The 72,089-nt window shown below is 34.7% G+C and overlaps 4 protein-coding genes across 4 annotated transcripts in view; 1 reads left to right on the forward strand and 3 right to left on the reverse strand.

Moving 5' to 3' along the window:
- Positions 1–24,249: 24,249 nt before the first annotated feature.
- LOC131603933 (potassium transporter 25-like) lies at positions 24,250–27,933 on the reverse strand. Its single transcript, XM_058876406.1, has 9 exons — positions 27,504–27,933; positions 27,199–27,427; positions 26,817–27,119; positions 26,687–26,737; positions 26,320–26,580; positions 26,181–26,233; positions 25,957–26,074; positions 25,613–25,867; positions 24,250–25,524 (listed from the first exon to the last, which is right to left on the reverse strand). The coding sequence occupies exons 1-9, from the start codon at positions 27,531–27,533 to the stop codon at positions 24,434–24,436; spliced, it is 2,391 nt and encodes a 796-aa protein (XP_058732389.1). The 5' UTR covers positions 27,534–27,933; the 3' UTR covers positions 24,250–24,433.
- Positions 27,934–33,901: 5,968 nt separating this feature from the next.
- LOC131603934 (NF-X1-type zinc finger protein NFXL1-like) lies at positions 33,902–37,936 on the reverse strand. Its single transcript, XM_058876407.1, has 2 exons — positions 37,779–37,936; positions 33,902–37,528 (listed from the first exon to the last, which is right to left on the reverse strand). Exon 2 carries the CDS (start codon positions 37,503–37,505, stop codon positions 34,452–34,454), a length of 3,054 nt encoding a protein of 1,017 aa, XP_058732390.1. The 5' UTR covers positions 37,506–37,528; positions 37,779–37,936; the 3' UTR covers positions 33,902–34,451.
- A 5,862-nt stretch (positions 37,937–43,798) lies between these two features.
- LOC131608211 (nudix hydrolase 4-like) lies at positions 43,799–45,349 on the forward strand. Its single transcript, XM_058880132.1, has 6 exons — positions 43,799–44,046; positions 44,252–44,351; positions 44,435–44,518; positions 44,599–44,727; positions 44,852–44,917; positions 45,031–45,349. The coding sequence occupies exons 1-6, from the start codon at positions 43,871–43,873 to the stop codon at positions 45,121–45,123; spliced, it is 648 nt and encodes a 215-aa protein (XP_058736115.1). The 5' UTR covers positions 43,799–43,870; the 3' UTR covers positions 45,124–45,349.
- Positions 45,350–70,146: 24,797 nt separating this feature from the next.
- The window catches only part of LOC131603937 (uncharacterized), a 4,299-nt gene continuing 2,356 nt past the window's right edge, over positions 70,147–72,089 (reverse strand). Inside the window, exons 2-6 of the mRNA XM_058876409.1 lie at positions 71,972–72,089; positions 71,678–71,825; positions 71,345–71,590; positions 70,780–71,058; positions 70,147–70,491 (exon numbers count right to left, since the gene is read on the reverse strand). The exon at positions 71,972–72,089 is cut by the window's right edge and continues 21 nt beyond it. Coding sequence (XP_058732392.1) covers positions 70,807–71,058; positions 71,345–71,590; positions 71,678–71,825; positions 71,972–72,089 — 764 coding nt within the window. The 3' untranslated portion in view covers positions 70,147–70,491; positions 70,780–70,806. The remainder of the gene's footprint in view (positions 70,492–70,779; positions 71,059–71,344; positions 71,591–71,677; positions 71,826–71,971) is intronic.

Consider the following 72,089-nt stretch of genomic DNA (forward strand, 5'->3'; position numbering starts at 1 on the left):
AGAGGTTATTCCAAATGTCATTGTCACCGACCGGGACAATGCTTTGATGAATGCGGTTGATACCGTCTTCCCGACATCGACCGCATTACTTTGTCGGTATCACATAACTTGCAACGTGAGAAGTAAGTTGAAACCCGCGGTTGGGACAAAAGATAGGCCGGATGAAAACGGTAAAGTTATCAAAGCCGGTGTTGTGGTTGAGAGGATAATGGCGGCATGGAGGGAAATTTTGGATGCACACTCCGAAGAGGTGTATACCGAGAAATTGGTACACTTTAGGTCTTTGTGTGGTTCCATTAAGACATTTTGTCATTACTTCGCATCCACCATTATTGACAAAGTTAGAGAAAAAGTCGTGTGCGCTTGGACAAATCGAGTTAGACATCTTGGTTGCACCACGACTAACCGAGTTGAATCCGCACATGCGGTCTTCAAGAGGTGGTTGGGTGATAGCAAGGGAGATTTGTGTCGGGGATGGGACACCGTCAACCAAATGCTCCAAAATCAACACAATGAAATTCAAACATCGTTCGGTCGGAGCAAGACGGATATGGAACACCGGTATAAGGGCCAAATTCTATTCTCCCAATTGATTTACAACATATCCCGGACGGGTTTGAATTTTTTGTTTCATGAAGCGAAGCGGTTGGAGACCACGGGGCCGGATAGTTCTTTATGTGGGTGTACCATTAGAACTACATACGGCCTTCCATGTGCTTGTATACTTTCAAAAAAGAAGAAGTTGAATTCACCAATACGCATGGATGAGGTAGCCGACCATTGGAAGAAACTTCGTTTTGATGATTTTGACCCGCCGAAGGAAAATGACTCCAAAATCACCATCTCCGACGAGTTGGAAGTGATAATGGAGAAGTTTGCTAAAGCGGATGACACCACCAAATTGCACATAAAAGAACAATTGCGAAAAATTGCATTTCCGGAGACCACCGATTTGAAACCGCCATCTCAACCGGTTAAAACGAAAGGTGCACCGAAAAAGTCCAAAATTACACAAGATGACACGTCAACAAAACGATCTCCTTCCTACTTTGAACATGTTGATGCATCGTTCCCGGATTCACCGACACCGAAGTCCAAGTGTAGTGGTAACAAAGGTGCCTATATTTCGAAGCCACCTCGCACACCGCCGATAAAAAAATCACCCATACCCTACATTGATGAGATGCCACTTTTTATGCACAAATATATCGATAACATCGTTGATGTTGGAGGCGACGGCAATTGTGGATATCGGGCCGTTGCAGGTTTGCTCGGTAAAGGGGAAAATAATCACACTTTAGTCCGACGGGAACTTATTGCGGAGTTGACTTCGTATCGGGACATCTACGACCGACTATATGAAAATCAAGAAAACTTTGCGAAAATTCATGATTCACTTGTTCCATCACTTACCGGTATCGCTCCGGTTTCGAAGTGGATGTCATTCCCCGATATGGGTCATCTAATAGCAAGTGCATATGATATTGTATGCGTCGATTTGACGAGGTTTGGACTAAGTGAGACTTTCTTTCCACTTCATAGTCGACCGCCATTGGACTCGTCGGGCCAGATCATATGCATCGGGTATCTACGATCGCGGCACTTCGTCCAAGTGTTTTTGAAACCGGGGTGTCCAATACCGGCTACTTGTTGTCAATGGACCACACATCGTTCAAATGAGGCGGAGACTTGGCCGGATCCTTTCGTTTCAAGAATGACGGAGTTTGAAGAAATGATGAGCCAAGAGCGCGAGCAAAATAGAGAGCGGTCGAAGAACGTGCCTATTTTGGACTTAGGATCGTTTTTGGTTTGTAATGACCATTTTTGTATGTATTGTTGTTTATCATGTAAAATCGGACCGATTCAATACATATATAATATAAGTATGTTTTATGTCATCTTTGTCTAATTTATGTTTAATGTACCTTCCATTTGTTCAATTTACACAACACACTAAGCAATCAACAAAATGCAAAATTTATGTCTGTTTCTGCATAATTCGGAAATGAACTTCCGAAATATACATCTCTGCCTCCTGTTTTCGGAAGTTCATTTCCGAAAAGTCCCCTGAGGCAGGATAAGTTTTGTTGGGCCATCAATGCTCCAATAAGTCTATAAATACTACACACTCTTCTTCATCCTCTTCACACCACAAAACACAAATGACACAAACCTACCCCCACCTAGCATTCGTGTACTTTGAAACCGGCTACCCGATGTTGTTCCAATTTCGCTTCTCGCGCGACAAGCCGTTTGCGGAGTTGATACCGTCGCTCAACACGCTTTTGCACTATCCCGAGAATCGAAAGGTTGTCAAGCTCGAGTACCGCTCGCCATCGCTTAACGACGAGGGAGGCATTAAGTTCACACCTTTTGAGATCAAGAACGACGAAGATTTAGCGGTTTTGTGGACAACGTTCGACCGATTTTCTTCGAAAGGCCCGATCGAGTTTGACGCGAAACTTCAAAGATCGGCGGACGACGTTATCAAAATGTTGACTCATCCCCACCTACCCGTGTTCAACAATATGTAACTTTAATTTTCAGTAATATTATCGTTGTAATCTTCACCCGATTAAATAAAGCGAATCGTTGTTGTTTTTCATTTTTCTTCTGTCCAGACATAAAATCGGAGGTTCATTTCCGAATTCCCCCCCTTGGGGTGCGTTCGGAGATGAACTTCCGAAAACACCACATTTTCTGAAAAGTAACTTTATTTCGGAGATGCATCTCCGAAATCAATATTTTATATTAAAAAAAATACGTTTTCGGAGATACATTTCCGAAAACACCTTTTTTTACAAAAAAAGTACCTTTTCGGAAATGAACTTCCGAAACAAGGGGTAGTGTGGTAAATTTACCAGGGGTGGGCAAGAAGGTTAAGAGGTGGGTGAAGAAATTTTCAAATTTATTTCATCTCATTACATCCAATTCTTCATTTTTATTTTCATCCAATTTAGAATGTATACAATAAAATAAAATATTTTAATAAAATAATTAAACAATAAAATGTGATCTATATTTTATTTCATTCCATCAATAAATTGATTGTTTTTTTTTTTTGGTATTTTAATATTTAATTTAAAATAAAGATCATTCAAATAATAAGAGTTGAGTTGAGTAGTGTAGTATCGTATTAATAAATGATGTGTTATTGGTTTAATGTAGGCTTTAAAAGAAAGTGTCAAATTAGGAATAGACAAGCATAATTGCAAAAATCGCTTAAAATAAATGAGGAATTAAAATTGAATAGTTATAATAGTTAAAGGATAAAATTGCAATTAAGCGAAAATATTAAAATTTGGTAGAGAGTTGGCGAATGTGTTTGAGACTCGTGGCGAATGAAGGACTCCTAATTAAATTCCTGAGGCTGAGATGATTTGTTGTAATTTCTCAAATAATGTGGTGTTGCATTAGCCACCAATGCCGCAATTTTGTGGCTTCATCTTTTTATGTAACATATGTGCCTAAGCTGTGTCCTCCAACTTTTGCTATTTCGTTCCAGGAAAAATCTTTAATAAGACAAGAAAATTATTTTTAATATTTTTATTGAAAAAATAATGTAATTTTTTCCAGATTACTTAAAATTATAAAGAACAAAAATGACAAGACTTTTGCCTCTACAAATTATAGATATGCTTTACCCAATTTTATATTCTCAATATGCATGCAATATGATTTTTATTATTTTTATTAAGTTCTTGAGTCTTTAATATGCCAGTTTTCTTTAAGAAAACATATATTTTTACCACACTAAAAAATATGAGATTAATTAAATATTTAAATTAAGACTGATTCTTAAACCTTTTTTTTTGTCATGTTTAACAATGTTTTCTATTTAATGGAAAATCAATGAAAGTAACCCTTTCAAAAATTGGGAGAGACTCTAAGATAAATTAATGGACTAAAAGGATAATTCAACTTTGATTTAGTATTGTTCATCTGGTGTAAATCTTTGCAATATTTTATTCTCTCTTTTTTTTTATATATATAAATAAATGATATTAACTAAATTTGAAATAGGATTATGAATAATTAAGTGTGGAGAAGGAGAGATCGATAGAGAATGAAGAAAAGAGTATTTGAGGGTAAAAATATGAGTATTTTTCATTAATTAGATAGTCAAAGGATATATATACACATATATAAGATGGATACAATTATCAAACAAAAAAAACTCTCAGATGTAATTGATTGACATATTATGTTAATCAGTTGCATTTAGTTACTATCTCAAAATTTACAGAAAAATAACAAATGTAGCATGTTGACATAATATGTCAACCGGTTACATTATGGTTTTGTTTGAAAACTAAATACTGCATAATAGGATGTAACCTGCTGCATATTTTCTACAACTTGTTGCACTAACTTTAAGTATATTATTTTCTTAACAAACCATCTTAATTCAAGTCTTCCATACCCATTAGCTTATTCAATCTCTAGAACACTTCAATCGAGACTCCTTTGGTCAGCAAATCGGTCACTTGATCTTCACTTCTACAATACCCCAACCTCAATCTTTCTTCACTAACAAGCTCTCTCAAGTAGAAAATCCTCATCTCAATATGCTTGCTTCTCCCATGTGCAATGAGATTCTTAGCAAGGTTTATTGCATAAATATCATCAATTATGAGCATTACAACGTCACTCTCTTTACCGCCCAGCTCCTTCAACAGATTCTTTAACTTCACGACTTGGCAATCACATAATAAAGTTGCAATATACTCTGCCTCTCAAGAAGAGAGCGCCACTACTGATTCCTTCTTCTAACACCATAAGCTTGATGTTTCTCCGAATACAAACTTGTTTGGATACACTTGTTAAGGTATGTCTCCTTTAAGAAACCATCTATGAGCTTGTTTCAAACCGTACAACTCCTTCTTCAATTTATAGAACTTTGACTCTTGGTTTTTCACAACAAAACCAAAGGATGTTCTACATAAACCTCTTATTCAAGCGATTCCTTAAAAAACATTGATTCCTTTGAAACTAGTGCAATCAGGTGGTTTTTATTCTAGCCACTAGTGCAAATACCTCTTCAAAGTCTAGACATTCTCTATGCAAAAATTCCTTTGCAACTAATCGAGTCATGTGCTTGATTATTTCACCATTGGGATTTGCCTTCACTTTATACACCCATCTTATACCAATTGGCTTCTTTCCTTCTGGTAGATCAACTAGCTCCCAAGTCTTGTTCTTTTCAATCGATTATAATTCATCCTTCATAGCACAATTCCATTTTGGATCACTCAGGCCTCCTCCATTTTAACAGGTTCAAATTCGGCCATAAATGCAAAATGGATGAAATCACCATTGTCATTAATCTCATTATCTTTGAATAGCTAACAATCTCAAAGTCTTGCAGACAAACCTCTTTGTCTTGTTAATCTACTCACATTATCTTCCATCCAGGCTTAAACGGGGGTTGGTTATGTATCTTCTAGCACCGCAAGAGCAAATTTCTCATTGGTGTCACTGGCTGACATATTATGACAACCAGTTGCATTTTGCTCTATATCTTTTATTTTGTTGAAAACTACGTCCCTATTGGTCACTATTCTTCTATTTCATGAACTATACATCTTGTAACCATCGGTAGAGTGATACCCGACAAGGATCATCTCCTTTTCTTTGTCATCTAGCTTCTTTCTAAGTTGGTCTGAAACATGTCTATACGCAACCAAATCAAATACCTTCTGGTGACTCAGATTTGGCTTGAGTCCAACCAAGATTCCTCCGGTGTGATCTTCTTAAGCTTCTTTGTTTGACACCTATTCAACGAATATGTAGCTATGGATATCGCTTCTCCCCATAATTTTTTCTACAATTTCTTCCCCTTCAACATGCTATCTGGTATGAGAGACTTGTGCAAGACCGGTTATGTTACTGGTAACCATGGTATGGTTAATACGTTTGTAGAGATATGGTACACGGAGATGTCATCATTTCATCTATCACATGGTCAGATATGTATCACACTAGACGGTTTCTCGTGACTGCTGCATATTTCGATTAGGGCGAAACTTTTAGATAGTGGGAAGAGTAATAAAGATGAGGCGCTAGAGTTAATGGTAGACTATTTGGGAGTTGACCTAAAGGTTGCCATAAGAGAGTTTAAATCCACCCGAGAGTCTCATGATAGGTTTCGATTCTTGCAGAAGGTGTATATAGATGAGCTACTTAAAGCATAATAGACTACTGATGATGACAAATAGGTTGCACAACATAGAGCATATGCTATGAGAGCATACATGTTGTATTTGGTTGACATTGCCATTTTTATGTGGATGTCATATACCTACGATACTTCAATGACTTTGAGCGGATCCATGAGTACAACTAGGGGGTCGCATGTTTGGTCTACTCGTACTCTAAGTTATTTGAAGGCTGTATGCAGAAGAAGAAACATGTGACGGGCAACATTGCACTATTCACAGTAATATTTCTTGGTCTTTTAGGGTTTGTATGTCATTTTCATAACACTTTTGCAACGTCATTACTAATGATTCATATGTTATAACACACTTCAGGCTTGGATCCTCCAACACTTCCCACGTATCTTCAGCTGGTCATGTGTACCGACCTATGCCACGTGCTTCTGCATTCTCCCCACTTAGAGGGAACCAAGCTATAAAGTCGTTCAAAGTGTATCTTGATCGCTTGGTAGCAGAGGATATATATTTCCATTCTTACATTGATCACCGTGAGGCACATCCCTTTGACGACATAGTCTTATACTCGGGATGGTGTTTACGGTGATTTCCGGTAAACAACCGCTAGTCCTCCAAACTATAATAAATATGATTTGGTTACTCGCAGGATCGACTAGATTGATCCTAGGACACATAGTCAATTAGATTGTTATCAATATTCTTTAGAACCATGTTCATGATTCGTTGTCTTCGACAAATGTTATTCGATTGAAAACATACACTTTTAGTGATGACTTGATTATATGTGATTATGACTTTAAAATGTAAACAATGCAGATAACGTAACATGCAATTCTGTTTAAATGTAAAGAATCTTAAAACATAAAACTGTTAAAGATCTTGAAAGTAAATAACATGAAAGTAAATAACATGAAAGTAAAGATACAGTAATGTAAATGACAAGAAGTAAATAGAATGCAAGAATTTAAAGATATTCGAAAACGAAAAGCAATAAAAGATAATACTCATGTATTAAGATGGTGGTGTCATACGTACATTTTCTCAGCGAACTCGTTCTCGTTAACGCTTGATACTTGAGTAAATATGTGAGTGATTTGTACAAAATGAACACACGGAATTCTATCATAAAAAACTCCTATTTATACTAGTTTCGACCATAACGGCCCTACGCTAATCCGCTGCCACGTTTCTCATAAGAACTTCCAGCGATGACATCTGTGAATAAGCAGTTACGCAACTATCTTCGAATTTCAAATCTTCCCGCCTGAGTCCATCTTCGACGCGTGGCAGTATGTTAATAAACACTTACTAACAAACACGCTAAATAATAATACTTAAGCAATTTATAAATTTTGTCTAAGTCTTCGAGGATATGTCCTTCCAATAGCTTTCAGTAGCCATCACCTTCATAAAAAACTTAGACGTTTCTTGCTATCGAAACATGGCCATCAGTAGCCATTTTATATTTCTCAGAGATGGTCATCAGTAACCACCTTGCCTTCGATCATACACTCCTTCGAAGCACATATATTTGTTCAACGAAATCTTCAGCTAACAAATTGCCCCCAATAAATGCCTGTTTCGAAGATCAACAGAAATAGGCGTTTTTTGCCATCATAAGATTTCGTCTCTTATTAAATTTTTGATAGTTCCAAGACTACTGACTAAACGTCATAATCATTGATAATCTCTGTTTCCGAAACGTCTTGTCATTCTCAAAATGTCTTCTCATAACTTACATTCCCACGTCCTTGACCTTACTTCCTGATCATTACTCCTATATACTAGGAGTAAGGCTGAATCTTTTGACCGCCATTGGATTAAATCATCATTCGCTACGTGTCCTTTGGGTTTTACCCAAAAGATTTAAAAAGGATTTCCGTTAAACCTTTAAATACTTTGGACTTGCATTCTTTTTACAACTTCTCATTCCTATTTCTCCGTCTTCTTCATCAAACAAAGGAACTAACATCTTCAAACTTTTCAAACCTGAATTTCTCAAAACTCGTCCGATGGCTTCATCTTCCAATGTTCTTCAACCTGCTCTAAAGCTCCAATCCACCACACGGTCTGGTGAACACGAACACATTCCAAACCCTAACGTTGAAGAAGTTCGCGCTATCTACGCTTCCCAGGTAATCATACCCTTTGAACTTTCTGGAAAATCTTTTGCTTTTATGGGTCCATTGCCGGGTGAAGATAACCAAACCCTAAGTAGGTTCTTCCCTGCTTATTATAAGACTAGGCCATTAGTGAGCAAAGCTAACACAAATGAAGAGGGTTGCTCTCCTTCAGGAGAATCTGCTAATGTTGAAGAAACTTCAACCGTAGCCCCTTTGGCTTTGCCAAAAATTAGGTTAAATTATATGACCAACTTTGTGAAAGTGTTTAGGTCACTCCCTTTAGCCAAAGATCCTGACTTATACTTTGCCTGGTTAGAAAAAGTAGAGAAAAAGAAAGAATCTGACTGGAAATCGTTAGGAATCTACGATTTGATCCAACTATCAAAAACAGGCTTAACATATAACCAACCCATGCTAGTAGCAGCGGTCCATTTCTGGGATGCTTCCCACAACACTTTCCACCTCCCATGTGGATGGTCACCCCTACTCTCTTCGATGTAGCTGCGATTACAGGACTTCGACCAACTGGGGAAGACTTCGATCCCACTGAGATGTATGATGACACAATTGGCTTTAATAATTCGACAGTTACTTATACTGCGTTTATCCAACAACATCATGTTACCGCGAACGAAGAAGTCTCTGATGACGAACATATTGCCTTCTTGGCGCTATGGCTTTCGCGATGTGCTTTCTGCTCAAGATCCATACAAGTTGCAAAGAGATATCTTTGCATGGCTAATCAATTGCATAATGGAAAAAAGCTCAATCTTGGCCAACTACTTCTGGGATTTCTTTATGAAAACCTTAGCGAAGCTGCAAACCTTACCAAGAATTACCAATCTGGTACCTTACTTTATGCTGGACCTTTCTGGCTTTTGCAACTGTGGCTAAATGCTACGTTCGAAGCTCATCTTCCGTTTCGAGGGAAAGTCAAGGAGGAAAATGACAAAATCAGGAATCGAACTATTGAAGGAACTAGGTTGGCTTACCTGACTCCAAAAGAAGAGCCTGGGAAACTTCAAGAATACTTCTTAGCGTATATGATGATGTTTGCCCAGCGTCGTCAATTCGATCCGTCTATGGCTCCGTTTGTACATAGAACCAAGGGTCCTGAATGGTTTACTCAGAAATTCCCACCAACATCTCAGGATCAACAAACTGAGCTTATGGAAATTTGGGAATCTTTTCTGACTCCAAGGTTGTTCCGCCACCGTCTTCGACCATCGAAAGGGCAATGCATTCTTGTGTGCTATCAACCAAATTTGGTTTCACGACAGTTTGGATTAGTCCAAATAAAACCAAAATGCTTATATGAGAAAAGGAGTCATATGTGCTTCCACACCTTATACTTGTCAGAAGAAGAATGTGAAACAAAAGTTAACAGATATGCTGGCGTCACCAACCTTTCCCCTATTCCTTTCGAACCTTCCTTTTACTGTACACCAGACTTCCATCAATGGTGGACGAATTATTATACTTCTCAAATCTTTGATGCTGATAGTTTGACGCAGGAACTAACTGCAGCTTTTGCTGATGTGCAGGAGACTTTTCGTAAAGGTACTACAACTCATATTAAAGAAATACAAGCTTTCCAAAAAATTTTTGAAACTATCTATAGGCCTGATGATCTTAGTCGGACCGTTCATGAGGCTGCAATCACTTTGCGCGAAAAGTTTTCCGCCAAACTGGATAAGTTGAAATTGCCCTCGTATGTTCGACCAGAACTACGTTATGAAGTGGCTTTCAAACTTAATCCTCCAAAATTTCCTCCACTGTCAAGCGCGGATTTTGGTGTGGCTTTGAGCCCCCCTTTTCCAGATTGGTTTGTGTGTGGCAACGTTTTAAAAGATCTTCAAAACAGTAGTAAAAAACGCGCTGAACGAGTGGTTCCGACTAAGCATACCTTGGATACTTTCAAAGGACATCTCCATATAGATCTCGAACACGTTCGTGTCTTGACTCCAATACCTGAAGGTTTGGATTCAGACAATCTTTTCGACTGACTTTTCCTTTTTGACTGGTATACTAATTTCAGTTTCGACTACAGCTGTTGCTCATAGGAGGAAGATCAAAGAGACTCCTGCCCAAAAGAATCCTGGGACATCCCAAAGCGACAAACCCAGTGAAAGTGGCTCTCTCAATCCTGATAAAAAGCCTACGGTACGCACCTTTTGCGTTCTTAATCTTATATAATCTGTAATCAATAGTCCCTTTGCTTATCATCTATCTTTTCAGAGTTCGAAGCCCCCAACTGGTCCGAAACGGAAAGTTTCTTCGTCCGTTGCTTCAGATGATGAGGATAAATCTCCTCCTTGCACTAGACAAGGACTTAGGAAAAGACAAAAATCTGCTACTCCTTCGAAAAAGGGAAAGGGAGCAAGTCCCTCCAAAACTGCTTCTCCTACTGATAAAGCGTCCTCTGAAGATTCCCCTTTGAAAACAACTAGCAACATACTTGTTGTCGAAAGTCACAATTCGAGTCCAGATAATATCCAAACCAAGGTCTTTCAGGTTTTTTCGCATATTAACTTGTGACTTTATCTAAATAATGGGATTAACTTTTTTTACCTTGTTATTGCAGGATGATGCTGGCACTGCTACTTCAGGTTTCAAAGATCCTGGTCTTACCATTGATGTTCCCAAACTCTATGGTAATAATAATCTTTAGCTTCGTTGGCAAACTTGTTACAGGTTTATTCTTATGACTAACTCTGCTTTATCTGACACAGATACTTCTCGAGACAAAGCTCCTGCTCTTTCACCCGTGGTCGAAGATGCTCAGCCCATCAACACTATGCTGCCCGATGAACCCGTTGAAGAAAGTCATTCTACTGATGAGTCTCCAGCTACTCATCAAGACAAAAGTCTGGAAGGCGAAGATCACGCCCTCTCAGGTAGTGACAATGTGAATCTGCATCCTCATCATAGTGACGACACTGTGTCTGAATCAGATGCTATGGAGGAAACTTCCAAACTAGAAAAGCAAAACTTTCAAGAAGCTTCGACTCTTGACACAAAAGCTGATCCTGGGACCACTTCAATGCCTGCCCCTACGCCTTCGGAGCTAGAACAATTAAAGCATGCTGATCCTCTTAGTTTCTTGAAGATTATCATGAATGTGGATACTTCTTCGTCTCCAAGTCCTGACGCTATTCCAGTTGCGACTGTGGGGTCTGGCAACCAAGAAGACACTTCTAGCCTGCTTCGACAAATCAAAGAGCGGTTCTTCGATGTCAATCTTGTGGATCTCCTCATTCGGGATCCTCTTAAGAGTCATGGTTTAAATCAACTTTTGAAAAAAGTAGATTTACTTCAAGTCTCCACAACAGTCTCAGACGTACTTGTTCTGTTAGGCTCTCTGGTTGAGCAACTTCAAGCTGATATCCTTCGAAAACGAAGTATCGAAAGAGAGTTATCTGAAGCAATGGCCTCCCGTGATTCTTCATGGAATTCTGCAGTAGATGCAACCCAACGAGGCGAGGTCCTCAAACTTAAGCAATCAGAAGACCAGAAGGCCTTTGATGATCATGCAAAAAATATCAAGATCTGGAAACAAGAGATAAAGGCACTTGAGGAGAAAATCAAGGAAGCTGAACGCAGCCAGGCAACCATCCAACAATCCAACCAAAAGGAGTTGGTCGAAATAGTACAATCAGGGATCACACATTTCGAGGCTGCTCAGAAATTGATTCCTGAGATCGAAAGGTTGAAGAAACAACGATCGGTGATTGAACTCCGTATGACTTCTTGGGAGTCACAATATTCAAAGATCAAGAATAACCTCCCTGAGGGTTTCAACTAGCTGCTTCGAACCTTATTATCTGTTGCGTTCTTATTTGTAATCGAAACCTCATATGTTTTGTAAAAGCACTTATTTATATGCTTAACTTCTCCCTTCGTTTAAATATAATATTTATCAGCACTATTTCTTAGCAAATCTTTTCAATCTCTTGTCAAAATATATTTTCAGATCCTCCACAGTACTCTTCATTAATGCAACATGTAAACTCCGAATACTCTTCGCGACCTCTTAGCCTTTGGACTTGACGTTTCTACTTCTTTAGCCCTAATCATGACTAAACAGTAACGTTACTTTTTCAAAACGTCATTTCAAGACGTGCGTGAATCAGTTTCATGATTGCTGTTCAACTTCCAAGGGCGGGAAACGGCGGATGTAATAACTCCTCTCTTTGGAAAAACCAACTGCAGTCTAATCAATTATTAAGAAACTAAACCAACCTTTAGTATTCCCTTTCTATATAAAGGTCCAATATCACCCTTATTTTCTTCATTCACTCATTCTCTTCTTTCCTAAACTCAGAAAAGAGAAACCATTTTTCTTCCTCCAAAACCTTCTTCTCTTTTTTCATAATGGCCGAAATCCTCTCTTTCAATGAAATCAAAACCCTTATCCGGAGCGAGTTCAGACTTTCTGAGGATGAACTCCTTCGCCACTTTGTCACTCTTGAAACTTTGTTTGTCAATCAGGAGTTGGACTTCTACTTTGAGGAAGTCTTGGAAGGTGCTGTTTATCCAAACATGTTGGCTGAGTTTTGGATGAATGCTACTGTACGCATAGATCCTGAAGGTAGAACCACCATAGATTCTGAGATTCGGCATGCACGTTTCAGTATTACTCCTGCCACCATTGCTCACTTAATCAGGTGTAGTAACTCTGGGGAACGCTTTGATGACGATGGCTTTAACATGACCACGCATCTCATGCTGAGGTCCGTCATGGACAATGATCCTTTTAGTGCCAGAGTTGTTAGGATCTGGCATCAGATGCTCGTGGGCAACTTCCAGCCTCGGAGGATCAACGAAAACGACATCTTGGTTGAAGATTTGGAGTTCATCTTCTGTGGTCTTCGAGGGAAGAAGATCAACATTCCTTTGATGATATTCAAAGGTCTCGTGAAAGCTGTCTCTATTGGAGGGTTTAAACCAAAGGATTAACTAACAACTTTCCTTTTTCCTTTATCTTAGGGTTTTTATGCTTTTTTTTTTTTTTTTTTTTTTTTGTACTTTCAGATCCTGTTTGGATCTTTTGTAATGCATGCAAACCCAAGTTATGAATGACAAATATTTTGAAATTTCTTTAGACTTTTCCTTTTTAAGTCTGTTATTCTGCATGTAAAGCCATTTTGATCAATATGGCTCATGTGTTTTGACACATGGCTAACCATTTTGGCTTTTCGTGACACCTCAAGCGTCTACGTTTTTGCAATCTTAACTTCGAACATGCTTGGCTTATATTTCTTCAAATACTTCCCATTTACTCTTAAGATCCTACGATCTTCTGCTAATTCTTCGATTTCATAAGCATTGTTCGAAAATGTTTTTAAGATTCGAAAAGGTCCTTCCCAATGTGGGGACCATTTACCAAGCGCCTGATTTTTTCGGTCTATAGGTAAAATAACTTTCCAGACTAAATCATTATTAACAAAAGTTTTACCTTTCACCTTTTTATTGTATGCTCTGGATACCCTTTCTTTCTGTCTTTTAATCATTTCCAATGCTCGAAGCCTGTCTTCGTCTAGATCTACCAACTCATTCATCATTAACTCCCAGTAAACGTTGGGGGAAATGTCTGCTTGTCTTTGTATTCTTAGTGACTGCAAACATATTTCGATTGGTAGTACCGCATCATGTCCAAACGTCAACTGGAAAGGAGTTGTATTTGTAGCTTCTTTTGGAGATGTTCGACAAGCCCAAAGTGCTTGATCCAAAGTCTTATGCCAATTCTTGGGTTTCTTCCCCACATGCTTCTTAATAAGACCAATTATAATTTTATTTGCTGCTTCGACTTGTCCATTTGCTTGAGCATAATAAGGTGTGGATGTTAGCAACTTGAATCCTATTTCCTTGGCAAAGTCCTGCATTTTTCGTCCAGTGAAGACTGATCCCTGATCAGTTGTTATGCTTTCTGGGATTCCGAACCTATATATAATATATTTTTGAATAAACTCAATCACCGCTTCTTGGTCCACATTTGCCAATGGTATTGCTTCGACCCATTTTGTGAAATAGTCTATTCCTACCAAAATGTACCTTTGACCTCTGGATGATTTGGGGTGAATTTCTCCAATTAAATCTAAAGCCCATCCTCTGAAGGGCCAAGGTTTCACTATTGTACTGAGTTCATTTGCTGGAGCATGTTGTATACCTGCGTGTTCTTGGCATTCTTGGCACCCCTTGGCAAATTCTATGCAATCTTTCAACATTGAAGGCCAATACATCCCATAACGAAACAAAAGCCATTTCATCTTATGTCCTGCTTGATGTGCACCACATGCCCCACTGTGTACGTTTGATAGAGCCAAGTATGCTTCTGCTTCACCCAAGCATTTCAGCAATACCCCTTCAGGAGTTTTCTTGAACAATTCATTCCCCATTAGAAAATATGACAAGGCTCTATACCTGATTTTTCTATCTGTCTCCGTCGAAGGATTCTTCAAATAGTTGATTATTGGGCTCCTCCAATCCGTGTCTGCCAAAGAGTCAATATTTAGGACTTCGAACTCTTCTTTGTTGGCATAACCCAATTGTGAATTCTCTAGATCGCTCGGAGAAAGTTTAGTAGACATTGCTCTTCCTCTTACTTCGATCAATTCTTCCAATTTTTCTTTCGATACTTTGTATCCTGAAGCCAACTGTGCCAAGTCGTTCGCTTCTTGGTTATTCATCCTTGATACGTGTTTCAATTCTACATATTCGAATTTCTTGAGTAGCCTATTTGCAATGACAAAGTACATGATTAGATTCTCTTTGATGCACTTGTATTCTTTTGTTAATTGTTTGATGACCAATTCGGAGTCTCCTTTAATTTCGACTCTGGTTGCCCCCAGTTCTAACAAAGCCTCAAGTCCGGCGATTAACGCTTCGTACTCAGCTTCATTGTTGGAGCATAATGGTCCTTCGAGTTTGTACTTGAGCTTTGTTGGAATTCCATCAGGAGAAATTATCAACACTCCAACTCCAGAACCTTCTCTATGTGTCGACCCATCGAAGTACAACTTCCAAGGTTTTAGGTCCACGTAATGCTGATGATTCTCAACCACTGCGTGATCGACAATGAAGTCTGACACAATTTGGCCTTTCATTGCCTTGAGAGGTTGGAATATTAGCGAATATTCCGTTAGGGCTAAAGCCCACTTGCCAATTCGACTATGTAATATTGGCTTGGATAACATATGCTTAATAACATCACAATGAGACGAAACGTAAACATCAACTGGCTTTATATAATACTTAAGTTTAATACAAGAGAAATACAAACAAAGGCAGAGTTTTTCTATAGCAGTATATCTAGTCTCTGCATCATTGAGTACTCTACTTAAGTAGTAAATGGCTCTTTCGATGCCATTTTCATCTTCTTGTGCCAGCATGCTGCCTATTGTTTTGTCTGATGCTGAAATGTACAGGCGCATGTGTTTCTTCCCGTTTGGGGGAGATAAGATTGGTGGACAAGTCAAGTATTGCTTTATCTGATCGAAAGCTTCTTGATGTTCAGCACGCCATTCGAACTTTCCTTGCTTAAGCCGTAGTAAAGGCGAGAAGGCTTGCGTGCGTCCACTCAAGTTAGAGATAAATCTTCTTAAAAAATTTATCTTTCCCAACAGTGATTGTAACTCTTTCTTCGTGGGTGGAGATTTGGTTTCCATGATGGCTTTTGTCTTGTTCTGGTTAATTTCTATTCCCTTTTTATGGACTACGAAACCCAAGAAATCTCCTGCTTGTACAAAGAAAGCACATTTAAGGGGGTTCATCTTCAACCCATGTTTCCTCATTCTTTCGAATGATTGGCTTAAATGATCGAGATGACTCATTCCCGAAGTAGATTTTACCACAATGTCGTCTATATATACTTGCATGAATGTTTCTATAAAGTCATGGAATATAGAGTTCATTGCTCTTTGGTAAGTTGCCCCAGCATTTTTTAAACCAAAAGGCATTACAACCCATTCGTAAGTGCCTATTGCCCCTGGGCAACGAAACGCTGTCTTGGATACATCATCTTCTGCAATAAAGATCTGATTATATCCTGAGTATCCATCCAACATACTTAGATACTCAAAACCTGCGGCTGAGTCTACCAGCATTTCTGCTACAGGCATGGGATATTCGTCTTTAGGAGTGGCTGCATTAAGATCACGAAAGTCTATGCATACTCGTAAAGAGCCATTCTTTTTAATTACAGGTACTATATTGGCAATCCATTCGACATACCTTGTAGTTTGGATAAACTTGCAACGTAAAAGCCTTTCGACCTCTGCTTTAATCTTCGAATGGATCTCTGGCGCGAATCTTCTAGGAGTTTGCTTCACAGGTTTCTTCCCTTCTTTTATTGGAAGCTTCAATTCGACTAGATCCCTTCCTAGACCAGGCATCTCATCATAATCCCAAGCAAAGCAATCTCTATTTTCTTTCAGCATTTTGATGACCGTTGCTTTTAGTTATGGCTCTAATTTCGCGCTGATATATGTTATCCTTTTTTGATCCCTGTCTCCGAGGTTTACTTCTTCGAGTGGATCTTGGGCTAACATCTTTATATTAGAAGCCATTGGGTCTTTTTCGAACCCTAAAGGTTCTTCGTCGTATATTGCATCTAATCTTTGGTTTGATCCTTCGTCCATAATCTCTTCGTCTAGGATCGTATCTTTGGAGTGTTCGAAATCTGTATGCACCTCCAATTCTGCTATCTCTTCTTTGATTTGGATGGTATCTACCTTTACATCTGCTAATTCGGCCTCGAGAGCCGCCTTCTGTTTGTTCTCGGCCACGTAGGCCGAAATCTTTTCGAAGAATGAAGACTCAGACATGATTAATGTCATCGTCCCAGCCTGTTGGCCGTATTGCCGCATGATCTTCTAAAGGTGCTGTATCCGTTGGACCATCCATGATCTCTCTATCCCATTGGAATCCGTTTGGGTGCAAAGTAAGATAATACAATGCATTCTTATTTGGGGTGTACATCTCTTCTGCAGTATGACAAGGTCCTATATTTGCCAGATTCCTATCGAAGTTGAATTTATTTACCTGGTTAACTTCAGCCATATAGTAACTCTGATCACCTTCGATGTTTTCTACTATGCCATCTTCTCTCCAGATTGTCACCCTTTGATGCATTGTTGAGGGTACAGCTGCTACCCCATGAATCCATTCCCTTCCGAGCAACAGGTTATAGTTTGCTTTTGCTGGTATAACCATGAACATAGTGGGTCTGGTAACTGAGCCTACTGTCAAATTGACTTGAACAACTCCCAGTGTTTGTCCTATCTTACCCTCATAGTTAGACAGGACCATGTTATGTGGTCTTATGTCCGTATCGAACATGCCAATTCTCTTTATCATATACTGGGGCATCAAATTTACTGCTGCTCCCCCATCAACTAGGACTTTATTGATGCCAACATTCTCAATCTTAGCCCTAATATAGAGTGGTTTCAAATGATTTCTCATACCCTCATCAGGCCTCTCGAAGAAAGCATTCTGCTCTTCGACTGCACCATTATTTAGCACATAGTAACACACAGGTCTGTGTTTTGTCATTTCTTCGATATCAGCCTCCTCACAGTCTTCTACCTCAGTTTCCTGGTTAAACTCGTGAGGGAGTACGGACACAACATTGCAATTTAAATTTATAGACGAGACTCCATCAGAATCAAAATCATTTGTCATTCTGTCCTCTTCGTTCCAGGAATTTGACCGCATCTTATCTTCTTCATCCAAGAGCTTTTCAGCTTCGAACAATGCACGTTCCACCGGAGGTTTGTTTGACTTTGCTCCCTGGTATGGGACTTGGTTGCTGCTAGTTTCTCCAGTTTCTCTTGGTCTATATTCCTTCTGGGCCCTTTTCATCCTCTGGTGCCTCCTCCATTGGGACCGAGACATAGGGTTTTTTCCCTTATAGTTCTCCAATCGATATGTCTCTCGATTTGGCCTTTGAAATTGTCTCCTATATGCCATTGCGGTTCTTCCTCCTTGGTCCCAACTACGCCATTTGTTGGTTCTTGCATCGGCTTGTACCCATCTATCCCTAGGTGGATCTGCAGGGATTTTGAACGTTACCCTTCGAACTCTAGGGTGTGGACTATCTGGTCTCTTCGTTGGGGTCCATACATCGAAACCATACAAGTCAGGACGTAGCCCCTGAGTTTCTTGATTCATGGAGCAGTGCACACGTTCAAATGATCGTGCTAGCATCTCATCATAGGCTGCCCCACATCTGGGGCAGAGTGCAACCTCAGAGTTCCCTTTGTGGCATCTGATCAAAAATCCTAATAAGCTTTCATCCATCCTTGGGTACACTCGTAGTAAAGGATTTGGTTCTCTCCCTGGGTGTTCCCATCTTTCACGTCGAGCCCTTTCGAAATTGGCTTCGATTCTTCGATTCAGCATGATCGAACACCTTGGGCACATCCATTGTTTTCCACCATTTCTCTCATGGCAATTCCATAGGTAGTCTTTGAGGCTTTCAGCTCTTAGAGGAACTTTAATACCCCCATTCTGCCTTGTCAGCCGTGTCTCTAGTTCGCCAAACTCAGATGTTGGGTGTCTGGCGCTAACCATGTTGACCACCGCTGGAGCAACTTCAGAGATTTGGATTTTCTGGAGTTTTATCCTGAGGTCTTCAGTGGCCTCATTGCTCTCTTCTTTTGGTGCTTCAGTCATCTCTGTTTGGGAAGCTTCTTCAATCTCAGTATTGAAGATTATTTCATCATTTAGGCTTTCAGTAGCCTGCTTTCCGTTGAGCATTGCCTTAGTTTCCGCCACTTCGATCTCCGATACTTCCACCATGTTGATATCTTCTACCTCACAGAGGCTAGCATCAGCAATGTTTAGGGGATTGGTATCGACCCTCATGTGACTCTTGGTCTTGTCAGCAAATTTCAACCTTCCATCATTGATAGCATTTTGAATTAGATCCCTGAAAAGAAAACATTGTGAAGTTTTATGGCCTAAAAACCCATGATATTTACAAAAACCTCTTTTCTTCCGTTGTTCCAACGGAGGAATTTTGGAATTAGGAGGTAGTATCATTTGGCCATCTTTTACTAATAGATCAAATATTTCATCACACTTAGTAATATCAAATGTATAAGTTTTCTTAGGAAACCTATCATTCTTATCATTTTCTACAGGGTTCTTTCCATTTGCAGGATTTAATAGTTTGCAGGCATAAGGTGGTGCCTCTTTTAATTCTGCTAAGTCTATTTCGACTTCCTCCAGGCTATATGAGTCATTGCAAGACTCATCATCAGCGTCTTCGGCTTCGACGTACGCTATCCTTTCCTTCTTATGACTTTTGTTAGCCCTAGCCTTTTCTGCTTTCAAGCGTTCGACCTGTCGAACTCTATCTGCCAACTGGGCCATGTCCCTAAGGTATTGGGTATCTAATTTCTTTCTTATTGAGTAATCTAGACCACCTGCAGCCATTTCGACAAGTTCGTGCTCAGGAACTGTCGTAAAGCACCTAGATTTCAACAGACGGAACCTATTCAAATAATCATCAATAGTCTCCGTGAATTTCCTCTTAACACTGGCCAATTCCTTCAAACTTATCTTAGTTTGACCCATGTAAAATTGCTCATGGAACAATCTTTCTAGGTATGCCCACGCATCTATCGAATTGGGTGGCAAAGTAGTAAACCAGATAAAGGCATTCTTTGTCAGCGAACTAGGGAAATACTTGATCCTCAAGTCCTCGTTTCCTGCCAAGTCCCCTGCTTCTGTTAGATACCTAGCAATGTGTTCCACTGTCGATTCGTTAGTTTCGCCTGAAAATTTTGTAAATTTGGGTACCTTAGTGCCCCTAGGTAATTCTGTCTGCATAATATAGTCTGATATAGGGGATGTATAATTTGGACGTCTGAGTCCAGTACTTAGGCCATTATTGGCCATCACCCTTTCTATCATAGCAGTCAAGTTATTCTCTGTGGCCAGATTTTCCCTTCTGACTCTTTGAACAACCCCATCTGGATGTTCATTTCTACCTACAACTCTTACTCTGGGTTGTTCTTCCTCCGTTTCTTGTCGAACGGGGACGGTTCTTTGACTTGAAGTCTCTAAATTAATTACTGGAATTCCTTCCGTCCAATTCGTCCTCCGCAAGGAGTTTATATCTCGGATGGTTGGTCTCGATGATGGGCCCTCATCTTGTATACGTTCTAAAACGGGCATTCCCTCTTGGTATGCGGGCTGTTTATCTTTCCTTTTTGGTTGTGTTACACCCATGAACTCCGCCATCCGATTCATTTGAGATGACATCTTTTGGAAAGTTTCTACATTTTCCCTATTTGTGCAAGTAATGTTTGTCAACAATGGGGTAAAGATTGAAGTCAATTCTTTGGCTAAAGCCCCTAGCATATCATGGTTGCTTGCATCCATTTCTTGTCGAAATGCTGCTTGGCTGTTTGTGGTATAATGAGGCACCTGGGTAGAAAAACCAACGTTGTGTGTACTTCGACTCGCAGATCCCACATTTGGTGAAAATGTCGCATTATTAGTTGGGACATAAGTAGGTCCGGGCCCTCGTATGCCTGATCCAAAAGGAAATGGCATCCCGTATGGAGGATTTGGCCTCCATTCGAAAGTTGAATTCGTGCCTTGACTAGACAAGTTATTCGCAGCATTTGTTGAGGGAAACGGTAATACTTCCTCTGCACTCGTGGTCGAAGGTGCAGTTGTTGACACTGAAACTGGCAAAGTCCCTGAAAGTCCTAAATTATTTTCAGGCACCGACTGGGAATTATCTGCAGGTCTCGATCCATTTGGACCCGTTGTATCCCTTGTTCCTTGAGTGGAATTCGAATTTGCCGCTCCTGATCCTGTGCCTTGTGAGGGATCTTGATCACCCCCTGCACTGGCTGTAACAGCCATTTTCTTGTTGTACCTTCGTTTGGGAACCGGTTGTGCACTGTTTGTTAATTTACCGTTCCTAAGGTTCATACAAGGTCTTGATATTGTCTAGACAAAACAAAGCAATTGATTAAAACAATCCGTTCGACACTGTCCCACTGGGCGTGCCAATTTGTTTACGGTGATTTCCGGTAAACAACCGCTAGTCCTCCAAACTATAATAAATATGATTTGGTTACTCGCAGGATCGACTAGATTGATCCTAGGACACATAGTCAATTAGATTGTTATCAATATTCTTTAGAACCATGTTCATGATTCGTTGTCTTCGACAAATGTTATTCGATTGAAAACATACACTTTTAGTGATGACTTGATTATATGTGATTATGACTTTAAAATGTAAACAACGCAGATAACGTAACATGCAATTCTGTTTAAATGTAAAGAATCTTAAAACATAAAACTGTTAAAGATCTTGAAAGTAAATAACATGAAAGTAAAGATACAGTAATGTAAATGACAAGAAGTAAATAGAATGCAAGAATTTAAAGATATTCGAAAACGAAAAGCAATAAAAGATAATACTCATGTATTAAGATGGTGGTGTCATACGTACATTTTCTCAGCGAACTCGTTCTCGTTAACGCTTGATACTTGAGTAAATATGTGAGTGATTTGTACAAAATGAACACACGGAATTCTATCATAAAAAACTCCTATTTATACTAGTTTCGACCATAACGGCCCTACGCTAATCCGCTGCCACGTTTCTCATAAGAACTTCCAGCGATGACATCTGTGAATAAGCAGTTACGCAACTATCTTCGAATTTCAAATCTTCCCGCCTGAGTCCATCTTCGACGCGTGGCAGTATGTTAATAAACACTTACTAACAAACACGCTAAATAATAATACTTAAGCAATTTATAAATTTTGTCTAAGTCTTCGAGGATATGTCCTTCCAATAGCTTTCAGTAGCCATCACCTTCATAAAAAACTTAGACGTTTCTTGCTATCGAAACATGGCCATCAGTAGCCATTTTATATTTCTCAGAGATGGTCATCAGTAACCACCTTGCCTTCGATCATACACTCCTTCGAAGCACATATATTTGTTCAACGAAATCTTCAGCTAACAGATGGATGGCTTGCGGTTCACGTCTAACGTTTCCTTACCTGCTTGAGCGTGGCATGCATCAGTTTGGTTACATGTAGTACATTCCCAGAGACTCTTATGTATCTGCTCCTCCCGCTATGACACGAAGAGATATGTATGTTATGTTTGATGATCATCTTAATCATCTGGTACCAGAGGAGACACACAATATCATAACTGAAAGCGATCGGAGCTACATAGACGGTTACATCATGTGGTTCTTCAGGGTGCTACATCCTTATATGGTACATGGTGCTCTAGGACATCCACTGAGGTATGCTCATCAGGAGATACTACAGGAAGAGCAGGCTAGGGCAGATCATGGTGTTGATGTGTTGTGTAGATGTCGCTGTATTATGGAGATTGGGTAGGCGGGTATTAACATGGGACTTTTTCTTGATGACTCTGAGGCGAGGGAAGTTGATGTCGTGATGGCGGAGGCACATGAAGCACTATAATACATGAGGTGGCGTAGGAACAGGGGGTCCCGAGGCTGAGCGCGTCATACACAATAGCGTAGGAACAGGGGGTCCCGAGGCCGAGGCCGTCATACACAGTAGTTTATAATATTTGTAATATAGATTTATTTTCAGTTGTATTTTATTTTGACTTATTTTGACTTTCTTGTGTACTCTGGATTTCTTACTTTATATATGTCATTTTCTATATATCGGTTGTATGGTCTAATTCAGCATATTATACCTTTACTATGTCGTCAGTTTTATCTGAGCATCACTAAAACAAATTTAAAATTTATTGTCTAGTCTGATTAGGAAGATGCATCTTCGAACTCTGCCTAGTGTAAATACTGAGATGCGTCTCCGAAATAATCTATAATAAAAAGGGGCGTTTTAGAGAAGAATAATGGGGCTATATATTGAATTATTCCGGATGCATCTCCAGAATAAATTTTAGAAAATATATTGGGTGTAACTAAGTGTTAAACATTTTGGCTGAAGAGAAAGGTGCGTGCGAAGATGTATCTCCAAAATATGAGAAACAATTTTAAATTTTTATAAGGTGTTTTTCTATCTCATAAGATATAAGATGTATTAAGAGATTCCCGAAAAATAGGTTAAAAAATTAAACCCAAAATCCTAATTTTTTTTGGACTCGATGGACCGGCCCATAGACTCGGTCTATTTTAACGGCTCTGCTAATGTCCTTGACTAAATTATAAGCTTCAATTATTATAACTTTACACAAATTAATAAAATTGAGTATTAGTTAACAAAAATAAAATAAAGTAATATAATAAATTTATCAATATTAGTTATCGACTGTTGAAAATTGTCATTTATTATAGTTATCATTTAGTAATGACACGAAATAGTAAATTAATTAAAATGATTTAATTGAATTGTTTTAAATTATAAAAATTGAAATAAAGTTTTAAAATAAAATTTGTTTACAAATAGTATGTGATCGTGATGTATTTAATTACATCGAATGTTTTTTCTATTTATTTACATTTGATTTTAAAGAATTTCTTGTTAGGTTTAGTTTATTCTATAAAAAAAAAAAATTATTTATTTTTGTACTCTTATGTTAATTGAGGTCAAAAGAAGTGCAAGTTGGAGTAATAGAGATGAGGAGAGAAGATTGTTTGGTTTGATAGAGAAGTTCCCGAATGTGGTTCCGTGACAGTTTGAAACTCGTGACTTATTTGACCCAAAAAACAGACACTCGTGGCCAGTACTAGTGGTTATCATATTCATTCCTATTTCCTGCCACCAACTCCCAATTTCTGTGGTCCACCAATGCATGCTTCCTGTTTTTATGTAACATGTGTGCCTAAACTGTCTCCACCTTTTGCTATTTCATACAAGAAAAACTCTTTAATAACGACAACAAAACTATTTTTACTATTTCTACTCAAAACAATTTTAATTATCATACCATTTTTCTGGTGTCTGATTGAGGCATGTCTTTCAAATTGGCATTGAAATCTTGCATAATATGGGATCCGTAATTAAGTAGAAATTAAAAAAAACACTTGGATTCATCATAGATAACAAGTTACTCATGTTGTTTGTATACACCTCTTGATTCTATCTATCTATATCTATATATCAACTTTGATATCTCCTCCAAAGTGAAGAGTTATCATATCATATAGTACATATCATACCAACTTCTACAAGAGCAGCATGAGGGATTTTTAGAGCAACTGGTGGTTCCCTCCCATTTTTTTCAAAGAAACGATAAACCATTATTAAGAATATCTTTAGATAGTTTGATCCACCACGCACCACTAAATGCGACTGTCCTAAGAAATAAGCACTTCCACTCTCCCTTGCATCAATCAGTTCCAAAAGCTCCTTCTTAACTGATTCATCCATTTTAGGAACACTACTAGCAGGTGGCAACATGAACCTCACTTTCTTTCTTTTCTTGCAAGACTTACTACTACTCGCCAAAACCGTATGATCACTATCTTCCATTGCTATTGGACTTACCTGAGCTTCATTGATAATACTCACTTGGTTGCTTGATTCATTCATCAGAGGGACTAATGCATTTCCATCGGATGAATTTCCTACTATAATCATTCTTTCATCTGGCGAAACCATTGATTCAATGTCAGTAACATGTTCGATGGAAATGAATTCTCCAATAGCGCGAATGATCTTCTCCTCAAAATCATTCGTGTCCCTGATGTTATCACAATAACCATATCTCACAATGCAACGATATATTTTATAATCTCTTGGTCCAATCCTTCCTATGAGATACCTTTCACTTTCTGGAACATGAGGCACCGGCATAGACTTGAATGACACCATGATCAACACTTGATGAAATGCAGGAAGATTAGTAATAAAATGGGAAAAGAAAGCTGGGATCCCAGTTACTATGTCTGTGTATATGAAGCCAATTCCAGCTACCCTTGAAATCCCAAGACCTGGACTAACATCTATTAGCCATTCGGTTGATACCTTGTTTTGTAAATCAAACTCATACTTCTTCACCGTTCCATAATGCCATGAAAGCATGACTGTCATCGACACTATCAAAAGGACAACTAGATACCAAGCTCCCCTGTGAAATTGCAGCATACAGGCTGAAAGATATGCAACCTCGACAATGCCAAAACATAGTAGAAAGTATGCAGATATCAACAAATTCTTCTCCCAATACAAAGCGATGACTAGTGACATGAGACTAGTTGTCACCAGCATTCCAGATATTATAGCCAAACCTGCAACAAGTTTCAAGCTTAACCACAAATTATAAAAGTCTTAGCAGAAGTGAAGAAAAATAAAATTCAAGTCATAAAACTAACATACTTGTTGCGTTGCCGATCTTCACCATGTCTCTGAAACCAATTGTGACAGCCAGACTGAAAATCATCAATAACCAGTTGACATCAGGGATATAAACTTGGCCGTGTATAGTTTTTGATGTGTGAATGACTTTCACTCTAGGAAAGCAATTTAGTGCCAGACACTGGTTAATGATAGAGAAGCATGCTGTTATAGTTGCTTGGCTTCCGACAGCTGAAGCTAGTAAGGATACTACTATGAATATATGTTTGGAATGACCTGCAGTATGTCATCAACAATCTCTTAGCATCACGATGGAAAATATATATAGTATCTTCGAAATAAAAGGGGGCACTGGTTCAACTTACTTGGCACAGATTGACTAAGATGATTAAAATCTTTAATGTGCAAATTTTTAGAGATAAACGCAGCCTGGCCGGCATAGCATATCACAAGAAGCGGATAGATCAAGCAAATAAATGTAATCTACAAAAAACAGACACAAGCATGATGCACAAGTTGTATGTTACTAATAATTCTCAATTACAATCAAATATACTAGATTTGCAGAACAATTTACGCATTACAATACCTTGATTGATTTCTTGGAAAAATGGCCCAACCCTGCAAACATTGCCTCTGATCCTGCAACATAGCAGAACAGAACAGTTCTAACCATCACTTGGTGATCCTTTTTAGTTTATAAAAAGTACTAATGGACGAGTTCCAACCTGCCGCGCATAAAATGGTGCTCCCTAATAGCCTCCATCTGCTGACATCAAGATTCCTAATGAATTTGAACAGGTATAGTGGGGATATTTTATAGAGAATTTCTACGTCCCAGCGGACAATATTATAAACTCCCACCGCACCAACAAACAAAAGCCAAACAACAATAATCGGAGCAAACATGAATCCAATTTTATGTGTACCACAGGGCTGCAGCACGAACAGGCCTATCAATATGACACACGCAGCGGGAACAGGTACATCTAGAAATGAATTAAGCATAATGTCAAGAGGATTACTGCAGGAGATACATAAACCAACTATCAACCTTTTCATTCACTTAGACATGATAAGGAAAAAAGTAGTTACATTTTTGTAGAGCATTTGAGACGGAATCCTGGGTATGTTGTGACGAGGTAACTGGTTATAGAAAAACAAGAAAGTAATCAGATAGTTTTAGTAGGAAATAAGTGTAGTGTGGGCGCAATTAAGCACTTACATAGGTGTGATAACTCAGATAAGGATCTCTCAACTCCAAATGAAGCTGATAAGACAGATAGTGCTGGAGTAAGGACGGCGGCTCCAATAGTCATACAGGAACCAAAAAGGGCCAAGAACAAAATCAAATAGTGACAGAACTTATGTTTCTCAATGGCCCTTCTAGCTCTGGAGTCAAAATTGATCTTAGAAGGAGGAGTTGATGTGTCCTCCAAAAGCATGACCTCATCGGCAGTTCTATCACAAGGGAGTAAACCAACCTTTGCATTTCTACACAGGAGTGAGTATAAAGCAAAAGTACCACCTGCACAAATATTGTTAGTTAAAAGTTGATTCGATCGAAATATAAATAAAGAGGATGAAATGGATTACAGATTACGTACCCTCTCGATTATCATCAGCTTTGAGGACTATGAGGACATATTTGATGAAAGAAATAGTAGTGAGAGTCCAAAAAATGAAGGAGAAGAGTTCATAAACAACTTCCTCGGAATCAAGATCTTCAGAACGCATTGTAGTAAAAACATATAAGGGAGCAGTGCTTAGTTGACCATAAACAACTCCAACAATTTGAAAAGACAGGAGAATTGTTTGCGTCCATGTTTTATTATTCTGAAAAGAAACAGAAATAAGATTGAAAATAATAAGATTGAAGAAATGAAAGCAAAGAGGTTGTTAGAGTTATTACCATAGAGTGATGATGAGGTGGAGAAGCCATAGGAATGGAGGAAGGAGAGGGAACAGGAATGATATATTATAGTTGAAAAGAGCGATAGAGGCAATGCTGGTGGTAGGGACGGAGCATACTAAGCATTACAAAGAGAATACTTACTTGTATCAAATTGTAGACAAGATTACATTACTAGTATATAATGTAAGTAATAATTATTAAGATAAGGTGATTTCATTTGAATAAAATTCCATTTAAGAAAATAATAAAGGCATTCAATATATCTGATTGAAATCAATAAGCAAAGAGAAGAATTGGATGGATTAAAAAAAGTGATCTCGAGGCACATACATAAATGAGATGTGACTCTGTAATCACTAGTAGTATACTATAGGGCTGCTTGTGTTTTTATTTGACTAACATGGACGCCTCATTCATCTTATTCATTCCTTCCAATTTTCAACTCAAACTCTATTTTTTTTATTATAAACAATAGGGGGCGGTTACCACTAACAATATTGTCCCTCCACTCACTATAATATCCATTCAATTAATATTCCATTATTGTTAATTTGTTATTATAACATTTACCTGATTTACTATTCATATTCACTCCAAAAATAGGAAACACTGATTGATTCAAACAAGTAATTACAGTATTTTATTAACTAAAAAATTACCAATAAGAGTAAATATATACTCCTATGTTTTATGTAGATAGGACTAACATTTATAGATAAACATTTATATTTATTTATTTTTTAACTAAAAATATATTCATTCATCCAAATTAGAAAATACATCTATCATTACAAATTCAAAATTGCTAAAAATTAGAAAACGGTATCAGCAAACAATCTTGCAGTACCTAGGTTAATAACATACAACGCCAACATGAGAATGACTACAAATATGACAAAATAAAAGTCACAAGAATATTCATATTTCTGGATTTACAAAACGTCCAAGTCTTCCTCAAATTTACAATGATTTGAAGTGAATTTGTCAATCTGAACCAACAAACATCGTACATGAAAACCAACAAATATTGTACTAAGACGGGAAAACCAGCCGAAAACGATGAAAACTTGAAAACACAAAAACCATTTATTTTAATTTAAAAAAATGTTGAGGGATGATTTCTAAAAGAAAAAATTAAAAACCACCCTACTTTTTAAAAAGACATAAAATGTGAGTGAGTATTGAAAATAAGATGGATTTCCGTGTGGGTAGTTTGTGAATGATTGAATAAACGAAAACGAAACGCACATGTACGCATCTGCGTCAATTGACTCTTCCCTTAAATATAATGCTTCAATCTCCTTATATTATTATTATCCATCAATACTCCACCTCATAATATCTTCTTTTATTCTTACATTCAATGCTTCAATTCAATCATTCACAAATCCTATCACATGCTTTTCCACACTCAACACACAAATCTTCGATCTCTATTTCTTTTTAAATAATACAATTATTATATTTCATCCACTACACCTATGTTTCAAAATCTGTAAAAATTATGCTAATATGGTGCACTTTGTAAAAGCTACCGACAGTTGCTTCTATAAATCACGCTCAAGAGGTTATAAATAGCGGTTTGTGAACCGAATCAAGCTATAGTAAAAAAAAAATTCAACTAAACTGAACCGTTTTAATTTATTAAGAATCGAACTAAATCAAAATTATTAATTTGGTATACCGTTTCGAAATTCTGAACTGTATCGAACAAGATAATTTTTTCCAAACCGAACTCTTTATTAAAGAACCAAACAGTTAAAAAAAATTTCAATTTTTTTTTAATTTTTTAAAATTTGTTTTAAGTATTTTTCATTTTCAATTTTGATTTGGTTTGGGTTCGGTTTCAGTTACAGTTCGGTTCTCGAACTGTTTGTGCATAATGATTTGATTCACTATCCAAACATAACGGTTCGATTATTTTAACTTCATTTCGATTTGACGGTTCGGTTCAGTTCTTATATTTTTTTGAATAGTCCTAGTTGTAGACTTGTGGTGGTGATAGCGCATCATGTTTCCAAACGCACACTATGTCAATTATACTATGGGTTTGTTTGATAAAAATAATGGTTGACTCATAAGCTAGCTGATAGCTTATAGTTTATGGCTGATGGTTGAGATTGATAACTGATAAGCTAATTGAAGTGTTCGGTAAAATTAGCGGTTTAAGTAATTTATAAATGTAAAATAATATTTTATGCATAATTATTTAATTTAAAATTAGATAAATTATAAAGGATAAAAATGAGTTTATGCTAAAATAATAAGGATAAAAAAGAAAGAAAAAATGATAAGCTATAAGCTATAATCTAAAACGCTATAAGCTTCAATTTATTCGGTCAAACATCGTTGGTCCTACATCTGTCAACTTTGATTTCATTAGATGTGAACGGTACTTTCATTATACATAAAACACCTAACGCTTTCCTTCATTTCAATCACTCAACTTTGATTTGATTGTGTATATATTATTGTTAGGGGTGGCTAACAAACATGTACGCCCTGTTTATGTCCGCTCTGCAAAAATCTGCAGAAAAAAAAAACGAGGCAAGGCAAGATTGACATAGTTGAGAGTGTGAGTCTAAAACTTTGACCCACTATGCGCGGGATGGGGCGGGTTTGCAGACGCCGTATCTTTTAAGCCTTAAAATACAAAAATTTATATTAACGTCCGTACCTGCAAAAGTCCGCAAAAAATAGGGCGGGGCAAGTACAAACACATTAGAAACTGCAAGCTTAAAATCTTAGTTTGATCTGCAAAAAAATGCGGGAAAAACAGACATACACAGCGGGTCAGACTCGTTTTGCCACCCCTAATCATTATATATCTCTTTATTTTACATTAATAAAATTGGAAAAATATAATCTCCAACTTTTAAATTTCATATGCTAAAAAACATACACCTTGGTTCTAACTCTTGGATGTGTTTCTTAAGCAAATCCTAAACTAAAGTAAAAAGATAAGGACTTAGGATTGAACATTAATGCAATTATATTATTATGAAAAATTGTCCGTATCTCTGCCATGTGTTCTCACAATCGTCAACAGCTTGCCATGCATATTATGGATAGTTCAAATATAAGTTTTGATTTCTAGAACTTTTCTATAAGATCTCTTTAGACAGTATATTTTACATCTCCGAATCAATGAAAATTAAGTGTAAGTATTTTTTATCAACCTAGTATTGCTTCATCAGGCATCATAGTAATTAGACGTATCGACCACACAATAAACTAAATAAATCATCAGTACATTAAGTCTATTTTATTAATTTTTTTCAATCACTTATGCCTCCTAAACTACACCTCCTTCATCTGATGTTTTGGTTATTTGTCTTCCAAACAACAATCTACACCAAAAGATATACCAACACCGTATATTACTTTTTCTTTACAATTTTTTCTTGCCTCGGTTTTTGTGCTACTGATGAAATGTTTTAAAAAAACTGAGGTATATATACGATGTAGAGACTTTCTAGTGTAAACATATCACACCTCATCTACCTAATCAATCGATTACCCACCCATGTCATTAAGTGGGCACATTCCAGCATGTCCTCTTCAAAAACCCACAAAACTAAAAAAAAAAAAACTAAAAACTTTGGATGTTTTGTTGCCCTTGGCTTAAATCTTATACAAACAATAAGCTTCAACCAGGGAACCATGCATATTTTTTGAATATAGCCTTACACAGAGTGCCTACATTTTTTTTAACTTCAAAAATAATAAACTCCATTACTTCAGGCATGTTCATTTTTTAGAAAGAAAAAAAATCTCACTCAATAAATTCTTCCAAGTTGTCTCCAAACTCTTATTCCCCTCTATTCCTTCAACATTCTCCTACATTCCTCATCATGATTCATCACATTTAACCTCATTCATACCCATTCCAACTCCAATTGCCATTGAGCTCCCAACCAAATTTCTTAAACCAAAATAATACACCATCACCCACTGAACCAATGTGTTCCTCTTGCACAAACCCAACCACACTAAAATCCCCACCTCAATCATCTTCATTTGGATCTCTTGAACCTTCTTCATTACAACCTTCAACTTTGGCAATACTAAATCATCTAAGCATCATATGTGAGAAAGATGGAATATTCAAATCAAATAAGCTTTTTTTTCCTATTCATCCACTACCACCAGTGACGGAACCGACACGTGTATTCAAAAGCATTACAATGTCATAAGTAGACGAGCGCTCTCATGACCAATGGCACATGCACATGCTTTCTAGTTCCTAATCAACCACACTTTAATGTTTTGATCAAAGAATATGAGTGACTTGACATTTGAATTCCTTGTTTGGCTGCAGTCTCTATCCCTTATTTGGCTAACTGAGCATGAGGAATCAGGTTGACTGGACATTTAATTTTCTTGTTTGGCTGCAGACTCTATCCCTTATTTGGCTGATTGGGCATGAGGAATTTGGCTAATTGGACTTATTTATTGTATAATTAGGAACTCACATATACAAAACAAACGCCCAACTACCGAACCAACTTCTTTCATTTATAATAATCTTGTTCCTGAAATGTTATAATATATATTTCGTATATTAAAAGTATATATATTAGTTTATAAAATGTGCAAACGTTAATATAAATTTTAATGAGAAAAAGGGATATGCACTGATAGTGTAAAATATTTTTACATTGTCAACCAATCACAACTATGTATCTAATTATCTGACAAGTGTAAGAATTTTGATTGATTGTATGTGTAAAGTTAGTTTACACTATCAGTGCACTACCTTTAAACTCAATTAACTATTAGTTTATTAATAAATTTTTAAGACCATTAATTTTTATTTATAACTGAATTTTTAAAAATGATTTTATTTATTGTATATATTAACTAAATAAAATAAATAATAATTGTTATTATACATATTATTTTTGTTAATATAAGCTAACATTTAAACTAACGTAATAATGTATATGTATAATATATTAAACTAACGTAATAATATATATATGTATAATATATTAAACTAACGTATAATATAAGCTAACGTCAAAAAAAAAATTGTTATAAAATAACGTTAATATAATACGTCAAATATATATAATATGTACTACCTGTAGCGACTAATACAAATAAAATGGTTGGTTAAGAGGTTGGGCGTTTGGTTGCTATTCTTGTGGCTCAAACAATTTAAATGGTATTGTGCATTCTTGTCTCCAAAGATTGGTCTCAAACTCAAATGGACGTTAATAACACATCCTTTCATGGTGCGATCTCTAAAGATGTTTACATGCGTCAATCTAAAGGATTCTCAATAAAGCTTCTACTTCATTTCACAGTGCACACAACTTCATATGAACTCCTTGTCTCCAAGATTGGAGTCATTGACCACTCCTCGATCTTGCATATTGGCATATCAAGTGTTGCTCCGTGATATTAACTCCACCCCTTTATTCCAGCATCGGCTCTTGATTAAAATATTATATAATTGTTATTGGGCTGATATGTCTCCTTATTCCTAATTATTTTGTTGTCCATTTTCCTAGTCTATTTTAATTATTACTACAACTAACCCAATTGCTATATATACATGAGCAATTCTTGCATGGACACGACCCTAAATCCTCATATTTAGGAACAACCAATAAGAAGTGAGAGAATTTAAATTTGTTTAAAATTTAATGTCGTTTTTAATTGCCAACATGGAGGGTGGTTGTGATAACGGAGGAGAGAGATAATTTTAATTTTATTATTTAATTAATAAAAAAATATGATTGGTTGTGTGTAAATCCAGGTGGTATGGCTGTGTCCATCTAAGTATTTTCCTATATACATATGTTATAAACTTGTACAATATATAACTTGAATAGATACATCTGTTACTTGATAATATTATACCCATCCCAACCCATATACATATACCAGTTCTACCAAGATAAACCTAGGCCGTATTCCACCTAAACAATCCTAAGTCGTATTCCACCTAAACATTTAGGCAAGGTTTGTTTCGATTAATTGTTTGGGGTTGTTTGTTTCATCCTTAAATAAGTCTCAAAGAATCACATTCACAGGCCCATCTCATTCTCTTGTTTGGCACACAGCATGTCATGTTTCAGGAGATCTATCAAGCACTGTAAATAAATTGCAAAAATATCGTTAAACTGACTTAAAAAATTAACTCACACCATGAAATTGAATGTACATTCTGTACTTTACTTACAAGATACATCAATCATCTTAAAACTAAGAAGCATCCATGTCCCATCTCTGGGGAAAAAAATAGGATATGAAGCTCCTTTAATAATTTCCTCTCAGCAGTTGTCAATTTCATTTGCAGTTTTGTCTTTCTATAAAGAGACTATGGTAAAACTGAGAGTTGCTCCCACTCATTAGTAAATGATATGTTGCCTACAACCCCACAAAAAATTATTTCCATACTCTTTTTCCTACACATCCAATCCAAACGGCTTTGAATCACATTTTCTATCTAAACTATCAGGAATTATGGCTTGATTGCTTCTATATATAATAATATGAGCATTTACAACTATTGATTACAAATATTCTATGTCAATATATACAATTAAGGAGATCTAAATTTCTCCATCTCTATTTCTCTCTCAAAATCCATGCATTCAAACAACGGGTTGGACACTAAGATATTCAATGAATATTTATTTACTGTTGAAAAACATGAGTTACAATGCTATAGAATTAGCCATTTCATACTTACTGGCAAAGATACTAAATTTCGAAACTTCTATTCTGGGCATCAGAGCAAGGTCTTCAATTGCCTGATACACCATTATTCCTATTTTTCCTTTATTTTTAAAGATACAATATTGCCCAAGAAAAAGAGCGCATAGGACAGCTCCAAAATGCCAGTAGAGACATGGACATCTCCTTTATAAAAATAATACAAAATGTAAGAGTGAAGAGAAAATCAAGTGTTTACTTTTTGTGCATTTCTCCTCATTCACAAGCCTTCTCCCAATCATCTACTACATCATTAACTTCTGAAGTGTCTAAGGCTTTTCCAGGCTGGTGTTCTAGATTTGAACCACCATCAAGAGATTCCAACTTCGCCGCAGCACTACTTTGTGTTTGTTTCGTAGAAATGTCAGCTTTGACAGAAGCAGCAGCAGATGAATTTGAAGACCATTTTTTATCTAAGATACTCCAAGGATTTGCTGAAGTAGATATCGGCACTTCTTTCTTCCAAATAGATGACTGGATATTCGCAGAACCGGTAGCCCCCTCCTCATCATCCCAAGAATCTTCTCTCCAACTTGGTTCTATAACAATAGCCTTTGTCAAGAGATTCCCTTTCCATGCTGCCAATGTCCCTCCTTTCACTGTCCCAGCTCCTCCCCAGGCATTTGTAACTGTAGATACTACAGATGCCCCTACCTTTGGAACAATCACAATAGCTCCCTGATAAACACTTCCATGATCTAACCTTCTCATTGCAGCCGCAGCTCGTGCAGGATCATTAAAAACAGCCAATGCATTTTTGTCATCTAACCAAACAAGTTCACACTCACCACCAAATCTCAAAACCAATGCACTGATATCTGCATGTCTTGGTAATTCTGGAAAAGAGACGACAAATCGAGGATCCATATCTACCAAAGGTTCAAATGCAGGAGGAAGGGGCGCATGTATGGTTGTAGTACCCTTAATCCCTAGCACGCGTGATGGAGCTCTTGACTTTTTGACAACATGAACAACTATAAATTGCTTTGGCTCCCGACCAGCTGCATTTATTGCAAGCTTCCATCTCTCAGCAATCATCCTCACTGCATCTCTCTTATCCTTTAGCATGGGACAGAAAACATGGGCTTTTAGACCCTGCGTAGTTCCTCTGCTCTTGCCAAGTACTAAAAACTTGCATCTCTCCTCAATGGATAAAACCCATTTACTATCACGCCTCAATAGATCACCAAGTAATTCAGACTGTGCAACAGAATTATCCCCAAATTGGAAAGAATCTAAATTTGGAGATGTAATCTCAAAAGCATTTGCAAGTACCTTTTTACGCTCCAACTTAGCACACTCATCATTACACATCAGTTTCCGTTGTCCTAGGGAAACTCTTTTGCCATTTTCATCCAATGGTTGAAGTGGCATTAGCACCTTTTGAGTAATGGAAGCTTCATGTATAACGTCAGGAGCACCACTGCCACCAGCATCACAAGGGACGTTAGTTGTCATTCGGCCACAAGTACAAGTGATTGTGACAGGGAATTCACATCTTCTTTCTGGACATGGAGATGAAGGGTGACAAGGAGCTGTACATATATGCCGGCAGTCTCTCCTTGGAGCGCCACATGTTTGCCCACAAGAAATTCGAATACCTTGCACAGCAGGCTGATTATCACAAGGCGTGGAGTGACACGATCTCCCACAAGCATGTAAACCACACTGTCTAGTCTTCCCGCAGAGCTTATTACATCGAATATCCTTTGAGGAACAAGGTATGTTCCTAAGAACTACATGTCCACCAGTACATTCTCTTGCAACAGGCACCGAACAAGGAGGGCAATCTCCATAATGACAGCTATGGGAGGCTGGGTGACCACAAGGCTGAGGAACTGAACATGGAAGCTGACATGAGGGCAGTGGTGTGCCACATGGTAATGGAGGAGGGATTGAAGTCTTGCCACAAGCACATACCAAATCAGTGAATATAGTTTGAAGACAAGGTGGACAATGACCACTGTGACATAGGGAATCACACGCATGCTGCCCACAGCGTAACTTCTTTCCACATGAAATGGAACAGAGGTGTAGATCCCAATCTGCATTTAGAATATTATTTGGATTAGAAAATGGACAACACCGTTCACTACAACGATGCCTTCCACAGTTCTTTTTCTTCTCACAGGGCTTTTCACATGTAAACTTCTCATCCTCGGTTGTTGTCTTATAGCACTCCACCATTCTGGAAGTTGAGCCACACCGACACTTTTGGGAGACTAAAACCAAACAAGGAGAGCAATCCCCGTCATGGCATGTCTCGTTACAACGATGCATCCCGCAGGCAAGGGACTTGCCACATAGTTGTGAACAGGTAGGAATTGGGTCTAAGCAAGTCTGCCGTTCCTCTTTCAATCTAGTTTTCCCACAGCAACACATCTTAACATGGGCTGGCAACAACTCACACTCCGCACAGCTGCCTGAATGACAGGTCTCCATACAGACATGATTGCCACAACTTAGTTTCTTTCCACAAGTGGAAGCACAAGAAAAAACTCCATCTTCTGCTTTGATTTCACCCTTCACAGCCATGTCTCCACAAAGAATAGCCTCATACTTTTTACTGCAAAAGCAAGAGGCATCCATTGGAACACGGCAAGGATCACAGGGACCAATATGACAAATTTGTTGACAGTGATGTCGCCCACATTGAAGAAGCTTTTGACATTGTTGGCCACAGGTAAGAAGAGATTGAGGTTCAGAACAGCGAGTTGTAATAGTAGTCTTGCCACAAGGGCACAAATGGGGAGGAGCAAATGCTTTGCAAGGAGGACATGGACCAGGATGGCATTGCAAGACACAAACATGAGGGCAAAGATCCCCGGTCTTCTGAAGAGGCTTCCGGCACGGTTCTCCGCACGAATGCGGTGTGAGATAGAAATCGGATGGAGGGTCAAACCTTTTCCCACAGAAGCACAAGTACCTAATGGAATTGGATGATGTTTGTTGCACAGCCTGACAACCGGGGCATCGCCAATGATTAGTGTTGTGAGCAGATGCAGATGAAGTTGGTGCACGAGCCCACTTGTTTGTGCAGTTGAGGTGAAAGATAGAGTAGCAACTGGAGCATGACCAGATAGGCGCATACCTCCGGACGGTGTCATAGCAAATCATACATTCGACAGTGCCTTTGGTGAGCTTGTCCTGAATCTCTTGCAGCAGTTGAGGTAAATTTAAATCAGAATCCCGGCGGGTATTGTGGTGGTGGGTGGTGGAGGATGATGATGGTCTGGGAATCCATTTCCTATCCCTCCTTTGCAAGCTCATAAGTGGGAGTGATTCTTGTGCAACTGATACAGATTAAATTAAGAAATGAGTAAGAAGAATTAAGAAAAGTAAAACATGTTTGTAGAAAAGAAGAAGCCTTATTAATGAATTTATGATAAGAGGTATGAATGAATAATGTAATATTAATGAATTTATGATAAGAGGTATGAATGAATAATGTAATATTAATGAGTTTGTTTATGATAGTAACTAACAGACATATATGAATGAAGTAATAATGTAAAATGAATTGAAGAAAGATAAAAGAGTGACCTGATTGGGAAGATGGAAGAATATTGGTAGTAGTTGAGTTGAGAGTGTGAGAGAAAAGAAAAGAACCACCTTCCACTTGATTGAGTTGAGAATGAAGTGAGATGTTAGCTAGTAGTTGATTGAATTGAATTGAATTGAGATGAAAGATGAAAGATGAAATGAAATGTATTTATAGTATTGCATTTGTATTCTACACACACAGTCAGTCGGTATAGTGGACTTTGACTATCCTTGGGGATCAAGCAAAACAACTTGCCTGCCTAGACCCACTTTCCTTGCTCCTTACGAATATTATACTATTATTACTATTGTTACTCCATGGAGATATCTAAATATATACGCGTGCTTTCATTATGTCAAAAAGGTCCTTCCAAATTAATCCACCTTCCTAAATACGAATAAGATAATTAACCAAAAAAACAAACTACTTACTTCATATTATTCTATTATGTATGTTTCTATTTCATCAAATACTTTAAAAAAAACTAATCTGAACAGATTTGATAAACTGTCACCTAACTCAATTAATTTTTTAATACAATATTGAGAACATTGAGAACATGATGCTCACATTGTAATGCTCACATCTTAACTCGATTGTTTTGAGGATATATGTTGGTGAAGAAAACACTTTCATCATCGTTAATTTAGGGATGACAATACACACTCACCATGGATTGGGGATCTACATGAAAGTTTAATATTTTAATTTAATACAATTTAGATATCAAACTGAAATGTAATGAAATTTTGAATTCAACAAAAAAATAATATAAATTGATAAATGTTGAAGCATGCCTTAAAATCTTTGTTGATGAAGAGAAAGAAAACATGTTTTGAGATCGTGAGAAATCAAAAAATCAAAAAGTAGTCTGGTCCTAGCGGTTCACGGTATCGAACTCGGTTGATTCGATTCATTGATTCATTCATTAACGTTAGAATATTTTATATTAATTCGGAGATCATATAAATTAATATTAAAAAGATATTATAAGATATTTATAATATTCTAAAAGATATTATAAAATATATATTTATAATAGTCTAAGAAATATTATAAGATATTTATAATATTTGAGAGATATTATAAGATTATAATAATATTTTTTATTCTAACAATTAAGGAGATATGTGTTTTGGGATTTGTTGGATTTTGGCTATTATAAATATGTATATCTTATATTATTATAGTGTGACAAGTTATCTAAGGGGATTGAGAAATAATAATTCTTATATTGAGAATTGGAGAGGTTGAGAAACACTTGGGTAGGAAATAGGGTTTGTTCTTTGGGAACTGCGAAGACTATTTTCTTGTAACTCATTTTAATCTATTGTAACAATTTTCTGAGTATAGTGAATTGGAGAGCTGTTATCTTCTCCAGAGTAGATCGTTTGATCGAACTGAGTAAACAAACTTTCGTCTTTGTTTCGCCTTATTCACTTATATTATCTGTGTAGGATAATTATTGTTGTAGACAATTTATTTTGATTGCTACTATTCCTTGCTTCACAAATTAATATTAAATTTTGTCGTAATTTACAACAAAATTTACAATAATAAATTTATTACTATACTTGTCAAAAGTACATCAATTGTAACCTTGTCTATATTGTAGAAGCAAAGCCTCAATATGACTGATATGTGAAAATTAGGGGTGGAAATAGGCCAGGCTGATAACAGGGGCCTACAGGCTGGCCTATAAAGGCTCAGGCCAGGGCACATATTTTTTATAAATAGAAAAGGCCTAGGCTTTTTTATAAGCCTATTTAGTTAAAAAGGCTAGGCCTCAGGCCCAAAAAAAAGCCTTTTAAGCCTATCAGGCCGACCTATTTAAATAAATATGAATAATTTTTTTATTATCATTATGTTATGTTTTGTACTTTGAATTAAAATACATAAATAAAACTTGGTTATCTTAAAGAACTTGTGAAAAGATGATGAAAATACCTGATGAACATTATTTTCATAAGTTATCTTAAACAAATAGTCTTCCAGAACTTATGCTAATAGGTAAGTTCAAATAAGTCAATGAAAATAAATTTTTTTCTCTTGGTATTTTAGTTAGTTAGTCTATTCAAACATTATTTTAGTTAGTATGTCAAAACAAATAGGCTTTTATGTAGGCTAACAGGCTTACCAGGCCTTCGAAAAGGCCAGGCTCAAGCCTAAAACTAAGCCTACGACAGGCCACAGGCCAGGCTTAGGCTTCGATTTTTTTGACAGGCCAGGCCTAGGCTTGGCAAAGCCTAGCTCGGCCTAGCCTATTTCCACCCCTAGTGAAAATGTACCTTTCGATATGATTCTCTCGCTCTCCCTTTGTAGCCATAATGGTCTTAACTCGTCCTTATTCCTTTAAATGTTACATATGTTATATTGTTATTTCTCATTATTGCTTTGTCCTTTCTTTGTCTGGGATTTGAGTATGTGACTCAAGTCTAAGTCATCTACATAACTCAAACTTGAGTCATCCTTTGATACGTGGAGACTTCACCCAAGTGTAAGCATGTGCACATAATGTTGAAGTTTTATGATACGATATGGATATAAGCTACATTATTTATAACATTCCATAACCCTCAAGAACAAGGCCTATGAAGGTGTAATGGTATGAGAAAACATGATATTCTAAAATTCCTCAAGTTTGAGGCCTGCAATAGGAAAAGTCTAAAGTTATTTTCTTAACTTGTCACATTCTTTGCATTTTCAAGACATTCCAATATACCTTAACTCGTAAGCCTTTGCATCTATTAAGATATTATGATATTTCTTAACATGTTGCATGGCCTGTTTGAGAGCTTTGTTTGCTACTCAACTTATAGCATTGTTGCACACCTTTTGCTTGAGAACTTTGAATTCTTCTCATAGCTTTCGTTAAGACATTATGAAATTTCTTAACTTGTTGCATATCTTTGTTGAAAGACTTCAAATACTCCTTGCTGTATTTGTTAAGACATCCTGGTATAGCTTAACCCTTTGCATTGTCTGTTTGAGATATTCTGATGTTTCTCATTTCATTGAAGTTTTTTCTCGAGACATTCCAATATTTCTCACCTTGTTGCATCTAATAAGACATTATGATATTTCTTAATCTTTTACATTTCTTTGATCGAGACATTCTGTGGGACATGCCCCACAAGTGAACAAAAAATTCACAAAGGACAAAAAGAACTAGAATAAAAAAACAATTTGAAGCGCAAAAGAAGAATGCTATGCATCAGCAGCAAAGTCCACACACCCTCTTCATAATCAGCCTTGGTTTCCATTCATCACTAATCCTGCATCAATCCGTGTACACCATCATCCATTCTAACCTTCATGTCATGAACATCAATCAGTACACCACCTTGCAACATTAACAACATTAGCATACATAATCAAAACAACAATCATCAATCAAATCATAAACCATATTTAAGGTATGCTACAACCATACATCAATAAATCATGCTCAACATTCACCAAATAATCATTCACATTCACACGCCTTATACTCATAATAGAAAATCAGGAAAAAGGACACATTTTCAATTAGCAACTTCCAAACAATTCCACCCTTATAATCTGAGCCATTGCATCATATTCATCCAAGGGACCACAATAATTCCAAACAAATATTCAAGCAATTTTGAAATTTCCAAATAAACATTTTGAATTTCAAAAGCATTTTCATCACAACTTTTTTTACCAATCTCTCCTCCAACAAATTTCACACACCTTCACCTCTCAATCCCACAAAATTAGGGCTTGGTGCTCTTTTCTCCTAACATAGTTCCCGAGCCAAAACCTCATTTCAACCGAGCCTAACTAAGCACTACATAAACAAGCTTTCTCTCACACATTTCTCATCAATAAATTCATAAATAAACTCTGCCCAAATTACTCTCAACTCACTGAAACTTGAAGCACAAGAGTTCATCCTAATCCCTACGTAACAACATACAACAAGCTACACAATTATCCTAACCTAAGCATCAGAATAAGAGAAGGAAGAGAATCAAAACTCACCAGATTTTGAAGCTTCATGGGAGCTCCAAAATCTAACGGTTTGGAATGGAGGAGAGTGAGACGGTTGTATTGGTATAACAATCATCGGAGCGATTTCTGACGCGGCGGTATCACCATTAGAATCTAGAAAATAGGATGAAGGTTTGAATGTTAGAAGAGAGCGAGAGAGAAAAAGAGGGTGAAGCTCAGCTGCCTTTTCCATGAGTTTTTGTTTATTTCAGGCATTTCCAATGGTGGTAGCCCTTGCGTTTTCCTGTGTACTACCTCTTGTGCTCATCGTGCGTTATGTCATCTTAAGCCCTTGGATTTAGTCAACTTGTTGACTGAGCTTCATCCAACGCCTGGGATCTTCCCAAGAGGTCCAACTTTGACCTAGAATTCATGTGAACCCCCAACACAGCACGGGCTTCTCTATTATGGGCCTGGGGTTTTCTCATATTTACTTAATCAAGCCCATTTCTCTTCTTTTTTTATAATTTTGTTTTTTACATTGCTTTTCCTTTTTGTTTTTTTTAGTACTTGTAAATAATAAAAATGGGTTATCAATTACTCTAAATAATTTTATTTAATATAATTAGTTAATATTTAATTAATTTTATTAAATAGTTTTATTTAACTTAGTTAATTATTCATTAATTTTAGGTGACTTGTTTAGTTAATTATCATTCATGCTTAAAACACCTAATAAGTGAACTTTGCTTCACATCACCTTTTTCAAAAACAAAAACTTTTGGGATGGAAGACGATTGGTTAAACACCATTTGTTCCTCCAGTTTCTAGTATTTTGATCATTTGTTGTTTAGACTTGTGGCCCAGTATTTATCACCCTTGTGCGACTCTTTTAAACCTTTTTATAAATGAATGTGTCTTATCCATTTTAATACGAAACTAACACAAAGACTTAGTTTCCCGGAATGAGCAAAACAAGTCAAAGTTCAAACGTTTGGAATGTCTAACATATCATTCTTCTAAAAACAACCAACAAATCCGTAGGGTTTTTTCTCAGACGAACTACGAAGCTCTAGCTTCCCTATTACACATAGGGGGTATGTAGGCATTAGATGTGATGTCTTGGCGAGCCCAATAAAGTAAAAAAACAAAAACCCTTTCTCTTCTCTTTTCTCGCATGAATAAGTAGAGGATCGCAAACATTCACGCTAACACGCCTATGCAACTAACTAAATAGGTATCGTTGAGTACAACGCATGTGAGGGGTGCTAATACATTCCCCTTACATAACCGACTCTCGGATCCTTTCTTGGTTGCGATGACCAAGTTTCTTTTCTTTCGGGGGTTTTATCGATATTTTCCCTTTCCTTTGGAATAAATAAAGTTTGGTGGCGATTTCATTGTATATTTCGAGCGAGCGATGTGCTCGGGTATTTTTTGCGCCGCGACAGCTTGCAATGAGCAAAGTGACTGGGGGCAAAGTGTTTAAGAAAGAAGTATACTAGTTCCTAGGTTCGAGCTAACCTCGTAGTTGGATGAACTCGCCCTCTTCCATAATTGGGAGTTTTGACTAATATGTCTCCATATTCGTCTAAAATTGCTCATGCCATTTTGAATATTCTTCAAAGATTTGGTGTGTTTTATTCCTAAAGGATAGAGGTTATCTAATTCCAATTGGACTTGGTCCATTACAAATATTTCGTTCCATTTACTATAACTTAAAATAACACTTCTGTGTATATTTGTGAATTAGTTAAACATGTGTTTTTTGAAAAGTGTAAAATAAGATTTATATTAAGAGATAAAACTAATGATAAAATAGTGATAGTTATAATAATGTGATACAAAATTTTATATCCTTGATAAATATTCTTAATTAAATACATAAGGGTTTCATTGAATACTTAATAAAATGGTAAAAAGTTAAATTAAATTTAAACATTTAGTTAGTATGTTTAATGAAATGAGATTAGTATTTTCGGTTATTTGCCTTCTAAAAACAGCTATTTATCTAAATATGTCATTTTGACATTTCATTAACCAAATTTTCTTCTCTTTCTTCATCAATCTTCAAAGCAAAGAGAAGCACCGGTGTGGTGTTTCCTTTTGCTTTCTTTTCATCCATCCATTTAGCTTCATGGGTATTTTATTTTCTAGAAATCTTGCTATTAAATGTTTCTTGCCATTTCTTTTCTCCAACAGAGTTTCTGGGAACTTATTTCCCAAGGAACTCCAGAATATGATGTGTATGGTATCCCGTACTGGTAGAGATTTACAACGCTATGATGTTGATGGTTGTCGCCAAATCGTCGGGTACGTACACACGTCTCTATGATAACGATTATTTTCATTTTTTATCATCACATTCTCAACTTGTATCCTTATAATTCATGATATACATGATCAACTTTTATTTAATTTGGTTTCTAAAATTGACTGATTTTATTTATATTATTAATTAGGTGATCAAAATTAATTGTTAATCTGATATGTTGTGTATAATATTGGAAATGAATAGATGCATTCCATATAGATATAGGAGAAAAGAAGAACATGAGAAAGAATTGGAGGTTCTGGTGATTAGTACTCAGAATGGAAATGGAATGCAGTTTCCAAAGGTATTAATTATTATGATAATTATTACTTTTTTCCATTTTAAACCTCTTGAATAATTCATAAGTGGTTGGGTTGGGTTGTGCAGGGAGGTTGGGAGACTAATGAATCCATGGAGCAAGCTGCTTTAAGGGAGACCATTGAGGAAGCTGGGGTTATAGGAAATATTGAAGTTAGTATTAACCTTTTTTAACTTTTAACTTATAAGCTGCAATCATGAATAAAAATGACTTGTGTTCATTTACGTTTCAGAGTAAATTGGGTAAATGGTCTTATAAGAGCAAACGCCAAGATGTTGTACACGAGGGTTATATGTTTTCTTTGCTTGTCAAGAAGCAATTAGAGAACTGGCCAGAGAAGAACTTTCGACAAAGAAGTTGGGTAAGTGTATTGAAATAATTCTTTGTTTTTCTAAATTAATTATCATCTAAATAAAGGTTATTTTGGTATATTTTTTGTTTAATTTATTATCATATCTAAATTTTCATTAATTTGTGTTACATAGATGAGTGTAAGTGAAGCCAAAGAAGTTTGTCCACATATTTGGATGAAGGAGGCTTTGGATGTATTGGTCAGCACACAACCTCAATATTAATTCCATCAAAAGGCCATGAAGATGTAACTAAGTAGTTTGAAAAGTGGAAATTAACTTTCTGATCTTCTTAAAATTTTGGTATTTGCAAGGTCATAAACACGAGAACTGTTCAAGATTTTAGGACGGATAATTCAGAATCATTGAACAAAATTCAAGTATGTTACACTCATAACACCATGTAATTCATGCTCTTCTTGTTTACCATTTTACCCTTGGCGATTGTTTCAGCGGCCTTCAAATTTTTATGTTGGCATGCTCATAGTCATTATTATAAAGGCCATCCATCCAGTGTAGCATAAAATATCCAATTTCTAGAATGTAGCAGTTAAGGGATGATCTTGCAAACATATCTCAATCGTAGATTGATGTACAAAATTAATACATTCTTTCATTTCTTTTTTTATTAAACATTAATTTGATTCTTATGCAATGTCATTTTTACCAAAAAATTGTTTATTATCCATACTGCTTCATTCTGATAATAATAAAAGTAGTCAACAAAACGGATTGCATAAGCCTTATCAAACTCATGTGTTTTCTTCATGAATTAGTTGCCTAAGTCCTATATCAAGGATTCTAATTTAACAATAAAGATTCCAGAAGATGTGTATCGACAATGTTTAAAAAGTTGGAAGAGTCGCATTCATAATTTCACTATGTTAAAGGGTGAAGCTACAATCATGTTGATGATTTTACGTTAAAGGTTTTGATACAACAAACCACATTGATCGGGACATGTGATGCCACTATGAAAATGTATTTGTTAACAAATAAAAAAACTTAGTTACTTTTCTCATCATAATGATACAATTGTAATGAGACAGAATAAAAAAAGAAAAATATTGTTAGTAATAAATTATTCTATAATACAAGGATATTGGTCACTTTATATATAGTGATGGCCGATTCGAATCACAAAAACTAAAAGTGATTGAAACCTACAATTCCTATAGCAGACTAATATCATATAACAAATTAAAATTAAAAAATTATACAATCTAGTCATACTTTAACACCCTCTCAAATTATAGTGAATATCAGTCATCCTAATTTGTTGATAAAGAAAAGGATCAAGATGGAGAGATTTAGTGAAAATGTTGGCAACGTGGTATGTTGTACTAGTGGGTATAAGGCTTTTTATTCAACTTATGATAAGGATCTTGAGACTACTTCTCATTTTTATTCTTCTAGCTGATGAAAGATGAAATCAGATAGAAAGAGATTTCATTATTTGATCTTCTAGTTTCACTACAAGCACCCTAATCAGAATCAGTAAAGCATGTGATGGTTATGTTTGAGTATTTGTTTTAAAGAGAAGTCCTAGGACGAGTGCTACTTTGAGGTTTCTCAGTATGCAAAAATCTTCTTTTTAAGTGGGATTCAATTAGGGCACAAGTTATCACTACTCTTGAACAAAAATGGCTTTTTATTGTTACAAACTTTGCAAAGTGTGAGATGAAGTTAAAGCGAATCCATATCAAATACAAACATAATAACTCTCATGTAAACAACAATATACAATATATTTATGCACGAATTAATAATAAAAAAATTAACTAATGTAAACTAAAATATACAATTTATTCGTGCAAAAATTAATCAGAAATCTAATGTAAAACCCCGTATAATATACATCTAGAAAATACATTATACATAGTATTAATTATTGGTGTAAGCCCTAGAGGCCAATTCTTTTGATACTTGTAACGAATTATTTATTAATAATTAAAAGGCATTTCTTTATTATGTTTGGTTTTCCAAAATAATAAGGTCCCTAAAATAGCTAATTTGTTTAATAAAATGTTAAGTGTGACTTGATCATGAGAATCATTAAACATATTTTTAATTATCCGTAGTAAAGCTTTATTGTGAATTGGAATAACATTAAAGTATAGAGACTATTATGAAAATAGACTGATGATCACATCTCATGGATCATAGATAAGGAGTTATCAAGTCTTGACATAGATATGAATATTAGGAGTAATATTTATACTGGATTGATCCGCAATGAGAATACTACATAAAATGTTATGTAAAGTGTCATAAGTTATTCTCATGGTGATAAGTGGTGTATATCACCCTTTAACTCGAAACCATTGTGGACACTATATGTAGAGTCGAGTACTTTATTGTTGATCAAACATTGTCCGTAACAAGATGACCATAAAGACAGTTGATGGGTACTCCACAAATCATGCTGAGGGACATGAGTGACCTAGATGGAATTGGTCCATCCTGCGTAACAAGATAAATATCTAAGGACCCAATATGGAACTAGACAAGGGTGACATGGATTATGCCTTGTGTTCAATATAGACATGAGGGCAAAAGGGTAATTATACACACAAGCATGATCATAGAAAAGTTTTGTCATATCACATGACATTTTCGTGACTTGGGTATAGGGGTGGAAATAGGCTAGGATAGGCTAGGCTTTAGAAGGCCTAAGTCTCGCCTACAATAAATTTACAAGGCCTAAGTTTAGCCTTTGGCCTACTATAGGCTCTTTTTTTCGGTCTAGATTGGTCTTTTTAAAAGTCTGACCTGACCTAAAAGCCTATTTAAAAGCATGTTTCTCATTAAGGTTTTCAATTAATCTATATTACTTAAGAAGCCTTATAGGTCGGCCTATATATGCTTATATAGGCCGACCTATTTAGCATTTTTTCTAATATATATGCATATATATGCCAACTTATTTAGTTTTTTCTAATATATACATATATATGCTATCATATTTAGACTATTTTTAATATATATGAAAATACAGACTGACTTATAAGGCTTCATATGCTTTTTAAATAGCCTAAGCCTGGCCTATTTAATTAAATAGGCTTTTAAAAAATCATAAGTCTGGCCATGCATGTTTTGTTGTTTATATTTGCAAAAATGTTCTATATAATAATATTCCATTCTTTTTTAATTAAAAAAGCTGTACATATTAATTAGTTTTTTAATTAACTTTTTCAATAATATATAAATTAAAAAAGCTGTATATAGTTTTTCAATAATACTCCATTCTTTTATTTAGTTTTTCAATAATACTCCATTCATTTAATAATAAACATTTTTAACATTTTAATAAACATTTTTAATATTTAAATATTTTATAAAAAACCGTTAATTAAAATACATTGAAATATTTTAATAACTATTTTAATTGCCCAGATTTTTTATAATATATACAAATTTGAAAAACAATAAAAATATATATATTGTTAAAAAAATTATTGCCCAGGTTTTTTGAAAACGTTTTATACATTTTTTTAACATTTTATAAACATTATTAACGTTTTTTAAAAATAATTGCCCAGTTTTTTTAAAATGTTAAAAAATTTATAAAACATTTTTATTAACGTTTTTATTTACATTTTTATTTTATTAATATTTTTATAATTATTAACGTTTTTATTAACGTTTTTATTTACATTTTTTCCAAAATTATTTTTAATAATTATATAATTATAAAATATTTAAATGTATTTTAATTAACGTTTTTTTTATATAATTATATTTAAAAAAAGCTGTACATATAAAATATTTAAATAATTATATAAATGTATTATTTAGTAATTATATAATTATAAAATATTATTACAGTTTTTTTAATATAATTAACATTTTTAACGTTTTTAAATAATTATATAAATGTATTATTTAAATGTATTTAGTTAACGTTTTTAATATAATAATTATTTAAAATAGTTAATAAAAATGTTTATTAAAATTATTAAAAAAACGTTAAAATAAAATAGTTGTACATATAATATATTTTTAAAATGTTTATATAAAATAGCTGTACATATAACATATTTTATATAATTATATTTTTTTAGTAATTTTAATTAACGTTTTATTTATATAATTATATAAAATTATTTAATAAAACGTTTTAATTAACATTTATATATTAAAAAAAAGTTAATTAAAAAAACGTAATTATTGAAAAAAGTTAATTAAAAAAACGTAATTATAAAAAAAAGTTAATTAAAAACGTTAATTAAAAACATTAACTAAATATTTTATAAAAAAAACATTAATTAAAATACATTTATATATGTACAGCTTTTTTAATTTATATATTATTGAAAAATAATCGAGTATTAATATATAGAACTGATTTGCAATATATCAACAAAACATGCATGGTTTGGTGGTAAGCTTGTAGCAATGTATCATTAGTGACCTGGGTTCAAATCCCAGGTTTTGCAAACCCTTTTATTAAATAGGCCTGGCCTGGACTGGCCTTAAATAGGCTAGGCTATAGGCCCTTGTAAACCAGCCTGACATATTCCCACCCCTACTTGGATAGCAGTGATGTGTTAAATGCGTGATTTAATATAATTGTCAATGTCGCGAGAGCCTACAGGGTCACACACTTAAGAATAGATTGATGAGAAATAAAATAAATAAGGAACACCGTAAGGTACAATGTACTTGAGAGAATTATGAAACATCGTAAGGTACGGTGCACTTAAGTGAAATATGGAACATCATATAATATAATACTCCCTCCGTCCCAAAATAAGTGTCATAGTTGACACTTCCACACATATTAAGAAAATGTAATAAATGACAAAGAGAATGACAATTTTACCAAATTATCCTTATTTGTTATGGGTGTATTCTTATTATCATTAATGCAATATGAGAGAAATAGTAAATTAAGAGTATTAATTAAAGGGTATAATTGGAAAATAAAAACTAAAATTACATTGAAAATTAAAAGTGACACTTATTTTAGAACAAATAATTTTTACAAATGTGACATTTATTTTGGAATAGAGGGAGTAATAGTTAATATTATTATTATTATAATTATTATTATTATTATTATTATTATTATTATCATTTTATAATAGTTATAAAATGTATTAATAATAAAATATGTTTATTATAATAATAGTTATTATAATGATAGTTATTATTATTATTTTTATTATTATTATTATTATTATTATTATTATTATTATAATAATAATAATAATAATATTATTATTATTATTATTATTATTATTATTATGTCGTGCATTTAAGTTGGGATTTTTAGCTTGCAGCATACACAAGTGGTTCTATAAATATAACCCTTGTGAATAAGCATTGTTACTCGATGAAAATTAGGTTTGTGAAACTCTGGTCGTATTTCTCTCTCACTCAAAGCCTTAATTCGTAGCAGCTAGCACTAAGACTGAAGGTTGTCTGTTCGTATGTACTGAGTAGAGGCGTTGTTCTTCATCAACGCTCGTGATCAATCCTCTGATTTTTGAATCAAAGTTTTGAATCACCATAAGAGGTAATTGTTCTATCACTTATCATGTTGATTCATAAGGATCAACTAAAGGGAAACTTTAAATTTCGGATGCGCGTTGTATCGTGATTTCCCTTCAGTGGTATCAGAGCCACTTACGAAACCATGAATCAAATAAATGTTTGTTTTATGTTATTTGTGTATTAATTCGATTAAAACACATACTAATTAAATAATAAAGAAATTTGATTTTTGGCATCATGTTGTGTACGATTTGGATGATTTGATGTTGACTATGCTTCGGAATCCAACTTTTGTATGGTGAAGCAACAATATGTCGATAATTCATAAGTTACACAAAACTAATTGATCAATTTCATATGATATAATATGGAAATAATTCGGATGCAACAACAGTATATTTGATATGCCTTTTATTTCATCGATTCAATTTGTGTGATGATTGTGTTTCATGTGAATGGTCAATGTTCTTTTGCCTCGGAACCCGACATTTGTATGGTGTAGCAATAACATTTAGATCATTCAAATTGAATAATCGATCATTACGGTTTTGATAATATGAATGTGTTGCACAGGACCGTCCCAAACAATTCGGAGGCCCTGTTCTATTTTAAAATTAGGCCCTTGATATATGAAAATACAATAAATTATAAAAATTATATTTTAGTTAAATTGAATATATATATATATATATATATATATATATATATATATATCATTCAAATAGAATAATCGATCATTACGATTTTGATAATATGAATGTGTTGCACAGGACCGTCCCAAACAATTCGGAGGCCCTGTTCTATTTTAAAATTAGGCCCTTGATATATGAAAATACAATAAATTATAAAAATTATATTTTAGTTAAATTAAATATATATATATATATATATATATATATATATATATATAGAGAGAGAGAGAGAGAGAGAGAGAGAGAGAGATATTATATAGAAATATTATGTAAAAATTTGATTCATTGAGTTTAGTTTTTTGTATTTTTCTACTCTTACGATCGTCGAATTATAGATAATTCATATCATTTAGTAAAAGAAAATAATTCTTTGAATAATTTCAACAATGTTAATAACTAAGTCTTTGAATTAATAAACAACCAACAATGTGAAATTACAAATTTTCAAAGTCTCACAACTATTATGTCAAATTTATTAACATCTTAATTCACAATGGTAGAAAAATTTGGAGGGTTTGACGAGTTCGTCATCTCTTTTATTACCGAACGGAGATGGCTCCCGATCAAATATCTGGCTTTCCGGCGTTACGGTACCTCAAATGCAACTAACGAGGTTTTGTTAAATCGACTCCTTGAATATGTCATGGATAAGGGGTCAAAGATATTTGGATAGATCTTCAATCCACTCATGGGTTTAGCCATAAACTCACCTTGTCAAATTGTCTTGTTTCAGTGCAGTAGTGTGAGAAACTTGACGTTAGATTATTGTTTCCCAAAAAATTTGAAGAATACTAAACAAGAAATTTATTCTCATATAGAAGAGTTTCACATTTTACATGTAAACACATATTATTCAACATTCATGAACTTTAGAGCGGTAGCTATGCCGTTTGGAGTTTATTGGAGAAGATTAAAATCATTATCATACACAATATTAGCTTGAGGTTTTCTTTGGCAATTATAAGCCTAAAGCTTTTGTAATTTCTGGTAAAAAGCTCACCAAGTTGACTTGTACCTTTAACATGTTGGCTTTTAAACTAAAATTATTATTATTTTCTTAAAAAACATTGCATCTTAAAATAAATATTATTTCAAATTATATTGTGTTTGAGAAGTTTGATGGAATTTTACTTTTATATAAAAAAAAAGGAAAAAAAAGGAAAAAAGAAGGATTTAAATTCAAAAAAGTGAAAAGTGAGTTGGAAAAAACAAAAAAAAAATTTTTTTTTTTGTCCTCCAAATTATTAATTTAGACTAAGCTAACAAAATGGTATTTTTGTGAATTCCATAACAACAACTTTTCTTATATTTTAGATGACTACTACATGATGCTATGGGTGTTCGCGGTGCGGTTTGAGCGGTTTTGACGCTAAAAGTTATCTGAACTCAAGAGAAAAAAATGTGTGGTTTAGTTTAGTTCGGTTGACTTTTAAAAACAAAATCAAACCAAGGCAAACCAAGCTAATGCGGCTTGGGTTGGTTTAGTTTTTTACAAAAATAAAAAAGTATTGAGTCATACATACACATATAGAAATATAGTTTTGTGTTTTATCATTCATACATTTCCATAAAAAAAAACTTATAATGGTTGAAATAAGTTTAAATTTTGATACATGAAATTGCATCTTATATGTTTATCTTAAGTCTAAAGAATTATATACATTAAATTGCATTCTTAAATAAATATCTTATAAAGAATATGATAAAATTTATATTGTCAATATATTATTTATAAATGAATAATTTTTGTTTTTTTATATGTAAATTAAAATAAATATCTTACAAAGAATATGATAAAATATACACACAATACTTGTTGATTTCTATAAAGAATTAAAGAAATATATATTGGTTAGTAATATTTTGTAAAATAATGCGGTTTGGTTTGGTTCGGTTTCAAAATGCAAACCGCAAATCGAACCGAACCGCGCGGTTCTGTTAGAAAATTGTTCAAACATATCCGAACCAAATGCAGTTTTTTACAATTTCGATTTAGTTTAGTTTAGCAGTTTTTTATTGGTCTGGTTCGATTTTGAACACCCTTACGTGATGCATTGTGTAAATAGTGTTTTATTAACGGACAACAAATGTTTTTTCCAAAAAAACCTTATTTATCATTATGGACGGAGAGTAATAAAAAAACATAATGGAAATGCTCATCTCACTCGGAGTATGGAGTATGTCTTTCACTTTAAAAATTAGAATATGCATAATGGAATGTGCATAGTGTAGGACTAGTAAGGGTGAAAATAAATTAGGCTAGGCTAGACTTTAGAACGCTATTTTTTACTTAACTTTTTGAATGTTTTCACATGATACACCATGGATACTTCTCCTTGGAGATTCATTAATATGAATAGTATGGAATGGTGGAAATCAGTTTAAAAAGACACTTTAGAAGCAACCACATATCTTAATCAACTGTCTGAAGGAGTTTTATTAGACGTTTTATCACATGTTCGTAGTAAATCTGTCTAATATGTGTGCACTCACTTGTTACACAACAGATACTCCGATATATGGTAAAAGAGTCCAATTTTGCATTTTAGCTCTCACAGTCATAAAAATTTGGAGGTGTTTGACGAGTTCGTCAACTCTTTTATTACCGAAAGGGATGGTTGCCGATCAAATCTTTGGCTTTCTGGAGTCACTGTACCTCAAATGCCACTAATAAGGTTTTTCTAAATCGACTCCTTGAATATGTCGTGGATAATGGGATCAATCCACTCATGGATTTAGCCCTAAACTCACCTTGTCAAGTTGTCTGTTTGAGCGCAATAGTGTGAGAAACTTGAAGTTAGATTATTGTTTCCCAAATAATTTGAAGAAGAGAATACAAGAAATTTCTTCTTATATAGAAGAGTTTCACATTTTACATGTAAACATATATTATTCAACATTCATGAACTTTAGAGCGGTGGCTATGTCATTTGGAGTACTTTAGAGCGGTGGCTATGTCATTTGGAGTTTATTGGAGACGATTAATGTAACACCCCAAGTTACCCCGACAAAATTATAATAAAATCAAAATAATAAAATTCCATTCGAAACAATTCATCATTAACTAGGATGTCACATTTTTCTTAACACAAACAGTTGCTCGTAATATTAATGGATACATAACACAATAAGTCGGATGAACCGATCAAAACAACATAATCTTCAAAACATCTTTTATTACGCAGCGGAAATATTCATAAATCAATTAAAATCAACTTAACAACTTAGTTCGACATTTGTCAACATCACTGTTCATAGAAGCTTCAACAATAAAATTAAATCCAACAAAGAAAACAAATAGTGATCATCCCCCTAGTGTTACGTATCAGAACAACAATGCCAACTCGAACTACTGAAGGTAACATTCAAACAGAAAGGGTGAGATATCATAACAATATAAAGAAGCGTATGATAACAAGTATATGAAGAATAAAGTCATACACGTTCCACCACTTCACAAAGCATCATTATCATTATTCATCAACAAATAACAAACAACTCATCATCATATCATCAATTATACAAAGATTTAACAACAACAACTCTTTAGCATTCATCATCATGAAACATGCAATGAGACCAACATCAATGCAAATGCATGTGGTACCAATAGGGCATAAGCCCCCATCTCAATGCCAATAAGAAGGTCCAATCCAGAAAGCATCTGTAAGATGGTCCAATCCAGGCCATCTTACAGAGCATAAGCCCCTAACAATGCAATGTATGCGACATAACATACAACAACATAATTATGCAACCACAAGCCATAAGCTTTCAACAAATGACAATATAGGTCATCACCTCTTCGTCATTGCAAAGCCATATCATACAATCACAAACAACAGTTATCAAACAAGATTAGAAAGTCTTTCTCAAGAATCATTCATTCTAATGCAAAAACATAGAAAATTCAAGTAATCGGTTTTCATCAATACTTGGCTCAAAAACCAGTCAAACGACTCCATTAAATTCTAGAAAATTCACTAAAACTCTTGATAAATCACTATTGTCCAAGACCCAATTCAGCTTTTCAAAAATAAAACTTTTTATACGAGAGCTCGCTAAGCACGACTAGCTCGCTAAGCGCACTGTCGATTATGCAGAAAAATTATGCTACGAGTTCGCTACTGCCATTGCCACTAATTCCACCAAAAATCCATCTTAGACAGTCCGGTTTTACGAAAGAATCATATATTCATGTTCCTCTATTCATATAACATCTATTGGGGTCCTAAAAATGCAATTCTACGACGTCACTTTCGACACCAATTTTACGGTCAAAACATGAAATTTCACGAAACACAACTGTAATACGGTGAACTGACTATATTTGAAATGTCGCGGTTAAGCATGAGTCGCCACCGACTTTTATTTTATCCAATTAGGAAAGGCAAAAAGAACAGGAAAATACCTTTTAAAAAGATTTTGAGTTCGGGGGGTAAGTTATACAAAGGGAAGGTGTAAGGCACCCTTTGTATCCATGGTTATCCATGGGCTCTTAATTGCTTAGCTCACTTTGTTTGTTTGATTTGTTTGAAAAGCGGTGTGCGAATAGTAAAAGGTTTCGTTAAGGACTTTAGCTTATAAATAAGCGTAGCCTTGTTTGAAATTATTTTGAAATAGGAGGTGTGAAAAGTAAACTTTGAAGAAGAACTTTAGCTTGTAAATAAGCGTAGTCTTTTTGAAAAGTATTTGAAAATTAATGGGAAAATAGTTTGATTTTGAATTTTGAATTTGAATGGAGCAAGCAATTACTAGCAACTTACCCTAAGTTTAAAAATTTGTTCTTTTAGCTTTTCGAGGCGAAAGGATCTATCCATGCCATAAGAGGGCAGGAAGCCTTTCAATTGGATGTTTAAGGGTCATCGAGTAATCGTTCGCCATAAGACTGTCCCATGCCATAAAGAGGGCAGGTAGTCTAAGGGAAGGATATAATAGTCATTAATCTTTTTAGGCATCATGCGAGGATACCTTAGCAATTGGGACAATCATCATATAAGGCAACATCGAGGGACAAACTTGATGATGATAATGAACTTAGGGCAACATTTGTTTTGCTTTAGGTATCCTCGGAATCGAGGGACTTGACTATTTAGTACACTTAGAGGCAGCAAGGCAACAGGCAACAGAAGAGGTTACCCTAAAGGTGAGTGTGTGCAGCAATCACGTGGTTAACTTCGATTACATTTATCTTGTAATTAGGTGATCTATGTTCAGTTCATGGTTTGCACTCCCTAAATTACTAACCACGCAGTAAATATAATATAACAGTTTTAAGTGCCTTCAAGGCCAAACAATACAACCAGGGAACAGTTACATAATAATACGGGGAAGAGAACAATGAAACCAGCGGATCCCTTAATAGGGTTTGACATAAGTAATAATAAAGACAGAGTTTAGGGTTACCAACGTAGCTTTGGCATTCTGACAAACTTTTATCTTTGATGGATGAAGGTTGATGGGCAGAGGCTAGCCTTGAGGCATGAAGCATTGACACTGACCAGATTGTGATGAATCCTAAAAGATGGGCATAAAGAAAAAGGATGCAGTGAGTGTATGGCTGACTCATTGATATTTAAAAGTAAATCATAATTTATTTTATAGGACAAAAATAATATTTAAAATAATAATCAAATTAGGGACTTAGCTTTTGATCTGGCGTGGCGCGTAGGCGGACGAACCCTGATGGTAACCCTGAAAAGAATTGACATGAAGAAGAGAAATGTTAGTGCATTAACTGATTTAAACGTTAATTGATTATAAACCCTAAAAAGTTTACGAACCCTAAAGGGTTATTTAAGAAAACTTATTGTGACCCAAAAGGTTTATAAGGCCTAACAATGCGTTAGTGGAGAACACCTGCCTGAAGATTTTAAGGTTTATAAATGAATCAAGGTTAACAAAAACTTTAATTATTAATTTTCAATTAATTAATTAATTAAAAATATATACAAAAATAAAATTTTTTATTGTTTTAAAAATAATTATTGATAAAATTAAAAAACGAGTTTTCGATTAAAATAAATAACTATGAAATTATTATATATAAAAACTAATTTGGTTAAATAAATAAAAATAAATAAAAGAAAAAAAATTATACTAATAATAAAAAAAGAAAGGAATATATATAAAAAATTTCATGCAATTAAAATAAAAACAAAAAAAGAAACTTAGCTCAGATTGGGTGTTGTGCGCTCTTGAGAGTACATGGTGAGAAAGTGGCCAGCAAAATTGTTTGGCCAAAACAAGGTTAATGGCCAAAGGAAGTACCTGCAAACAAGGATAGTAATAATGTTAATAATAATGATAATAATAATAATAATAATAATAATAATAATAATAATAATAATAATAATAATAATAATAATAATAATAATAATAATAATAATAATAATAATAATAATAATAATAATAAGGGTTAGTAATGATAATAGTTACAATAATAAAATAAAAAATATTATAAAATAGGTTTGACCTCATATAATCTAAATTTTCCCAAAAAATAAAGAAAGGTTCAGAAAGTTAGATTATGGCTAAAAGGGCAAAAATTCTCAAAAGTAAAAAAAAATAATTATGATTGTAAAAACATAAATTTAAACTAAAATGTAGCAACAATGACCAAAACAATGATTAAAAAAAAACAAGCCTCATGTATCATCATTGGCCAAAAAAATTGTAATTTTAGATAAAGTATTTGAAAAAGGTTTTTTAAAAAAAGAGAGTTGAAAGAAAATGTTTCGAAACATAAAGAGGATGTCAAAAACATAAGAATTTTGATAAAAGGTGGCCTCAAGTATCATCATTAGCCAAAAACTAAAGTTAGTATAAAAACATACATCAAGGGCCTCATATGATAATCATTGGCCAAAAGGTTTTGAAAACAAAAGGTTTATTTTTAGTTTTGATAAAAAGATTTAGAAAAAGATTTTTTCTTTAAAAAAGAAGAAGATGAGGCCTCATACGAAATCATTGGCCAAGAACTAAGCAAAAGAAGAACAAAAGATATTGAAGAAACTTGGTGAATTGTTTTGTAGGTAGGAATTAGGAATGAAGAATAAGGTTGAAGGTGTTAAAAAAAATAAGGGTTTAGTTGTGAGAGAGTAAATTGAGAAATTTGTAATTGTTAGTTTTATTTATATATCATGAATTAGGTTAGAAAAAATAATTATAGTAAAACTATGGACCAAATCAAAGCCCAAAAATCAATTTGTTTTAATTTTAATAAAAAATTAAATCAAACTAATTTAATAAGATTGACTTGTTCTCTAAGTTATAAAAAGTGCTAAAAATAGGACAAATAAGATTAAAAACTTTTTTTTTGGATTTTTTTGAATATTTTATGATTTTTGATGATTTTTGACTAGAAAATACATAAAAGTGAAAATTTGACTATTTTAAAAAATGCATATTTAAATAGTGCGAAAATTAAAAATAAAATGATAAAAAAAATGATTTTTTGTGATTTTTTTAATAAAAATAAAATTAAAACTATAGTTAGAAAAAAAAGAAAAAAAAAGTGTTAGAAGTGGGATTTGAACCCGAGACTTTGTACTTGCAAGCCTTACCTCCTTACCAACTATGTTATATTATTTGTTTGAAATAAAAGTCAATTGGAAGTGTATGAAGCATGAGAAAGCATTTTGCTATTTATTAAAATATAAATAATTTAAGAGTAAATTATTATATTTTAAAATAGACTTTAAATTGAATATTTATAAAATTCAAGACGTCAATGTGAATGACCTCAAAATTTTATAAAAAAAATCCAATTTTAAAATAATTTGAATATTTGAATATTGTGGGCAAATTTTGGGGTATGACAGCTGCCCCTGTTCAATCTTCTTAAACCTGAAGATATAGAGTGGTTTGTGTGCCAGTCGGTATCTGAAGGTGGAAGATGATTGAACACTAGAATACCAAGAAATTTGCCCTAGCTGAAGTAGGGACTTTTGTCGGCGATGGGCTTGAAGATGCCATCCAGGTGTTTGAAGTGTTTGAGAAGTGTTGTTTGTGTTTTGATCGTGTCATTACCGTTCGTAGTAGATGAATTAGATCTTTGAGAGTTTGATCGTGTCAGCACCGTTCGTAGTAACTGAATTAGACTTAGGAAATATTTGATCGTGTCCACATCGTTCGTGATGATGGAATTAGATCTCTTTAAAGGTTGATCGTGTCGGTACTGTTCGTAGTAACCGAATTAGATATTTTGTCGTGTCAGTACCGTTCGTAGTAGCTGAATTAGACTGGGAAAGTCAGTGATCGTGTCTACACCGTTCGTGATGATAGAATTAGATCTCTGAGAGTTGATCGTGTCAGTACCGTTCGTAGTAACCGAATTAGATCTTTTGTCGTGTCAGTACTGTTCGTAGTAGCTGAATTAGACTTTGAAAGTGATCGTGTCATTACCGTTCGTGGTAAATGAATTAGATCTTCGAGCGTTGATCGTGTCAGTACCATTCGTAGTAGCTGAATTAGATCTTGGAAAGTTGGAGATTTCGTTCATTTGTCGGTACCTGTATTCTGAAAAAGGTAAGGTTAATCTTTATGCAATGTCATGATGCATGAGTTATGTAATGAATCCCTCAAAATAAATGAGAGCTTTTGCATGTTATGTATGAGGTAATGTATGCAGTGTATGAATATGTTTATGACATATGATATGTGAATATGATTTATGTTGTCTTTGATTAAGAAAGTAGATCTTTATGTCCTTGTGATTTTGATGTCTAATCTTGCTTTGGAGATGCTCAGCTGGGAATTTATAATTTCTGCTTGGGGATGACCAGTAAAAAGTATTTGGAAGAGAGCAGAGTGTTGGAGAACCAGCAGTGTTGAAGATGTAAACTCTGTTGGGGAGTCATGTCTTTGTCGGGACGAATATGTTTGAAGATATCTTCTTAATGATTACTCTGTGGGGAAATGATCTTATGACCGTGGCTCTGTGGGGAGATGTGGGTGTCTTGAAAGTTGCCCCCAGTATTATAGTACCTACCATTCCTGGATTTAATTAGGACACGCCACTGAATGTTGATCAAGATGCCAAACTGGACTTGCATAGATTTGCCCCAGTTAGTAGGAACTTTGGAAAGATTCGCCTCGCGAGGACTTTATGAGATGTGAACTATGGGCGACATGCCCCTAGTAATCGTAGGCCCCAGACAATGTCCTATGTTGGTTGAGAAGTAGCTTCAAATCTACTTGGATGCATGCCCCTGATTGTTTTGGCATCCTTAAGAGATTCTCAGAATCTTGACTTGATTGCCCCAGATTGATTGGACGAAGCGTGCCATGCCCTTTGTGTACGTAGGAGACATGGCTTCTTGGAGTAATATTGTCTGTCGGGATGACTTTCAGTCATTAGTTGTACCCTGTGCAAATTCTTTCTGTTGCTAACATTTGAAATTATGTAGCAGAATATGTTTAATAATGAATTCATGAGATGCAATGCATACGTCTGTCTTGAGTTTTTGAAAAAGCATTAAAAAAAAGAGATGTAAAAGCGTGATATTTGTAAAAAACATGCTATTTTGTAGAAGCGAAATATCGACTCAGCATTTTAGTAAACCTTAAGGAGTCGGGATACCTTTTTGGTGACAATATGCTTTCGAACTAACCATGCTTCAATTAGGACTTTCAAGGGTTGTAACGTGGCTTGGTTCACGGTTTAAGAAACAAAAGATAAAGGCTCAAAATTTGATTGTACCCACCCCTCTTCGTGATGATCTTCAGTCCTAAGCTCAGTTAATTCAACTTATGCATTCGGGTTCCAAGAGACTTTTGGATTTGCACCTTTAATAATGATGATGGTTCACAAGCAAAGAGAACTTTTGAGATGACAGTCGCTTCTTCCTTTTGGTAGTCACAACATTGTGTTGTTCAGGAATTTGTTGACTTCTTTTTTCATCTTTTTGATATCCCTAATTTTTGCCTGAACTGTCTTTTTTGAGCTTACAGTCAGCGGGATGCCTTGATTTTTGCCTAAGTCACCTTTTTGATTTTTGACTTAGCAGGCTTTTCTTTGTATATGTTTTTTCCATCATTTTTTTTTTTTTTTTTTTGTGAAAGATATTGACTGCCTTGCTTAATGTTTGATGAACCATTATTGGTTTTGATTAACATCTCCAACACTTCTTTGATGTGTGCGGATGAACGCTTGTGATTAAAATCTTTGTTGAAAGGTGTATTGAGTGATTCTCTTAAAATAGAATGCACAGCCAAATTAACTGAGAACTACCCTGCCCCAGGTTACGATCGAGGGTTTTGAATTAGTACAAGAAAGAAACTTCTACTTCTTAGGCTCAAAGGGGTTGACGAGGGATTAACATCCTTATATCTCCACTATTTAAGAGTTGAAACAATGCCTGTACATCATCAGCATAGTCTGTTCAAAAGCATACTATATGAGGTTGCGGTATCGTTTTCGTCATCCTCCCTCAAAAGGTATACAACTTCAGCAGGAGTTGAGTATCATAAAACATATGCAAAGTAAAGATGCAGTTTTAGATGAGTGATAGCGAAATAATTTATTCAAGACAAACATATGCAATGCACTGATGATGATTATTAAGACAGATAATGTCTATCATAAGTCGAATGTTTAAACAAACAGAAAAGAAACATGCAAATGAAAGTAGAGCTAATGATCCAAAAGTTCGTCCGTCGAGATGTCAATCAATCTTGTCATGACTAGGCATAGGAGCGGTGATCACCACAGGGGTTTCAAGAGGGTTGGATTTGATTTCTCCGTCATTGATCAGATCTTGTATTTTATTCTTTAATGTCCAGCAATTGTTTTTTTGTAGTCCAGGAATGTTAGAATGGTACGCGCACCTCGCATTGAGCTTATAGCTAGGAGCGAAGGTGTTAGAATTCTTAGGAGCATCCCTCAGAGTAATCAATTTGGTCTTCAGCAAATGTTGTAATGTCTGATCCGACGACATATGGATTTTGGTGAATTGACGCTTAGGTGCATCTGGCTTGCGTCGTTATTGTGGCACTTGGTGTAGAGATTCAGAGTATCCGGGGTTCGAGCTTCCGGAATGTGTATCTGATTGAGAAGACCGGAACGGGTCATGCTTTAGACCATATCTGTAGAGGAGTGTCAGAACGAGTCATACATTAGACCATATCTGGGGAGGAACATCAGAACGAGCCATACATTAGACTATATCTGTTGAGGAACAGCAGAACGAGTCGTACGTTAGACCATATCTGTTGGAATGTCAGAACGAGTCATACATTGAACTATGTCTGTTGAAGGATATCAGAACGAGTTATTCATTAAACCATATCTGAAGGGGAATGTCAGAACGAGTCATACATTAGACCATATCTGATGAATAATGCCAGAACGAGTCATACATTAGACCATATCTGACTGAAGATACCGGAACGGGTCATACATTGGACCATATCTGATAGGGAATACCGGAACGGGTCGCACATTAGACCATATCTGATAGAGAATGCTTGCTTGTTAGAGTCGATGAGTTATTTGACGAAGTTTTGGAATGTAAAAGGGCTTGTCAGAATGAATTTCCAGCTCGATTATATCTGAGAGGAATAATTGTCGAGGCGGAGCCTGAAAACACAGTTAGAAATATGCGATGTCAAGAATGCAAATGAAATGTTTTCAAGGATATTTAAGGAATTTAGTTAGCAACATTGGAAAGTGATTTGGTCTCATATTTGTTTGAAGAATTCCGACTCTTGTCTTTGAACGTCCATTTTTGAGAATCAAGCTCACCATATCAAATGGGTCATCGCCTCCGATTCGGGATATCTTTGAACTTGAGGGTACATGGCTAGAGGAAAATAAATCCTCTTGCCCCTTGATGGGTACTGAGCCTTTGAATCGGAAGGTATGTGGCTAGAGGAAAATAAATCCTCTTGCCCCTTGATAGGAATTTAATCCCTGATAAGAGTACCTGAAATTGTGCGCCCTAAATCCCTAAGATCCTTGAAAGGGTTAGTTAATATGATATGTCATGATGTCATGATGTCATTCAGATGCAATGCATTAAGTAAAGCTTAAGGTCATAAGGACTAGGTGTCCTACAGACAATCCCTGCAAGGAAATAAAGGGTTAGAGCATAAGGCAATGAGGACGAAATGTCCTACAAGCGAATCCTGCAAGGAAACAAAGGTTAGTATGTTATGTGAATGCAACTTATTAGGAACAACATGGAATAGTGAGGGCAAACAAGTCTTTTAACAAAACCTGCAAAGAAACAAAGGTTAGTGGTAAACACACACAAGTCACACAAGTGCCCTTAGGTTTAGAGGCTTGCTTGAAATTCGTAGGTAAGTACCCTCCCCACTGAAATTTAGTTGGTTCAACCTGTCCTAGATAAAGATCGGGTTCTAGGGAGCTCATATCATTGACCTTTCTCGAAGGCGCTTATCTCAGTTCGGCAATCGAATCACCAACCAAGAAGGTCCTGAAAGTCCAGTCCATATGAGTGTAGCTTCAAGTATCAACCAACTTCAGTCGGAACCAAAGCCAGCCACCTCGCTACTTTCTAATAGGCCAAAGTCAAGTTCAACTAGGGTTCTAGGGCAAATTAGTGCTTAATGACACCACGCAGCAGCCAAGTGTTTCCTCGAGTCGAATCTCAAGGAACACCAGGACAAACCAATGTGTCACACTAACGATGGCCACCATATCAACCACATCAGTATACGCTGTGCAGTCTCCTTGGTCTCATGCCATTTACCTAAGGTACTCAGATCCGGGTTAGAATCTTTCACACAAATAAACCCAAACAGGCCCACAAATATAAAGCAAACAAATCAAACAATTTTAAAGTGAATCCTAAACTTTAAGGTAACCCCTCTTTTTAATCGGAAATTTATCCCCAGCAGAGTCGCCAGTTCTGTTATACGGTGAACTGACTTTTTAATAATGTCGCGGTAAGCAAGAGTCGCCACCGACTTTTATTTTATCCAATTTAAAGAAAGGCTAAAAGAACAGGAAAGACCTTTTGAAAGATTTTGAGTTCGGGGGGTAAGTTATACAAAGGGAAGGTGTAAGGCACCCTTTGTATCCATGGTTATCCATGGGCTCTTAATTGCTTAGCTCACTTTGTTTGTTTGATTTGTTTGAAAAGCGGTGTGCGAATAGTAAAAGGTTTCGTTAAGGACTTTAGCTTATAAATAAGCGTAGCCTTGTTTGAAATTATTTTGAAATAGGAGGTGTGAAAAGTAAACTTTGAAGAAGAACTTTAGCTTGTAAATAAGCGTAGTCTTTTTGAAAAGTATTTGAAAATTAATGGGAAAATAGTTTGATTTTGAATTTTGAATTTGAATGGAGCAAGCAATTACTAGCAACTTACCCTAAGTTTAAAAATTTGTTCTTTTAGCTTTTCGAGGCGAAAGGATCTATCCATGCCATAAGAGGGCAGGAAGCCTTTCAATTGGATGTTTAAGGGTCATCGAGTAATCGTTCGCCATAAGACTGTCCCATGCCATAAAGAGGGCAGGTAGTCTAAGGGAAGGATATAATAGTCATTAATCTTTTTAGGCATCATGCGAGGATACCTTAGCAATTGGGACAATCATCATATAAGGCAACATCGAGGGACAAACTTGATGATGATAATGAACTTAGGGCAACATTTGTTTTGCTTTAGGTATCCTCGGAATCGAGGGACTTGACTATTTAGTACACTTAGAGGCAGCAAGGCAACAGGCAACAGAAGAGGTTACCCTAAAGGTGAGTGTGTGCAGCAATCACGTGGTTAACTTCGATTACATTTATCTTGTAATTAGGTGATCTATGTTCAGTTCATGGTTTGCACTCCCTAAATTACTAACCACGCAGTAAATATAATATAACAGTTTTAAGTGCCTTCAAGGCCAAACAATACAACCAGGGAACAGTTACATAATAATACGGGGAAGGGAACAATGAAACCAGCGGATCCCTTAATAGGGTTTGACATAAGTAATAATAAAGACAGAGTTTAGGGTTACCAACGTAGCTTTGGCATTCTGACAAACTTTTATCTTTGATGGATGAAGGTTGATGGGCAGAGGCTAGCCTTGAGGCATGAAGCATTGACACTGACCAGATTGTGATGAATCCTAAAAGATGGGCATAAAGAAAAAGGATGCAGTGAGTGTATGGCTGACTCATTGATATTTAAAAGTAAATCATAATTTATTTTATAGGACAAAAATAATATTTAAAATAATAATCAAATTAGGGACTTAGCTTTTGATCTGGCGTGGCGCGTAGGCGGACGAACCCTGATGGTAACCCTGAAAAGAATTGACATGAAGAAGAGAAATGTTAGTGCATTAACTGATTTAAACGTTAATTGATTATAAACCCTAAAAAGTTTACGAACCCTAAAGGGTTATTTAAGAAAACTTATTGTGACCCAAAAGGTTTATAAGGCCTAACAATGCGTTAGTGGAGAACACCTGCCTGAAGATTTTAAGGTTTATAAATGAATCAAGGTTAACAAAAACTTTAATTATTAATTTTCAATTAATTAATTAATTAAAAATATATACAAAAATAAAATTTTTTATTGTTTTAAAAATAATTATTGATAAAATTAAAAAACGAGTTTTCGATTAAAATAAATAACTATGAAATTATTATATATAAAAACTAATTTGGTTAAATAAATAAAAATAAATAAAAGAAAAAAAATTATACTAATAATAAAAAAAGAAAGGAATATATATAAAAAATTTCATGCAATTAAAATAAAAACAAAAAAAGAAACTTAGCTCAGATTGGGTGTTGTGCGCTCTTGAGAGTACATGGTGAGAAAGTGGCCAGCAAAATTGTTTGGCCAAAACAAGGTTAATGGCCAAAGGAAGTACCTGCAAACAAGGATAGTAATAATGTTAATAATAATGATAATAATAATAATAATAATAATAATAATAATAATAATAATAATAATAATAATAATAATAATAATAAGGGTTAGTAATGATAATAGTTACAATAATAAAATAAAAAATATTATAAAATAGGTTTGACCTCATATAATCTAAATTTTCCCAAAAAATAAAGAAAGGTTCAGAAAGTTAGATTATGGCTAAAAGGGCAAAAATTCTCAAAAGTAAAAAAAAATAATTATGATTGTAAAAACATAAATTTAAACTAAAATGTAGCAACAATGACCAAAACAATGATTAAAAAAAAACAAGCCTCATGTATCATCATTGGCCAAAAAAATTGTAATTTTAGATAAAGTATTTGAAAAAGGTTTTTTAAAAAAAGAGAGTTGAAAGAAAATGTTTCGAAACATAAAGAGGATGTCAAAAACATAAGAATTTTGATAAAAGGTGGCCTCAAGTATCATCATTAGCCAAAAACTAAAGTTAGTATAAAAACATACATCAAGGGCCTCATATGATAATCATTGGCCAAAAGGTTTTGAAAACAAAAGGTTTATTTTTAGTTTTGATAAAAAGATTTAGAAAAAGATTTTTTCTTTAAAAAAGAAGAAGATGAGGCCTCATACGAAATCATTGGCCAAGAACTAAGCAAAAGAAGAACAAAAGATATTGAAGAAACTTGGTGAATTGTTTTGTAGGTAGGAATTAGGAATGAAGAATAAGGTTGAAGGTGTTAAAAAAAATAAGGGTTTAGTTGTGAGAGAGTAAATTGAGAAATTTGTAATTGTTAGTTTTATTTATATATCATGAATTAGGTTAGAAAAAATAATTATAGTAAAACTATGGACCAAATCAAAGCCCAAAAATCAATTTGTTTTAATTTTAATAAAAAATTAAATCAAACTAATTTAATAAGATTGACTTGTTCTCTAAGTTATAAAAAGTGCTAAAAATAGGACAAATAAGATTAAAAACTTTTTTTTTGGATTTTTTTGAATATTTTATGATTTTTGATGATTTTTGACTAGAAAATACATAAAAGTGAAAATTTGACTATTTTAAAAAATGCATATTTAAATAGTGCGAAAATTAAAAATAAAATGATAAAAAAAATGATTTTTTGTGATTTTTTTAATAAAAATAAAATTAAAACTATAGTTAGAAAAAAAAGAAAAAAAAGTGTTAGAAGTGGGATTTGAACCCGAGACTTTGTACTTGCAAGCCTTACCTCCTTACCAACTATGTTATATTATTTGTTTGAAATAAAAGTCAATTGGAAGTGTATGAAGCATGAGAAAGCATTTTGCTATTTATTAAAATATAAATAATTTAAGAGTAAATTATTATATTTTAAAATAGACTTTAAATTGAATATTTATAAAATTCAAGACGTCAATGTGAATGACCTCAAAATTTTATAAAAAAAATCCAATTTTAAAATAATTTGAATATTTGAATATTGTGGGCAAATTTTGGGGTATGACAACAACAATACCAATTATCATGCAATATAAGTCATACAACACACATACAACGCATATCAACAAGAATCATCACCAAACATGCATCAATTCATCAATTTCATGGAAATTTCTCTTCAAAACCCAAGTAATCAATATAAACCCAAAACCCCATTCCTACATACCAATCATCATACTCAATTTTATAGAGTTAGAACCCCACCATTACCTTGGATTAATGATTTTATACTCCTACAATGGAATTCTTGCCTTAGCCTCTTTGTGCCTCTTCTCCTTTTTCACGATAACTCTTTTTTTTTTTTTTTCAGGTTCTCTCTAATTTTGCCCAACCTCTCTCTTTTGTTATTTCCTTACTAACTTCTATCACACTAATGGGCTTAACACGCACACCTCCACTAATACTTATGCTAACACAACTTAAGGCCCAACTAATTATTTACTTATTATTCTATTATTATTATCATTCAACTATATAATAAAATAGCATAAATACTAATTATTCACAAATAAATTACCATTTCACCAAATAATTCACAATTACATAATTAAATAATTAAATAAAATAAATGAGCGTTATAATTAAAATCATGGACCATACACAATATTGGCTTGAGGACTCATACACAATATTGGCTTGAGGACTCCACAAAATCAAGAGTTAGCTGCATTTCAAAATATGGAAAATTTAGAAAGCCTCACAATGAGTGAGGTTTCCTTTGGCAATTATAAGCTTAAATATTTTGTAATTTTTCCTCGTTACATGCAAGACGAGGGCAGCCGAATTTGAATTTTTTGTCATGCCTACAAATGCCTCACATTTAGGTACATATTATTCTCATGTTAAAATATTTCACTTTTACTTGTCGCCAACTTAAATATTAGAGTGTTTGCACATACTTCGTTGCTGATAAAGTGGAGCTAAATGATACTTAAAATTTTCATCCTAATTAAATATAAGATCTTAGTTTATAGAAAAATCACCTCTAACAGCCCACTTCACTTTTGAGGTATCAATTGATCAATCATCATCAATATCATCAAAAGATTCTTTTTTTATTCAATCATTTGTAAAACAAATGAAAAACATATACACATACACTTCAAGTTTCATAAAATAAAAAGTCTAAACTGAAAATCAATAATTGAATCACCACATCTAAATAGGCTCAAAAAACAATGGTATACTCAAGAAATGTCCACCGCCACAACGTTAAGCTTATCAACCTCATAAATGGTAGCATGAAGAGCGTGAAGTTATGGAGGAAATGGCATCACAAAACGGTAAAAATATAAAACACTAAACTACAAATTAAGAAATGATAAGAAAAGACAAAATATAAAAAAATTATCTAAGAAAATTAAATACTTTTCATTTGATTTTTAATGATTTCGATTAACTTAAAGGGACTGCATATATAATGTTAATCATAGATAATAAACTTAAAAAGACTTGAACACAACTCATTTGCCATTTACATAAGTTGAGCAAATTGTATAAATCAACAATTTGCAAAACCATTGTGATAGAACCAGCTCGTAACCATATTTCTTTCAAATAAGAAATTGCAAATAGAAACAATTCCATAGATGGAAAGATAAATTGATTTGTTTCAATCCAATATGAAGCCACAAAGTGTTGCATTTAACAGTGCCCACACTGGCACAAAACTTCAATAATATGATCAAGCAAAAAATCTTACCATTGCAAATAAATAGAAACATGAAATATTAATAGATAGTTGCAGGTTTGGATATATACACAAGTGCACTCAATACACCATTTTAAGAATGTCAAAACTGATGTATATATCAGAATCCTTTATGTAGTAAAATCCATTGTGGAGTTTAGGTGAACAATGTCTCCTCAATGCTTGATATTGTAAGTTGAGAAATAGGCACAAGGTTGGGAGCTTAAAAAATAATTCTTCTGGTAAATATGAACATACTTCTTCTGCTATCTCCATTATGGATTTGGATGTTGGTTCCGCCATTGTTACAGAATAACTCAAGTTTCTCTCAATTTTATTATATGTTACTCCTTCTCCCATGCTCTCAATTTATATAAGAATCTCTTCGTACACTCCTATACATTAAAAAACAACTTGGAAAATCCCAAAATAGTCTTCGGAAGTGATATTCAAACGCATTCAATTTTTAGTTTCGGGTGTTTTTGATATGCATATCTGAAGTATCTCAATATTTTATTTTCAGATGTTTTCGAATATCCTAAATTTTTTTTGATTTTATTTTGAAAATTTATTTATTTATAATATAGGTATAATATAATTAAAGTGAGTTATTATTAATAAAGAATAACTTAAATTTATAGTTCAAAATTAAATATTAAAATAAATTTATGATATGAAATTAAAGTAGTATATGTATTTCTTTCATGGCACCTGTTGTGCATGAATTTTTTTCTTTTTAAAGAACTTTTTCTAATTTTGAAATTTTTTTCTCATTTTTTTATATGTTGAAAAAATATACTAAAACGTATCTTAATCAATAACAAATCAATAATTCTATAAATTTTCATATCTTAATCAATAACAAATCAATAATTCTATAAATTTTCATTACACATTATTAGTTCATTGTATCCTGTGTATAATCTTCAACGACATACATCCAATAAGTTACAGCAATAAAAAGAATAATTTTCAATAGAAGTGCGTGAATGTCTTATCTGAGTGAGTTTGCTACATAGATCAAACACTATCATAATATGAAAAACTAAAGCATTACATTGATAAAAAGACCTCATTTCAAAATCAAAATTAACACAATCCTACTCATACATACTCACAATTATAGATAAATTGAACAATATGAAGCATTGTTATCACCATCTAATAACCAAAATAAAATTGAATAAAATTCAGTCCTTGACTCACCATGCATTTAGAAGTATTTATATCTAACTTCATATATCATATATACAATAGTTATACCATACTAAAGCTGTGTTAATTACAAAAGCTCTTCCCTTTCCTAATTAGATAGCATACCCTCTGTTTATCAAACAAAAGTCCCATGGGCATGGAGAATGATTACCATTCTCATTAGCATTGAACTTGTTCAACCCTGGCCAATATCATACGGGAGTAATCAGGTTTCAGTTTCTGCATCGGCTTCAATCGTGTTCTGTTTGATTAAAAGCCAATTCTTGAGCTAACCTTATATCTAATATGGACTCCTTTGCATCTACCGTGTACAAAAACTTCTCAGTTGCTACAGACAGCTGCACAAAAAACAAGCGCAGAAGAATGTTTAGGTTTATTTAATCACTTAAACACATAACACCATTATGCAGCAGTATCCTATCAAAACACATGACACTATATGATACACAGGATCAATCAAACGATGCATAAACATTGAAAGTCATGATGCCTTTGGTGCACTAAAGTCTGGCAATCTGAGTCCACGTAAATCGCACTCAGACATATAAAGATGCATCGTGATGCATTAGTAAAATATAACATAGCTAGTAAATTTATTAGAGTAGAAAGTAGAAAATGGAATGTACCGAAAATTAAAAATTGGACCGAATCTCTTAGAGATGTGCAGTAATTCTTCCATCGCTTAGTGGGTCTTCACTTTTACTTTTTCGGGAGGCGGAACTTTGATTTGAAGCCATTGTGCAAAGGTAAGATAATGACTGCAGCCATGAAACCAACATGGGTTTGCGGACAACATCATCGGAATCAGCCACTTGTGAATACAACTCATTCAAAGCTATGTTCTGTGCATCTTGTGGTAACTTGGTAATCAATTGTGCCAATAGTTGCATCAAGTTGGGTAGGACCTGAAAATATAGAAAAGCTTGCATGATTGTGTAAGTTCCAAAACAATATTTATTATTTAATCTATACAACCCTGACACGATATCAAAACATGTGGTTACTTTCAATCACTTCTATTTTCTTAAATTATTACTCGCATCGACATGTCAATGTTGTGTCTGGTATTCGTGTTTGTGCCAATGTCTAATAGTATTTAATGCAAATGGAGTATGGACTACAGACAGGTTACGAGAAACAATTAAGAAGCACTTAATGTCAAATGGATAAATTTTTAAAGTAAGACCTTACTTGAATATCAACAAGGAAAACTAGACGTAAAAGCAAGTCCAATAATTTCTTGCTAGGTTCTGGCTCTCCTTGCCACTGCTTCCACGCATCAGCCTCATGAGTGAAGACTTCAGAACAAAGCTGACTCGCTTTTTCAACAAGAGTATGAATGCAATAAAAAGTGGCAGGGCTTCCAGCAGGAAGATGTTGGACCATTCCTACAACTCCAGATGCCATTCCCTCAAAAGGAGTAATGCCAGGATATCCCTATATTCAAAATACGATATCATATAAAAACGTATTCAAAATTATCAGTCTCACATATTAAAGACCAGTCTTTGGTTTGATAATTACCGATAAGGATACTTGTATGTAATGAAAAACGAGATTCTCCTTCAAAGAGACTCCATCGTTTTTTTCAGATTCTTTCCCCATAGACATAAATGCAGTGAAGACAGAATGAGAAGCTCGAGCTACTTTTCCATTCGGATGTTCCATATATCTAGTTTTTTAAAATAAGGAAACACATTTTTTTATCGATTATAAACAAAAATACTACAGAAATAAATTTTGACGGAAGCCTGCAACGAAACAATTTAATGAAAAAACCAAGCAAAACTAAATATGCACTTGGTTGATATAGGATACAAGAACATAGTTGGAGCTACCATGTCTCCGAATACTGGGGCTGGCAAACACTCTATCAAAGTTGGAATGACCCGTAGGTAAAACAAAACACGAGCTGTTTGCACTTCATCCTTGGACC

This window comes from Vicia villosa, linkage group LG5 (assembly GCF_029867415.1).
Source record: "Vicia villosa cultivar HV-30 ecotype Madison, WI linkage group LG5, Vvil1.0, whole genome shotgun sequence".
NCBI lineage: Eukaryota > Viridiplantae > Streptophyta > Magnoliopsida > Fabales > Fabaceae > Vicia > Vicia villosa.

Bases quoted from the DNA above. Each gene is read 5' to 3' on its own strand.
- LOC131603933 (XM_058876406.1), bottom strand. From the start codon at position 27,533: ATGGCTTCTCCACCTCATCATCACTCTATG. The intron at 26,581-26,686 runs GTAACTACTTTT...ATTCATTTCTAG, and splicing joins CTCAAATGCTCTACAAAAAT to ATGTACCTGTTCCCGCTGCG. The intron at 25,868-25,956 runs GTAAGTTGAACC...GACATACTGCAG, and splicing joins TCTTAGTCAATCTGTGCCAA to GTCATTCCAAACATATATTC.
- LOC131608211 (XM_058880132.1), top strand. From the start codon at position 43,871: ATGGGTATTTTATTTTCTAGAAATCTTGCTATTAAATGTTTCTTGCCA. The intron at 44,047-44,251 runs GTACGTACACAC...GGAAATGAATAG, and splicing joins GGTTGTCGCCAAATCGTCGG to ATGCATTCCATATAGATATA. The intron at 44,918-45,030 runs GTCAGCACACAA...GGTATTTGCAAG, and splicing joins AGGAGGCTTTGGATGTATTG to GTCATAAACACGAGAACTGT.
- LOC131603934 (XM_058876407.1), bottom strand. From the start codon at position 37,505: ATGAGCTTGCAAAGGAGGGATAGGAAATGGATTCCCAGACCATCATCA.